Source organism: Cyclopterus lumpus, chromosome 15, assembly GCF_009769545.1.
Source record: "Cyclopterus lumpus isolate fCycLum1 chromosome 15, fCycLum1.pri, whole genome shotgun sequence".
Classification (NCBI taxonomy): Eukaryota; Metazoa; Chordata; class Actinopteri; order Perciformes; family Cyclopteridae; genus Cyclopterus; species Cyclopterus lumpus.
Genome location: NC_046980.1, coordinates 19835507 through 19907595, shown reverse-complemented (window position 1 = coordinate 19907595; position 72089 = coordinate 19835507). Strand labels below are relative to the sequence as shown.

Below are 72089 nucleotides of genomic sequence, written 5' to 3'. Positions count from 1 at the left end.
CGAGTGTATGTAGAGAATCTCGAGAGTCACAGCAGTGTTAGTTAAACTTGGGTTGGCCCACGAGGAAATTAATTAATTACCAGCTCAGGATATTCTAGGATTGACCCTTATGACCTTACGCAATGAATCCATTTGTGGCCCTGCAGGATGTTCATAGCTGAGCAGGTGTATTCTGGTTTATCTCAAAGCCAAGGCCAGATTTGCACCATCCTTTTGGAACCGATCCAAAAAGAGGCGACGAGGCACGCGTTGACCGTTTCAAGCCCGGCGCCGCCACAGAATGCAGTCGCGGGTTTCATTTACACCTCGGGGGAAGTGAGGACCTGATGGCACCTTGCTCTAAAAAATGCTTCTCTGGGCAGCCATCCTGCTTTGATGGGAAGCTACAGGGTAAAGCCACTGTGTCATTAGGTCAGCAACAGCTATCTATCTGGGCATGAAGTGATCTAGAGCCACTCCAACCTCTTTAAAAATGGAGCATTGCCTCATCAGCACGTACTTGGAGGGTTTGGTTATTAGAGAGCAGGGGAGCGAGGTGATGAAAGTTTGAGCGTGGGGGCAGATACATATGGGATTGGTATCTGGCAATTAAACTAATGGTTCGTGATTTGTCTGGGTATTTCTGGACACCTCAAAATCACGTGTGATATTACTGGATCGATGTTTTCTTAGGAGCAGTGGAGCTCTACTGTAGCCCACATTTTGATGATGCTTTACAGTTTGACGAACTGCTCCAAAGCCAGTGATGACGGACGTACATGGAGCGGGAGGCTCCGTAGAGCAGCTGTTCAAAATATGACCTGTATATGACTTCCCCATCCTTTAAAATAGACACCATGCAACCCCAAAATATTCCTCCCGTGATGGGATTACTCTGCTGACATTTCACATCGGCGCTGTCGAAAAATAGCTTGCTTTCCTGCGTGAGTGTAACATCATCAGCGTATGGGAAACACACTTCTCGTCCCCCTACTGTGTCTACAAAGCAACTTTGTGGAAGTTTGAGGTCCGCAAATACTCTTCTGACATCTAAGCGTTGCCTTGACTTCTGTCACGCCTATGAATAGCAGGAAGACCCTCACTTCGGGGCTGTTATAAAAAAGCAAACGCACATACCACAGAGGGTAATGGTAGCCTTACAGAATAGACAGGGTTGTTACATAAAAAAGAAAACCCCTTCAATTATAGGCAAAGGCCTTGCTTTCGGGGGTGGCGGTGCTGGGGTGAGGGCGAATGGCAGGGTGGAGTGTTTGTTCTGTCTTTCTTTCTCGCTCATCTTGTGCCACCCGCAAGCATGGCCGGCACATGACAGAGTTATCCTTGGCAGAGATGAGCAGGAAGCCCAATCAAAGCGTATGAAACATGAAGGGAATGGCAACATACAAAAAAGAAGAAGAAATCCACCACCCACCCAATGTACACGTGAAGTAAAAAAGAAAGATAAAGGCATAGCCAGACTCTGCATTTCAGAGGAACATGCCTTAAAGCGTATAGCCCGACTAAAAATGTCTCTTGGAAAGCCGACAGGATATCACGTTGCGCCTAACAGTTCAGCTCTTGTGTTACATGTCTGAGAGTGTCTGTCGGACAAGCGCTCCTGTGCAGGCTGAACTCGCCACGCATGCTTTTTCGCACATTTCAATGCCGCCCAGCAAACATCACGTTCTGCTCCAGACACAAACCAAGACACTCACAACCTGACAGCAGGAACACTGCGGAGACACCATCCCATCTACTCATTCAGATCCCTGTCACTGCAGAGTGTGAAATATAACATGCTCCCGCTCTCACTCACCTCAGATATTCCAGTTGGGGAGGTCTTGATCCTTCCCAGGTATCTCTGGTGTTCTCGGGAATGCTGCAGCCTATGTGGTTGATGTGTGTGCGTGTGTCTGTATGTGTGTGTCTGCATGTGTGTGTGTGTGTGTGTTCAGTGGCTGCTGTTCTGCTACTGTGGCTTGCTGACACTGCCCTGCCTCCTGTCTCTGCCTCGGGCTGCACTTCTGTCGACTGGGACGTCTGCCGGACAGCTGTTTTGGAATTGCTCCTATTCCCTTCTGAAGTCTCCTCCTCCGCCTGCCCTCACTCTCTCTCTCTCTCTCTCTCTCTCTCTCTCTCTCTCTCCCTCTGCTTTCTCGCTCCCTCATCTCCTCTCTAGCAGCACCTGTGCATGTCTGTCCTCTTTTCTTTTTTTTTTTGCAGCTCTGTGGTGTTTGAGGATCCTCTTCGCTTCCTGTGCCTTGGTGGAACTGCGGTGATGAGTGATCACAAGCTCCGGTCTCGCAGAGAAAGGCACTGGCCTCATGGGATGTCTGGCTGCCTCCCCTCCCTAAAACGGTCCTTCATGATATGCACACTAAAATATATGTTCGCTCTTTCCCTCTCGTGCTATTCTGCCTCACCCTGTCTGACTTTGCGACTGCCCGAATCTGATAAGAGCTGTTCTTTGGCAGCCGGCAAACAGTTGACTGGACATCCCACCCCCTCACCCCTCCTGTCTCTTTTCAAGCTTTTCCTGTCTATCCTTATCTATCACACGTGCACCCTGCCGTGGTTATCTCAAATGCTAAAACTCGGTATAATCACCAATCCAATTATATTCATTCTGTGCATATTTCTTTTCAAAGCTGCAGCAGGCTGAAGCGGTACACTGTGTGAATGGACTAATCGCTGCGGAATACTGCAGTACTGCAGCAACAGATAAGGCCAATGGACAAGGCATGAGTAGCGCTGCAGCAAAAATAGACTTCCTCAGTGGGATTCTTTGTTTCTCTCTGATGATTTTAAATGCAGAGACGCAGTAGTGTAACGGTTTCAAACCCAATGTCCTCAAGTCAAGGACATGGCAAACCTCTCCTGTGCATCACGCTATTTAATTTGTTTGTGGTTCTATTAAGGTATAGTGGGAAAAAAAAGATCTATCACCTTGGTAACCGGTGCAGCTCAGTAGTGATGTCAAAGAGTTGAGGTGTGGGTTTCTGCTTGTACAGTGTATTACAAAAGGGCAAAGAAGATACATGTTGGGGGAGGGGTGCTTGTGTCTCAATCAATGTGTGTGTGTGTGTGTGTGGTTAAGAAACATGGTGACGGCATGTCCTTACAAGCAGTAGTACCACTTTTACAATAATCCTGCCTTGTCCAGCACATGAAGCAGCACATCCTCTGCACCACGAATTCCCACCTCTCCTTCCTGATGAATCCGGCTGTTTATATATTCAATGTAAGGGATGCACCACTTTAATAGCCTACATAATGCTTTGCAAAGGCTTGTGCTGAAATGAATGCGTGGTTGTTTGTGGACGACTTAGAGGCGCCCTCTATTTAATTTACAAAGGCGTTCTTTAGCACCAGTTAAACAGGAGTTGTGAGTGAAACCCTTTTAGCATGGTGTTGTGGAGTCGCCTCAGGGTGATGTCATTGCGGCGTCCATGTGGCCGACACATGATCCGTTAGTAGAACACACAAAGCAATGTCTTCTCATTTAGGAAGACCATCAAACCTTGGAAACTCCAGAGCTTAGTCAGCGATTACTTCTTAATAAGGCAATACTGGTTGTAGATAATAACTTCAGAAATGGTTAGTAAATAATGTAATTTACTTTTTACATAAGGAAAATGCACATTAATCATCTTATCTGTTAATATGCCATGCTGGCTAATTTTCTGCGGCAACCTATACCCTAACCTCAAACGAGCAAACATCTGTTTGTTTCAGTTTTTTACTCAACGAAGATGTCCTAACTTGCTCCATAAGTCAACGACTGGGCTCATCGACGCCGTTTGGACAAACACTCGCCCTGGTTCCATTTTGCCGTCTCTGACAGCGTCAGTTAATCAGTATCTATCCGCTCTATTACATAGAAGTTGTCACATCGCTCGTTGTATATCAGGACAGTTTTTTGGCGCTGACTGTATGTTGGGAAGAGGTGTGAGCCAGCATGCACAATGCCAGGACCCCAAAACTGTAGCAGCTTAATGGAATTATTATTATTATTTGTTGCTTATATTTTTCCCGCTGTAATGTGAAAATGTCCTTCATTAAGAAGGCATATTGAAGAGTAGGTTTAGAAATACAAGGGACGCAGTAAGGCAAATAAAAAAGTTAAACGTTTAAAATATAGACCCGTTACAACATTAAAAAGCAAATATGTGGCTTATCAGGTTGTGAAAACTTGTTTTGTCTACACCAAAGTCCATTGAGAAGCAATTCTTTATCATTTACAACTCCAGACCTTATAGATTAGAGGAAGAAACTGATTATGATTATTGTGTAATTACAACACACTCTTTTTCCTATATTTTAAATGTGGCTCTAATAAGCCATCAAGTCTGTCATTACATGTTGTAAGTCATTGTCTGACGCATTTCACTTTTTAATAAGTTTAAGACAATGGCTAAAAAAGAAAGTTCTGCTGATGGAGAATATACGTCCGCTAACCAAAGGTAATCATTAATTTAATGGGTTATTACTGATCTATTCATTCTTAATAAATATATTTATGACATTTATAAAGCCACGCGTTACAACTGACATAGTTTTTTATAATTTCCCCTCAATAGAATTTTTTTTTTTTTTTCACTTTCCTTGATGGAATGTTTTTTCCCCTCAAATATTCTAAGATATTCTTAAACCCAACTCAAGACAGCAGCTATAAATAGCACAGTATGATGTATTCTGTTGAATGCTGTGTGTTTGCCAGGAATATGCCTGTCACCTTGTTTTTGTTTTGCCATCACAACTTGGGATGGGACTCGTTTTTTATTCCATCGGTTCACGACTAATTTGCCTCGGCCAGCTTTGGCCCATGTGGTGGCCATTTACACAAGGAGAGCTTTCTAAAGGGCGGTTGCTGTACAGTCTGAGGTGTCCTGTCCAAACCTTTCCACTGAGTTTACTTTTCTCCATCTGACACGCAATGCGCTGATCTCAGGTCAGGTAAACAAGCCTGTCCTTGTCTGCTAAAGTAAATAAACTGGGGGAAAACAGTACTTAAAGAAGCGCGCTCAGCTCTTAGCACACATTCGCCGGCAGGTTGTAACAAGCATCTACAGTGAGTCTGTGAGATGGCTTTCTCCTGTTTTACAGACTTACTTTTGAATCTCACGTCAACACCTCACGGAGTTGACACATCGGCCGCCTCCACCCTTTCTCCTCCAGTTGCTGCGACGCATGTGTTCACACCCATTGTGGTGCAAGCTACATCATTATCACTTGCTGTCTGAGTGAGTGAGGATTGGAATATATAACACTATAGATTGTCTCGCTACTGTTGGCTTTCCACTGCGGTTATTTGAAACAAGTTAAAGTGGGATGAAGGTTTGCTCAGTCTTTACACACTGGACTCAATCTATCATATGAAAGAGATATATGTTTGAATATAATACATAGTACGGTAATATAATACAATATGATAGTGTAACTGACTCGATAGATGTATGTAGCTATAACAACAACATTCCTCCCTTTGACTCTGGAGGGGAATTTGTCAACGATTTTCATAGCTTTTAATTAAATGTTCAGCGCACATTTTGTATAACAGTTGGAGCCACATGTTGATGGCCTCTTCCACAATTTCTCCATCTGAATTCTCATCAAATATTTCTTTCAGGTTTGCACTAATTCACTGTAAGGTCCTGACGTCTAATTTCACCCTGATGGTAAACATTGCAAAATGTTCTCAGCCCTGCAGGCAGCACATAGGGAGTTGACCCGATCCTGAGGGCACTGGCCAGGGTTCTGAGTGCAGGCGATGTGCAGCCAAGCGGAGGGGAGGAGGGGAGGAGGGGAGGAGGGGATTGTGGGTAGTCTAAACACCGTCTTGCTCTGTGGCTGTATCCCAAAATGTTTTGTATGTGTGTTTGTGTGTGTGTGTGTGTGTGTGTGTGTGTGTGTGTGTGTGTGCGCCGGCGGTTGAAGAGCAATTGGAATTACAGCAGACCACACACCCCAGAGGTAGCACCTAGGCTTCTGTGCCTATTTTAGCAACTGAACAAACTTAGCATGAGTTGAAGGGTGGGGTTCAAGAGCAAGGGGTCGAGATTTCAAATGCTGGTAGCAATGCAACTTACTGGGCAGATATTGGGCTCAGTAAGCAACTTGACATCATTTTTGTATTGAAAGTTTCCTATAAATGTTTTTCTCCACTCATAAACCTTTAAAGGAGAAATTCCACTGAAAACACGTCATCAATGATAACGAACAGCTGTGTTTTACATGTAAATAGCCAATTGATCTTATATTAAACTGCTGCAGATGTATTTCCAGTCACAACAGGTATATGTTGCTCTCCTAAACATCTCATATCATCATTTTGATATCAAAGAGCAAAAGCTACTTTCTTGATGATAGTTTAAGCTAAGTAGATAACGCACTCATCAATGCAATCATCATACAAACAACGCACTGATCAATTAGTATAACATTTTTTGATTTGTTTATACTAATGTTGAGTCAAATGATTATTTAATGTGAAAGAGGTCACTCATTGTGACAAACGGTTGGAGAGTTATCACTGGGCTTCGCAGTCCACCCCAGCTCATCAAAGCATTTTAGTGTTTTTCAGCTCATTGTTTGAGTTTTGGTTTTGTTTAGACCCACTGCTTATCAACCCCAAAAGCAGGCAGGTAGCTGTTTTTAATAAACAAGCCCTAATACACCCATGTACATTACCTGCCCAGCACCAAATGGCACACCTAAAAAGTTAAAGCCACTAGCTAGTGAACACAGGTCTTCAGTACAGAGGTTAAAGAGCTCTCCTTCAGGAGTTGGTGGAGACCAAAATAGAGCTGAAAGAAGTGACTATATGACTTATATGTGTCAAGTGGCAAAAGAAACATGACTCCAAACTGATACAAATGTTTCTCTGTAACTGTTTGCTAACACATTCGCCATAACATCTTTAAGAGGTCAATGTTGTGTTCACAGCTTGTTTCAATGTTTTAAACAGAGAAATAATGCCAAACAGGGCACACAGATATTGATGGCCTCAAAATACCAGAATGCAATGCAACCATAGTCATGCTGCATTTGGAGTAATGGGCACGACTCTCTGATTTTGTAAATCAGGGGGAAACTGACTCATTGCTATTATTTCTTCTTATCATTGCTGCTGTGCCTCTCTACACCGCATAATAACCACAACTGATTGCAGTAAGTCGAGGCATGTTCTCACAGAAATGGAAACAGGACAGACTCTGAGAAAAGAGTACAAAAGTATAATAAAACGTAATGTAACACTTCATTACAAAACAACTCCTGGAATGCATTAAAAATCTCAGATGGATGATAACGTAAGATGATCCGTGGGGGATTTCTCCTGAACCTTGTAGAGACGTACTCTCCCTCCTATTTGACCACATCCTCGCTAGTGTGCCGATGTCTGGCTCACATCCTAGGCAAGAGAGTGAGTGTGATACATCCCTTGGTGAGGAGTGAGTCTTCCTACTTGAATTCCAGTCGCAGTGCCACAGGCCACCATCTTGCGATCAGCTTTCGGTTGTCCATTTCCACCGGCTTGTATCCTGCCTCATTCCCAATCAAAAGCGCTATTATGTCCATGAGAATTGTCAGGCTGCCCTTGGCCATATCATGAAGGGTGAGAGGAGCAGGACACCGGCTAGTAGAGTCAAGCTGAGGCCAGCTGGTGGCCTCAGCTTGACTCAGCTGAGCGGTTTTACCATCATTGGCTGGGAGGAGGGTACCAAAGCCAACACCGGTCATGGATGTAACACGTTGTGCTGCTGGAGATCTTTAGATAGCTTGAGGGACACACTGTACTGTACAAACGGTGTCCTTAGCAGATCACTGATATATCCTTCAGCCCCTGTCAGAGTCTGTTCCTCATTAGAAATGCTTTCCAGGCTTGGAGAACATGCTCCACCATGTTGGAATTTGGGGAATGTACACAGCAGTGGTCATGTCATTATTTTTCATGTGAGGCAATAATGTGAGTAAACTGATGTTTGGACGCCATTATCGAGAGACAACCCAGACAGTTAGGTTTTCTGCTGCGGATATCATGGCTCACGCGGGGGAAATTATTCAGCATTCCTTGTGAGATAAAAGTGCGATACTGGGTGAATAGCTGCTCAGTTCTAGTTTTGAGCCTGGAGTGCATTACATGGTCGTTTCATGACAACTTTGGGAGGGGAATGACCTCTGAACTGAAATCCATTGTTGTCCGCTTACCTCCAATCTGATCGAATGATTACTTCCTGTTATCCACCATGTCCGTGTCCTCTGGGAATCCATGTGACGCTCCAGTTTGGTTTATGAAGACTTAATCGGTTTGGTCAGTAAATAACATTCCAAGGAAAAAGAAAAAAAGTTGCTGTTTGTAGCTGACGATTAAAATGTTGAAAAAGTTATGTCTTTAATTTCCTTTCAATAAACTGATATTGTCAATCAAATACTGAGTATTTCTGATCTCTGGGAATGTTTTGCAGCACTGTACATTGTCAGAACGAGTGTGTGTCGGCTACTTTCCACCAGCTCTTGATGGAAGTATGTGTGGTTTCATTTCCAGCAACAGCAATATGCTTTGTAACATCTGGTGAGATTATCTCTAAAGGCTCAGTTCATTAGAAGCATTGGAGGTTTCCAGCTGTTGACACTTTGATTAAGTTGATTGCATTCATACTTATAAAATTGCTTAATTGTGTAATTTGAAATAAGAAACACATTCTTGAGGATTTCTCTGGGATTATTGCTCATTTTAGTGGCAGCTCCATGTACATGGGACGCATCCCACAATAAAGCATATGATTGGTTCCAAAACAGTGCTGAGCACGCAATGGTAGAGAGGCACGGGAAGATTTGAGCCAGGACTTTTAAAGATACCCAGACCCCTTTTGATTTCAACCTTTTTATTTGACAGTTTCATTCTTTTAAACAGTGTTTGTAACTCAGCGTGACCTCCCATCCATCGCAAATAAACCAAATACCAGAAGATATTGGATAAAGCCGTGTCAGTTAGAAATTATAGAATGTATATAAATAAATAAAAGTGCCACCAACAAAAAAATACATATTCCACAGTTGATTTTTAGAAAACTGGACAATTTAAACTTTTTAACCAGTGTAAAATAGCCTCATGGATCCCTATTGCAATCAGATTATAGGTATGGAATACTTAGTTTTGCTAATCTGTAAAAAAAAAAAAAAAAAGAAGCAGGGAAGCATACCTCATTAATGATGGTTTAGTTTATACACATGAGCTGAGCATAAACAATCATTCTCAAAGCTACATAAAAGGTTATAGGGGGACTTGTATTCATTAAACAGGAAGTGGATATCTTAAAGCTGCTTGTTACTAGATAAAGTTGTATCAGCTAACAACTGTCAATTGTTTGAGTGACATTGAGTGCAATATCCAATATTCACTCCTCTTTTAGCTCTGTTTTGGTCTCCACCAACTTCTGAGAGATATCTGTCTCTTTAGCTGCTTAATGCTCCACTGTGTTCACCAGCTAGGTGCTTACTCTGTCTGTCCGCCGCTTGGCACTGGACAGATAGCTTACACTGAGAATTATCAGAACTTTTTAAGCTAAAAACAGCTGCCTTCTGCGGCTGGAAACTGAGGGTAATGACACAAAACCAAACGGGACCAGCTATCGGTCTTGAATCTGTATTTAACAACCTCTTAGTTGAGCTGCTACTTATTCCACAGCCACACAGATATTGAGCTGGAATCGGTTAATCTCATTATGCACGTACACTGCTCACACTGCGGCAGAGATACTTAAAGAAAAAGCTGTGAGAGAGACGGAGAAGAATCGAAATTAAGGAAAATCCAAACTGATTAGAGTATGGCAGGGAAATCAAGTATACTGGGAAAAGCAACAAGGTGTGATGAGCATATTTCTAAATAGTTTTCAGCCAGAGCAAGATTGCGCAAAGTAACTTCTCAACTACTATGTGCCGTGACTGTTAATTAGAGCTGACATTGTAGCTTAAAAGCTGACACAGCGGGGTCCTGTCCAAACCTGTCGACAGAAGGCAAGAACACTCCAGGTATTTTAACTAGACACCTCCTCAGTCTAGTAGTCTAGTCTAACTTAAGTCCACTGACCCTGCCATTCCTCTCAGCCTCTGTTCAATGTCACAAAATGACCCTTCACTTTACGAAACATCAATGCATCCCACACGCACGCACACACACGCACACGCACACACGCACACACACACTCACACACACACACACACGCACACACACACACACATGCACTGAGACTCTGCATTTCTCAACTCCAACATAGAAATTATCTCAGAAAGGATCGTGCAGAGGCCTGTAATAACGGCCTGTTCCTCAGAAACTCTAGTATGTGTCAGAGGCAGAGGGACCTGCTGCGGGGGCTAGACAAATACCAGGGATGCCTCAGGCTTTATTGTATTCAGAACCAGTGAGCGTGTACAGAAGTACAGAGACACCGAGCGTGTGCGGTGGAACTGAGTGTGTGCAAAAGGCAGAGGCAAGGGAGAGGCCACAAAAGAGCTCATCATGTGAAAGGAAGGCCATTTGATAGCTTCAACACAAACGGCGTGTGGCGTCAACACAGAGACCACAGAAGAGGACGCTGATTGGAAGCCAAGCCAATGATTAACTGACATCTGCAGCATCTTTTCAGGATCTTCCCAGTTAACAAAGTGGTTGTTTCTGAATCATTGAACTGTGGTTATTGTCTAATGTTGCCTGTAAGCATTCAATATTCTGGATTAAAGGTTTAGGTAATGAAATCCCTGGGAGGTTTTGAGCCCTCGGATTCAAAGGAATACCTTAATGTGAGGTCAAAGCTAGTAATGAAATAAAACACCCTATATTGCTATAATTATATAGCATTAAAGAGCACGCTTTTGTATTAGATTTTTCTTGGCCAATCATTACTGTTAAGTTTACAAAGTAGAGACCATTGCATTGCAGTTTTTCCTGATTCGATGTGAGGTCCTGGTACAGGGATGTCGTATGTGTACAGATTGTAAAGCCCTCTGAGGCAAATTTGTAATTTGTGATATTGGGCTATACAAAATAAACTGAATTGAATTGAATTGAATTGCATTGAAAAGCTATAAAGTGCAAAACCTCCTATCTGCTAAATGATCCAGGAAAAGTGGGGTGAACCTTCTATCTGCACTTTGTGTATTTTTTATTTTTTTAATTTTCTTTATCAAACAGCACTCTGCAAGAAGTTCTCTGAAAAAAATTAAAAAAGTAAAATTTTTCAGATAGGAGGTTTTGCTCTTTGGCCATTGATATACTGATTTATTAATGAGCTGTATATTTTATGTACGTTAAATCACCATATGCGTTTCCTCCTTAGCTAAGCTAGCAATCTGTCCAACACTTTGGTTTATAACTAAATACTGGCAAAACTAATGGAATTCCCATCAACCCCAGCTATTATTTTGTGTTTAAGTGGAACCCGCAAAACTGACATGCCGAATAAGGTAAACATTTTACCTACTAATCATCAGCCTGTTCGCATTGTCATTTCGTCTCTTCACAATGTTGACGCTGAGTTGTTATCCATTATGGTTTACGACAGAATGACAGGTGGTTATTATGAGGACGAACCATTTCACCCAGGTCAGACAGAAACACTTAGTCGTACATGATAACATCTGCAGCTATTACTGGCCCATCAATCATCTTGTGTGCTGTGATTAGCAGCCATTCCTCATACCGCTTTTTCTTTCCGCAGAACAATGCAATGCAACCTCCCAACCTCACCAGTCAGTGGGGTCACACAGGGAGCCCACAACTGTGAAACGATGACACTGATGTTCAAGAACGACCTATTGAACATCCTTCGTGGCATAACGAGCAGCCATATATTTGATCCGTCACAGTTTACGGCCTCGCTCAACCTCACTTCCTGCGGTTCACACAATGGACAAGGAGAGAGACACGCCCGCAACGCACCAGTCTAGATATCACGGTTCCCCTCCACAGGGCAGATCAAACGGTGATCTACACCTCTCCCATGTGGTATGTATTTGACATGGGGCCGGGGTGGGGGCACGAGCTTGGGCGCTGGTCCCCTCCACTGTCCCAGACTCGGGGCTAAATCATGAGGGCAGACACATCCGACCTGCCCCATCTGGGCCTGCTTATCTTTCACTTTCTGGAGCCAAGGCTCAATGTCAATCAGAGCAATTGGACGATGATACGCACAGAAGTGTCTGAGCTGTGAAGAAAGGACTGGGGTACATTATAGACGGTTCGCGAGTGCTTTTTCTTTACTGTGTGTCTCGAGGTTTGACAGCGTAGATAATATAGGTCAGTAAACCATAAAGAGCGAGCTTCTAGTATGTAATGTACGCTAGAAAAATACAGTGGGCCTGGCTGGCAGGTTTCCAGGCCACTAAAGAACAGTAAGTGTGAGTGTGGGAGAAACAGAGGGAGTATATTTGAGTGAGAGATGCGGCAGCGGTTGTGTTCAGTGGACGCATTCTTCTACAGTGAGCGTCCCTGTGTTTGTGCTTCACCAGGTGCCTGGAATGCATCTGGACAAACAGGCAATATTTCACTCATATGGTCCTTTGTGTTGCTGAATAGTACACATTTAAGTCAGCAAAGAAAGCCGGAGAATAACAAATGTTAACTTAAGGCGTCCCTGAAACAATACCGCTCTCAGTATGCCAGAAAATTCCCCTCAACAGCCCATCATTACACTGTTTTTGAATTTATATGTCCCAGCCGTGCAGTTCGCCAACACGTTCAGATACCAAACAAATGGAATGTTTCACGTTTCTTTCAGATTACACTGCCCTGCCGGAGGTAGCTCAACATTCATTAGTCACTGAATTAGGCTCAATCGGCTCCACATAATTGTGTGATCAGAAGCAGTAACGCCCCAGGAATGTCGGTGTTATCGTTAAAAGTCCATTTCATTGCACACTGATGACTGATGCTGTGATTAACAACTCCACTGGGTGTGTTTACCCTTTTTAACCGTACTGCTTACTTTTTTCTTTTCAATCCAGAAATAGCATTGTGCATTTAACTCATTGCATGTGTCATTTCCCATTACATGTTAGCTTTTTCTTCCAACAGAGCAGTTTACGACAAGGAGAAAAAAAGGAGTATTATATTAAAAATGAATAATAAGATGTGCATGGTGAAGTATGTGGAAAAAAAGTTATTTATCTAATCATAAATTATTGAATAGGAATAATGGGAATGGAGGCGTAGACTAAGATATATATTTACATTTTTTGTGCAGTATCTAAGCTATTTCCCTCTCAAACTAAATTCACTTCATACTTGTCATCTTCCCGTATGCTTCCACAGCATTTCCAAATCTGTTAGAACTCTACCAGGCAGCTGCATGGTAAAAAGAGAGAGAGAGAGAAAGTGGGAGCGACGGAGGGATGAAACGAAAAAGAGTGCGTGAAGAGGACAGAAATAGTTGAGGGTGTGTAGGCCGGGCTCCGACCACTGGCATGCACGAGGAAGCAGCCTCCATTCCACAGGCCCGCGGATGGTTTAGAGACACTACAGCTCAGCAGCCCACATGCAAGTCCGCTGGCCTTCCCCGCCCTCGGCTATTCTGAGCCTCTCTGCAAGTGCGGTGGCTTTCAGTCTGCGACCACACGAGTAAAGAGAAAAAGCCTGGGAGAGAAAAACATAAGAAATTGAAGCTTCAGGCGTAGAGGGGAGGAGATGCATTGTTTACTGTTTGCCTTGTGTCTTGTCATCATCTCTCGCCATCATGCGGCCTCCAGGACGATTTATGGGGCCGCGGCATCGCCAAAACAAAGACACCCCGCTGCAGTTTACAATAAAATGGACAAGTTGTACACTGTGTAATGGATAATAAACTATCTTCTCAACCTCCCACTGAACTGTCTGTAACTTGGTGACACATGACATATTTAGCAACTAATAGACAGCAATAATACCGATGACATCCCATGGCGCCTGTGAAAAAAAGGGTGGCCATAGACACTGCTATTGGTATTTTTCCCTTTACTTGGGAATTCACTTTTATTTGCTGTACACTCGCCGTTCTGTTTTCAGACTAGAATATAAAAAAGATTGTCATGAAACTATATACAGATATCCAAAGACGCTGCATCTCCTTTGACTTTTCCTCTCACATAATAAGAATTTAAAAAGCAATTTAAAAATTCTGGAAATGTGCACCCAGTAGAGTTCAGACCTCCACCAGTTGTGTCTGCATAAACCACTACTGTCTTGAATGATTGAAAATATACAACCCATAATTGACAAATCCCCTTACCCCATCCCCCACCACCACCTCCTCTAGACAATAATGGGCTGTAAAGCGTCATAAAACCCACTTCATACTATCTTGCCAAAACAAATTTACATTCACCGAGCACGAAGCCCCCCGTGTGGCTAATTCCGTTAGATGTTAGCAAAACATAACCATCCATAGCACTAAAGGTGAGATAACTGTTTACCCCTACTGTGTCTCTGCGGTACAACCAGTTGTGTTATCACCAGTGCCCCCCTACTGGCCGGGGCCCATTTAAGAGTAGTGAGTGAGCAGTCAGTGGGTCATACAAAAGCAGTTTAAAACAGGCAATAAAAGCTTGATTTAGAGAAAGTGTGAGTCACCTCAACCACGAGAGGTCCAGCTGTAACTGTCCACCCAAAATATTATGCAGTTTGCTATAGCAGAATGCGAGATCAGCCGTGGACAGACACAGAGATGCACACTCACAGACTCACATTTGGATGCAAACACACACACACGCACACACGCGGTACCTAACGCATGATCCTCCTGAAGGAGATAATAACATTCCCATCAGCGTCCACTGTTGATGGGAATCACCTACACATTGGCATTTAAAGTAGAAAGTACAGCCTCGTAGAGCTGCTGGCACAGCTATAGACTCTTGCTTTATCAACACCTGATTATTATTTCAATTGTTGAGGCTCTACATCTGATTTGTGTTTCTACTTGTTTCAAAATAGATGAAAAGCCTTTTTAAAAAGCGTACATGAACGTGAAGTCTTTTGACATTTGGTAATTATCATGTTCTGGTATACCTGAGGAGAGCAGACATAATGGAACTATAACCAGATAGACGTGATTCAGGCTTTCCTCACCTTCACATACACAGAGGAAGGCTGGGTAATGTGTCTGGAGCTGTGGAAGTTAAGCCCAGTCTGTGTTTAAGAGGAGATTATCTCAATCCTGGGTTTATTCCACCCTGAACCACAAAGAGCTGTTGTGTCTCGGTCAATGCAGACTGGGGATGAAACTCGCACAGGGATGGCGGTGAGCAACATCTCTGCTTGTAATGTGTCTTATATCCTGCTCATCCCCCCCGCACTTCATCCTCTCAAGAGCATCTTAATACTCATTCTTTAGGCGCCACCTGCTGGCCATAAGCTGCTTGCAACTATGAGAAAGGATGTTTCTTCACATACTCCAAGCAGACTTGTATTACATTCATTCTGAAGAATTGTAATGGTTATTCAAATCACATTTATCCACTTAGATTTGGATCACCTTTTTAAAAAAAATTGATTATCGTTTAAAACCAAATGTTGAGGGTAAAGTTCATGAATCTCTTAGAAGATACAAGTGTATGCTCGTTTGTTTGCCTAGTTAAAGAAGAGTACATGGAGGGCTGATCAAAGTTCAGGGCCTGGGAACTAAGTGTTCTCACCAGCTTTTGAGACTTTTAGTTAAACAAAAATAACATTTATTTATTTTTTATCGTGAGGGGCAAGCGTCTCTCTAAAAATCTGCCACATTTGTTGTGTAGATGATGTGTATCTGCTCTCGGAAGGAATGAAGAATATCTGATGGCATCACATGATTGTGTCCCCAAGTCACTGCTGAAAGGGAGGAAGAAATTGTTAGACCACAAAGTAAAAAGTCACAGAGATGAAATCTGCTTTCCTTAGATTTTCGAAGCATTTATGTCAGGGAGTAACAACATTTTGTCATAATCGCAATCACTCTTTTAGATACTGTACAACAATTGTAATTGTTATTTTATTATTCATGAAATTGCTGTGATGTCAAAAGTCAATGTGAGGAAATCTCATCAATATAAGCACATATCTGAACAGTGTGGCTTTTGAGATTTGTGAATGCTGTCAATGACAAAATCCATAAAACACCTGCCAAACATCATGAGTTGGACGCATGGGCCCGAGTAACTGCTACTGTGATTGATGTAAGGACACCTCGAGATGTATGTAACTGTTACTGCAAGCAATTTATTAAACAACACAAATAAATGATTGCAAGGTTTTTCTAGCTCCACCTTTTTATATAAAGTCTGAACATTAGCATTATTGTCGCCATCCTTGTTTCAGGATATTCAGTATTGTTGTTTTTCCACACCAGGGTGCAGTGACTGTCAGACAGGGGAAACAGGATTTTAATAAGGGAGGAGAGGTGGATGTGTGTGCTAGTGTTTTACAGAAAGAGAGAGCACATTGTCTATGTGAATCAGCCATATACTCACATTACCAGTTCTTGCTTGTCCTCTTACTATGTGAAGACGGTGTTTTAGAGAAGAAAAGCGACAGCAAGCAGCAGAAACTCGACATGTCGACATTAAAAATGAAATTTTACTGCCTCTGTTGATACCTGAGCTGCTGCAGAGGTGCATTGAGAACGAACATGTGAATGTTAATGAATGCAATGCCAGGTTCTCTATGCTAGAGGGCTATTTATTACAATACGTAAAGCCAATTATGAGAAAACATGATCAGGCTTATTCAAACCTTGTTTAAACTATATACATTACTGGACGTCTAAGAGATGATCTTCTGTTATTCATGCAAAACTGTCATTTGGAATAATGTGCATATATATTTTATATTTTAGTCAGAGATACAACACAGGTCAAGTGAGCTCTGGTCATATGTTAACAAACAAAGTGTCTGATGAGAACAGCGCTCCTGCCTGGAATACTGCTCACTGATTAGTCGTATTGGTTGCCATTCCAGCAACAGATCCAGACTTTCAGAAAAACAAGTTTCCAGAAGAATTTGTGAAAGACCTGTCTTTTAAAACCAGCCTTTCCTGAATTTCAGTTCAATGGTTGCATTTAACTTTCTCTCCCCTGGTTTACCCTCAGGAGAAGTACCAAGCATCTCCTTGGCCAGACTTGTCCATATAACTGAACCATCCTAAGGTATGTATTAGTCAAAGGGATGAAGCAGTCAATCATCAATGCACTGCCACAAAATCAGCTGCAACTTACTGTTTCTGAGGTGAGTGCACAGAGTTCTGATGGAAGATGGCAGAGCTGAAAGGCCTCAGGCTCACCGGTGAAGACCTTTCTATAATAACTGTTGCTGTCAAGGACCTTTCACCATTTTATGTTGACTTTTGTTACTGTTTCCATTTCCTTGGTAACACGCCCTGTATACAGCTGAGCGTCTCTCGCTCGGCCTAAGAACAGAATAAGAACACCAAGTGCTTGCAGCAGAGATACACATCAGGAAAGCAAGTGCAGGCCTATGTTGGACTTCCCCGATTCCTCTCGAGCGCTATAGCAGAGTGCCATTGTGCCCAAGGGTTCACGTCTGAATGAGCCTTTAAACTATCTGTAAACGCGTCACACAACTGATGCAGAAGTTAGTAACCACTCTGTGGTCTGTCAGTAGGGTCCTGATAGTGACGCCTTATTTCACCCTGATTCTTCTCCCACGTTTTGTTTGACAACTGCAATGGACTTATTTCTGTGCACAAAGGCAAATCTGCGGCTGCTTTGATTTGCCCCTCCCCCCGTGGTGTGAGAGCTCGGGCAGATGTGTGGTGGGTGGATAAAACGACAGTGTTGACAACATCTGCTTATCTTCTGGCTTTGAACCGATGGGAGCGAGGCCATGGCTGGATGCGCCTGCCTTATCAGGTCATATCTGCCTCTGCGGGGCTAAGCCAGAACCGCTGTTTTTGTTTTTGTTTGTTTCTTTCCTTCTGCACCACCACACCTTCAGGATTCAGCTGGGCTTTTTGTTCCAAGTGCAGGCAGAATGCAGGCTGTGGGCTGGGGAACAATGGCGTGTTCAGAGAGCAGGGAAGAAACTGCACGTAGCAATCCTTACATCATATTATGCAAGGGAACTCCCTGTCACCTCTGTCTCCAAGAAAGACTGTCTGTCTACCTCTCTGCAGGCTGAAACAAATAACCATTTAGAGAGCGCACATGATCGTTCCATTTACTCTAAATTGCCCCTAAGTGGGAATGTGACATGAATGATCGTTTGTCTCTGCCCTGTGATAAATTGGTGACCTGTCCAGGGTGAACCATGCTTTCGCCCAATGTCAGCTGGGATGGGCTCCAGCACCCCCACGACCCTAAATCGGATAAGCGGTTTAGATAATGGAATGGAAAAACTATTCACACAAGGTCAAACACTAGTTTATCATTCTAACTGTCCTCGAAATGATTTGGAACACTTTAATAGAGATCAAGGAAGGGACAGCTCTATGTCCACTGATGATGTAATAACTTTTAAAATCCTGGTGCACACTCTGTCCAGGCTCACTGCAGGGACACACTGGTGAGAGGAGTGAATCGTAGAGGTAGGTCTTTGTTATTAAACTGGAATAATGATTTAGAGCACCATGGCATACATTAGAACATGTGAAAGTCATGATACATTGCCATTAAGCATAGAGAGAAGTAAAGGTGCAACACATACACTGTAAACCTATCTATCTATGTATTTAAATGTTTTTATTACCTACAATTAGTATTATGTAACGCACCCTTTACACTGTTGCAGCTCTCTTTCAACTGAGCTCACTGATTATTCACTTCATTGTTGTGATGATATGGTATCACTCTTCAAAGAATACGACTCTGGCGCAAAAGATCACAATTGAGTAAAGTGGAGCACTAGATTTACATCTCTGTTGGTAAAATGTAAAACAAAATGTAAATGTCGGATACCCACGGAGCGCGGAACTATTCCTTGTGGCGTCTGACCACACACGGAATGTTTTGGCGGTTACACGAGTAAGCTGTCAAGACAACAGAGGTGCCTCCACTGTTACCTGTGCAGTAAGGGCTCTAAAACAGTCAATTGTGTTGTTATTTAGAGATAACATGTTTCTGTAACGTGTTGTTGTGATACTGTATTGATGAACGTTAGCATATAACACGTTCTAACCGTTTAACCTCCGCGAGTAACTTTATTTTTCTCGAGTGCTAGCCCACCGTTTGGCGACTTTTAGCTAGCAGCAATATTTTTGACATATTTAACGTTAGGCTTAACAATGACTATATGAAGTTAATAAGGATGACGCATGCGTGAGACTCATGACAGTCAGAGGCAACAACACTACTTAGGTTAGGTTTAGTAAAAGACCATAGTTTAGGTTAAACTACCATATTACCAGAACTAATAAGGTGATATGCGTTTGCTTCAAACGACAGGAGGCATTTCGAGGACACACAGAAAGAATGATGTCCTAACACAAATCCAGACTTTGAAGCCACACGTTGCTGTGTCCTTGTGCATGTAATAAACTGTGTGTAACCGAGGTTAAGTGTTTGAAAACCGTGAAGTCTGTAACTCTGAGGTAACAACCAGTGGACTCTGCTCCTGTTATTCATCGAGAGAACAAGGGTTAAAAGTGAAAGGTCACTGTCTGACAGATCTTTTTGCCAGCTCATTTTAGTTACTACAAATGTAATATTGACTGCTTATTGAACAATCAGAGTAAAACAATTTAGGTCTCAGCTTATTACAGTAGTTTTAGTGTTTTTCTTTTTTTTACTGTTTTCATTTCTCATCTGATTATACTCTGCTGATATTAACAGTTATGCTACCGAGCAACCATTGCAACAGCACTATAATACCTGATGAAAAAAACTGAAGATACTCAAACTAGTGACTCGTAAACCAAATATTATCTTCATAGAACTGATACAGAGTTATGTATTAACATCAGCTGATACAAAAATAATAATTATATATATATATATATATATAAAAGAAACCAGTTGGCTCTTTATTCCACTCAGAAGAAATTGAAATGCATTTTTTTTGAACTAACAAAATCAGTCGCTTAGTTGATGGTCAGATTAATAGATATTTTAAATAAATAAAAGGTTTAGGTCGTCCCAAGCAAAAATGCCAAATATTTTCTCATTACCACTTCTCAAATGTGATGACTTGCAGCTTCTCATTGTTTTGTCAGTGTTAATTGACATACCCAAACTTAAAAGGCTCTATCTCTGCAACCATTTGTTTGGAAAAAAATTGTTACCATTTGTAACCATATCTCTGGCTATTTGAAAACTTTTGGCAACCCATGTGAGCTTTTGTTCAGCTGTGTAAATATCTGTATATATTATTGGTTAAGAGTAAATACAAATGAAACACAGCAAAAATGAAAGTTTTGGGTTTGCCTAGGGGAAAAAAGCACTTTCAGGATGATTATCTCTTTGGAATGATTGAGCTGAAAGGTCTAAACCTCACCCAAATCATAGCACAATATGTGAACAGTCTCTCTGCAAAGTTTGACTTAAAGTGAAGCAGAACAAAGTTAGAGAGGCTTTAGTACAGAGGGATTTTGGTAGATATGTGTGCAATCTGTGGGGAATCGTTTTGCTTTTTGCCATCTGGCTTTTTCTGATAGCACCGAGCTAAGGGTTGCTAGTTCCGGAAACGTGCCCAGTGGGCTGACTCCTGAAAAAATTATGATTAGGATATTTTAATAATTCTTTTAGTTGGTGTTTGAGTTGTGTTGAAATGGCTGACTAATTATTGTAGCCCAGGTTCTGTTGTTTCATTTGATGTGTAACATCAATATATTTGCTCATGATTATTTTGTATGTTTTACACAGTTTAACCATAATGTGTCATAATGTGTCAATATTCCCCTATATGGGGATCTCGGTGTTAGCAATGTTAAAAATATGTTTTGTTAAATGACACTTATGAAGACACTACAGGTGAATTGGGTCAAAATGTAACTAATACATATCACGTCCGCAGTTGATTACTTGCTATAGTTCTCTCTTGTATTACAAGAGTTCTGAAATGTTCTGTTAAATATGTAAATGAGGCCTTATGTAATGATGACATTTGGTGAAACACAAACAGACAAAGTGTAGCAACTGTACTTTAAAAAGGTAATTTGAAGGCATCATCTTGGGCTCTGGAAATTGTTCACTATTTTCTGACATTTTATAGCTCAATTGCCAAAGTAATCTATGAACCAATTAATTATATGAGCCCCACATTTTCCTTCCTTGTTATTTCTGTCCGTTCTCCACAGACCTGTAGGATGGCCCCGGCAGACAGCAAGGTGCTGGTTCTGGGAGCGTTGGCTGGAGTGGCTGGCATTGGTTTGGCTGCAGTGTTTTACCAGGGCTTTAGGTCGAGGCAAAGAGGCTCGTGGCCACGGTGCTACCTCAACAGCACTAATGCCCAGGGCACCGGCGTCATGTTGGTGGACGGCCCAGGTCTGCCCAGGGGTCAGGCTGAGGTGCTGGAGCGCCTTGAAGCCTTGATCCAGTGTGTGTCCGAGCTGAAGGATGAGATGAAGTCGTTGAAAAATGCTCTGCCAACGCTGCAGGACCAAGTCAGGGTTGAGCTGAGGGGACGTGATGAGGCGCGCCCTTACTACAGGACCACGCCAACGCGAAGGAAAAGGGCTGCAGGCATCATTGCTGGGGCCAGAGCTGGGGGGCGGAGCTCTGAGGAAGCCGAGAGTGAGGGAGGGTGAGTACAGTTTCTCCAAAATGTATCCTCCCATATGTCACCACGCTCACATCATATTCTTTGAAATTGTCCAAGCTGGCCTTTTCTGCAACATATTCTACGTCAGTGATTTGTTTTGTAAAATTGCCTCCCTCTGAGCAAGGCCCAAAAGTAATAACTGCAATCCCCTTACATTGACCAAGTTTTGACCATGTTGCAGCAAAAAGGTTGAACAGGTTAAATTGCTGGTGTTTGATGAGTTATTTTAATAATGGATAACAATTCACTAAGTTTATATCTGTGCATTTATTTGTTGCATTTAGTTTTATGAAGTTCGGGGGGCAATGTTTGGGTCAATCTGGATGTTGCCTTACACATAAAATAATTATCCTAGTCACTTCCAGCTTAATAAATAAACACTGGTATTGGATCGATACTCTGTATCGGCCAATACATAATCCCATCCCCAGAAGAAACTGTGCTCGTAATAATCCCAAATCACTTTTATCAATACATAGTTTGTCCAGCAGACTCCACTGTTTACAAATCTTAGCTGCTGCTCATGAATTGGCACAGTATACCAGATGAGCAGATGTTGGTGTGAGGGATTTCAGAAAAGCTGTAAATAACTGTCTCTGTAACTGCTTACAGCTCTATCAATAATCCTTTTTGTTTTTTTTACTGTGAAGTATCAGCATTGACTTCAGCCACAAATCAGACAGGCTTTTGTCATTTCTGTAAATTATTCCAGTAGATAAACACAAGATAGTTAAGCAACAGATAACTATGTAAAGTGTAAAGTGATTTCAGCTTATTTTCACTTTAACGGTTTCATCCGTCGGATTGGTATGTGAATCCAAAACATTTCCCTCCTCGTTCACCAGGCTAACTCTGCTCACTTTATATGCTAAATTATAGTCCTGGTAGTATGTACATTTGCCTCGGGTGCATGCAGAGAACAGCAGACTAATCAAGCAGTACATGCCCAGTCATCCACCTCCATCCACGCCCAAATTGCCTTGAGCTTGTGCCATCCACAGATAACATAAACAACAGTTGTGTTTCTTTTGAATGGACTATCATTTTGAATCTCATGATCTCATAAATTTCATAGATGGTGATTACAGCAGTGCTTTAATGTTTTCAGTAGCCGGGGAAGACTTCAGTTTTTATTGGACACGACCGAATATACCGAATTGTTTTAATCCTCGTCCCGCATCACCCAAAAAAATTCGGTATATTCGGGGACATTGCGGCCGCCCCTCGAGTACTCAACTTAATTTGAACTTTGCTTGATCTGTGTAGGAAGTAGAGCATGTGAAGTGCCAAGAAGACATTATGACACATATCTGACTTTACACCCTAACCACACAGATCTTAGGCATGCCCAGTGAGCCTTAGATCAGAGCTGTGCGGCTCCTCCCAATCTCTGTTACTCTCCTCACAGCGGAATTAATCAATTGCCTCGGAGCACTTTTTTTTGTACAACTATGACAACATAAAGTAAGCCATCTGAACATCCAGTGCAACCAGGATAATTATTGAAAGTGGTGGTTTTTTTTGTCTGTGTAAGAGTGTGTCTCTACAGGGCGTCATTAAAAAAAAAGAAAAAAAGGTTAAATGTTTTTTTTTATACCAGGAAAGAGAGATTAAAATTCAACCAGATTTGATGTGGCAAAATGGGTGACATGGAACCAAATATCCGCCATGAAAAGGACTAATAACGGCATAAAAAAGTAATGCTGGTGATGTACGTTTGTTGACATTGGAAGCAAGACGGCTCATACACGGGTAATAACACCGTATTGTATGAGTCTCCTTTCGTGACAGATACAAATTTCAGGTCAACCTCCCTCTACATTTGTTACCCGCGCCCGCTTCATTGGCCGGAAGAGCAGGTGAGAGCGTAGGACTGCCCTCCAGCAGGTGTGGCTTGCAGGTTTTGAGTGACCGTCAGGCCGTATCAAATGCTCTTAATTACAGCCAGAGTTACTGTGCTTTAAAATAAATCACATCACACACACTGCTCCCATAATGAAAGAGCCTGTCCTGCCACTCTGTTATTTGTTCGAGCAGAGCGTGCAGAGGTTACTGGTATTGGTGTGGTAAAGAAATTACAGCCCCTTAGGGAATGTGTAGCGTGTCCCCCCTGGCTTGGAAGTCTTTGAGAAACAGTATATCCACATGATATACCAATAAGAGCACTGATGCCCAGGTGTTGTGTAATAGTTTGTTTGTTGAAGTCTAAAGCCTTAAGAATATATTTCAGATCAACAAGTGCAAAATGCGAGGCTGCAAACGTCTCAGTTGAACATTTTGCCGCATCAAAAACTTGAACCGCATGCCGTCAGTTCTAATAATTATGAATATTACAGCCTCTAATAATGGTGGAGAATGGAGTTCAGCCGAGTTTACTCAACTTTATCAACTGTAAATACCGGCTTTAGTGGGGCAGCAGATTTCCAACAGGGGGGCATTGTGCAAGAATGAACAGGGCCTTCAACAAATCCTACAGCAAGCGCTGCTGCAGACCATGAGAGATGCACGTCATGAATAGGAAAATACTTTTGTTCATACTCTGCTGGAGATGATTGCTTTTGTAAGCTTAATGGTTTTCTGACGTGTTGAAATGTTTTTTTTTTAAGTTTAAATATAATTTAAAAGTGTCCTGTGTGATAGCAGAGATTTTCCATCAGTGTTACCAAATTGCTCTTATAAGGCTGCAGAAATCCTCGGAACAATGAGTGTGACACAATGTCAAAATTATAGAGCGAGGTGGTGTCGAGCAAAACGGGGAACACGCAGACCGAAGGGATTGAAAGTTCCAGCTGTTTGTTCCGTTCGCTCTTAGTGTGTCATAACGGCTTCCTCGGCGTTGCCTCTGAAGGCAAGGAGACCCATCAATCATCCCGTTTGTGTGCCAAGCTGTCAGAGAATTCGTCGGAAAGTGTCTTGTCGGAACTTGTAATTGCTGAACAGCTCCCACTGAGGTTATTCACATCATGTCGCTGTACCTCAAGGACATTAACACTTCAATTAGTAATTTTTTTTTTGCCTTTTCCAAAAAAAATAGCATTTATGACGTTGGATAGTTGTTGATTTAAGCAAATCTAAGCAGGAGTTTTGTTCAGTAATGGGCAAGCCTGATCAACTCGCACAGAAATGTTTAGAAAGAGAAACGGGAGCTCATTGTCTGCTTTGTGATTAAAAGCTTTAGTCGAAACTTCCCTATAAACGCGATGGTACGTGCTGTCCGCATCCGAGAGATTCGCGTCTATATCCTCAGGTTCATGCTTCAATAAAAGGCTTTTAGCCAAACAAATGCGTATTTTGAAATGCATACAATGTACATGCCGACACGTTAAGCTGTCTGGTGCGTCACCAGTCACCCTGGCCTGTCTCTGACCCGCCGTCTGTCGGGTTTAGCTCTGACCACCCACAGCTCCCATTCACATGCACTTTAATGGCCAACGCAGTCTTTTCTGTGGTCCCACAACCATGACTCCTTTTTGTAAATTTTTGGATATCATATTTGTTGTATTAGCGATGGATCAACTTATTTGTGAAATATGTCGGTCTAAGTGATGGACCCACAGAGAATTATCCAACTCTGCAGTTCCTTTCAGAGGGTTTTAGCGTCTGTTAGCTCAATATCTCCGCCAAGTGTGGGCCTGGGTGGAGATTATACAGTATATTCGGTCATGTGTGCGTGTGTGTGTGCGTGCTTGTGTGTGCATCTGTCTGCAGACATCGAATCTTGCATACTACTGGACTCATCAGCCTAATCTTTTTGTTGGGTAGTGGGGCTCATTTATGGCCAAATGCATAAGGTCCTCTCGCGGTAGCGGTAACTCACCCTTTTTGACAAACTTATTTTATTAACTGTTCAGTTTATAGACCGCTGAGTCTGCACTTCTCTTAACCAGCCGGTAGAAGCCGCTGATGTGTGAGCCTGCACAGAGTCTGACAGCTTTAAATGGATAGATTTATGAGAACGCTTCTACTGCGTGAGATGAGCAAGGGATACGTGAAGAATATGGCGGACATTTGTGCTTTGTATTCATTTAATCAAACAACAGTGGTCGTTGCAGACTTTATTATTATCTATTATTTATAATATCTATTATTGCCATTATTAGAGGAGCAAACTGTTCTTTAGGTCACCCTCATCAACAATGTATCTTTTTTTCTTTCTTATTTCCTTATTCATTCTCTGTAAGAGTAGGTGTCATCGCGCCTCCCGTTGCCTGTTTGCCTTTTGGCAAAGTTACAAGCCAATTGTTGTATGCAACTGTGTACTTAAAAAAACAAAAAAACAACATGTTTCTATCCTCTTGCTATTTTAGGAACAAAGCGTGGCGACAGCCAAACAGAAGTGCTATTGAAGGTGCCCATTAGAATTGAATGGCACAAAAATGCAACTGGAATTAGTGCATTCATTATTTTCTTGATGTGTCATCATGAGTCTGTGACTAATTCATGATTTATTTTTATTTTATTAACGCTTTTTTGTTGTTGTTGTTGTAGGAGGGCATAGTTAGAAACGCAGTGATGTTCTCAACTGGGTGGTTCAGCAGCTGATCAGGGATTATTTAGGCGTTCACGACTGTCTCTCTCTAGTCAGTCAGCCATTGTTGTAGAGCGGGCTTTCATTGGTCCTGTCACCAGTGCTACACAGGCTGAATAAGCTGGGCTGCGTTTTCCAAGTCCCGCTGATGTTGGGATGGTGACTGGTTTGTTTTGAACTGTGTAACCGCAGAGACTGCCTTTGCTAAGCTCCATTGAGAGATCCCTTCATTGCCCCTTAGGGTATGTATGCTGATCTCCTCTAGTGAGCACACAGGCTGTTGAAAAGGAAGGTTAAAGCTTTGCAGGCTTTGACTTTACCATGTGTGTAGTGTGTTACACAGCATGGGGAGCTGTATGACATAAAGTGGAAGATAAAAACAAATATTGCAGTTCTTTCTATCGTCAATATTGTAAAACCTCTTGTATGGTGGAAGGGCTATATTACTGGAATGCCTTTATTTAGGATGTGTGACCCTAGAGGTAAATGCCTGATCTCATATAATCATCATGAGTTCCATTTTTAGTCAATGAAATCTAATGAAATATAGCATCTTCTCACATTTGCGATACCGTAATGTGTAATTTCTTGCTAATGATAAATGGATTTTCAAAACGGTCATGTTACTATGGCTACAACCACTCCATCAATACTACAGAGGTGTAATTAGAGTTCTTCCCGGTTCCACCTGAACCCTAGGACCCATTACCAGACCTGGGGCCCATACTGGTTTGGATCCATGGTTTATATGGTCAATTGATCCCATTCTGTTGCCGCAAAGACAGTTCCTGTGTCTGTGTCACACAGGTTTTCACAAACCACATATCTTTCAAACATTCTGAGACTAAAATGCGAGATGGACAAATCATGTGGAAAAAGGAACTATGCAAATATACTGTACCTCAGTCTGCTTTCATCCATCCACATGATGAACACAATGACCACTTAGGAGACAGGAAGTGTTAATCATTTGAAACCATTGGGAGGGCATCATCCTTGCAATAGAGCATCTTCTGTCCCAGGTCTGTTTAATATTATGTGTAATACCCGAGTGCATCCAAGAAGATCATGATGGAATGACCACGACCAATGTCAACCACTGAATATGCACCAAGATTATTATTATTATTATTATTAAGAGAATCCTAGGTCATTGCCCCGCCCCCCGCTCTTCTATGTGCTTCCACTACCGTTTTTAATTGTTCTTTATTGTCTTGTCAATGTTGTTTTTTGCACATTGTGAACTGTTTATTTCTGCCCATCCAAACTGAATTTGCCAGCATGAAATTATATTTCTTTCACGTGTGTATCACAGAAGGGCCTGCTCGGTTATTATGTATTTGTTGAAATGCTAATGACAATATTTAGACCACTAGGAACATTACAAGGGCAATAATGTTTCCTGCACAATTATATTTACACTCCACAAGCGCACACACAGTAATGCAAATAGATCCTTAGCTTCTTTTTCTTTCAACTCAAGTGATTCATGAGCCGTGGAATGGCGTGACAGGAATGCACTGAACACTCAGTACTCCGCTGCCTGTCTCTCCAGCTCCACTGAGAAAATAACTGCAGGGAGGCAACCTCCTGAATGAATATAAAAGGACAAAAGGATGAATGAATTAGGGAGTGAATAAAGAAATGTCCAATAATCTGACTTATCTTGCTGCAAATAAACACCAGCCCTGTCTGTTGCAAGGCATTGCTCTATGATATGTTGCGGGCAGACAAAAAAATAAGACTGCAACAGTCAGTGTACACAAAAGCACACGCATTTTTTTATTTCATATTTTTAAGCTTGGGTGTGTTGGCCAATAAATGGTTTGAGCCTTGCCTGCAGGATTTTAGGGTTTACTTAGGGGTTAGTGCAGAGAAGGGGATTGTAGAACAGCTTTGGGACACTATTTCAAAATGACGGTATAAACACCGATAGAGATTAAAGTGAAGACACAATAAAGTCTAGTTTCTGGATGTGGAGTACAATCGTTTTACAGTCTGGCCATAATCCAAGAAGTCATAAGCTATTTAGGACAATTCTACACATGTTGAGTGAGGACATTTTGGACAGATGTGGATGAAAAGTGCAACTTGACTGGTTGCCGGAGGTGTACAGACGATATTTTTGAAACACAATATTTTTGAAAAGTTAAGACTATTTAATATACAAGCTTTTAAAACCGGTTTATTTCTATTCAAACAACCCAAACCGTGTCATATTATCAATGTAAAATAGGACAAGATTCTTTCATCTCTGCATACCGTTGCATCCTCATTTCTGTTGTTGACTTTGTCAGACATGGCGCGGTATTTATGACAGCTCCTTTCTTTTGAGTAGAAAATCTTTTCAGCTCAAATGCCCTCACGTACTACTGTAATCACGGCACCTTTAGGTTTGAAGGTGTGAATTGTGAGGCGGAGTTGGAAAGCAGCCTCCGGCACGGGGCACCTGCTGGTTTTGTCTGTGGCCCGCTCTGACACATCCCTCCAGAGCCATGGCTCTCAGCCCAAAATACTCCCTTAACCACCAATGACGCACATGCAGCCACTGCCAACCCCTAATAGAGGCGTTGCATATTTTCACCTTTGTCTATGTCTTTCATTTTTACCTGTATCTTTGATATCACTCTTTATACTGCTGCTTCTTAAGTGTTAGCTCAAAGTGTTTGTACATGCTTACAGGAGTTGAAAGGGCACCATAAAAACATCTAGCGCAAGTGTTGCGGGCTTCTGTGAAAAAGCCTGTAGGTATCCACGTTAAGACGTCAGGAGTTTCTGAACAGCTACAATTTATAAACAATTAAGCGACCCACTTATGTAAACAAACCCGCCTGCAGTTTGAGTGTTAACAAGCAGCGAAGATTGATCCTTTATAAATCAGCACCTGGCAGAAATGGCTTGTAAAAATGCTCTTTAAGATTTTGATTGATATGAGGTGTTTTCATTCCACCTAACAAGTTGAAGATGGCTTTAGTTTGAGCTACCGGGACACAGGCCATCGTCTAACAATTAGACTTTCTATTGATGTTTCCTTGGGCACATCTTGCTGATCTTGCAGGATGGAGACAGTCTGTCTTGGTGTCAAGAACCACTCTTCAGTTCACCTTTCAATTCCGCCTCAATAAAGTTTAATTGCACACGCTGACAGCAAACTGAAGTTTGCACGTTGTTCCATGGGATTGTTTGTGCTTTCAGGTACATGACCGCCCTGACGGACTCTGAGGAAGAAGAGCCAAGCGATGAGGAACAGGTGGACGAAGAACAACCTGCAGACAAGTTATGTGTCCTCCTTGAGAGTATCGACAGCTTGCGTCAGGGCCCCGAATCGGACAAAAGGGAAAGTCTCGACCTCCTCCTGGAGCAGAGAGAGGAGGTATGTTGACTCCTGCACACATTCGATTGACACATGTGATCCTGTAGTTCAATTAATATGGAACAGTTCGTCTTAACGATATGTGTTTGGCGACTGTGGGTCAGTGGTTAGCTGGTCCGTCTTTCAATCAGGGGGTTGGCGGTTCAATCCTCGCCCTAGTCGATGTATCCTTGAGCAAGACACTTAACCCTGAATTGCTCCCTGTAGCTGTGTCTACGGTGTATGAATGTAACATGATTGTAAGTCGCTTTGGATAGAAGCGTCAGCTAAATGACATGTAATGTAATGTAATGATATACTCCTGTAGTTTGGACAGAAGTCACCATTTCTTTGGCGGCTAATCCGGGCTTACTGTGATCTTCACGACATCAGCTCCACTCTAGAGGAGAAGAAGACCCATGCGGAAACTGGTAATCTACTAAAAATCATTGTGTTGTACCTCATTTGTCACGCATCCCCACTCTGGATGTGAGATGCTATCGCGTCATGACCACAGCTGTTATGCTGGCCAAATGTCTGTTCTCCTACAATGGCCTCAGTTACTTTAGCTTGAGTTGTTCACCCACAGTGAATCATCAGAAATGATGTCTCTTTTTGCAACCAGAGGAGTTGCCCCCTCCTGGCCAGTAGAGAGAATGCACATTTTAAGACACTTCTGCATTGGCTTTTCTTGTCAGAACCAGAGGTTGCCTCCTGATACAGACGTAAACTTGCACCTACATATGCAAGAGCTAAATCTTGAAGTATGATCTAAAAGTATGTATGCATACTTACACATACAGACAAGTCTAAATGTCAACAATGACTTAATGATAAAAAAATTCCCTCAAAACCAACATTTCATGATGCCATGTTTGCCCTGGCGGAAACCAGGTCCATCTCCTCCAACTATTGTTGTTATATTAGTGCCAGGGCTATTGCCTACGTTTTTTTAATTTACATTCATCTTACATTGCTCAAAATTGATACCGTAAAGTCCTGCACCAATTGAAGTGTTTTTTAGAACCATCTCAAACAATGTGACATCCAATGCACCCTGAACCATCCGCCTGAAGTTGCTGCACAAAATGTGTATTCCACACATCCTACCTATGCACTCGACAAAGAGGACCACTTACAGTCTTAAAGTCATATTCCTGATAACAAAACATTTTTCTCACTGATTTCCCACAGGCTCTTTTTAAAGCAGGGCACCAGGACTTTCTGTGCTTTTCTTGTGTTACACTAAGACTTTGTAGCCTAGTCCGTAATGTTTGTTTTTTCCCCCATTATCTCAAACAGAGACTGTGTAGAGTGAACTTCAGACTGGACTGACCTGTTTCTCTGTAATCCTTCCTCATCAATGTGCTGCTAATCAGAACTGGCCAGGTGCTTCCTGAAAAGACAATGTGTCAATGCATTTGACATTTTTTCTTGACGAGGTTATTTAAAGCAACAAGGCATTATATTTAACATTCATTATGATATTATTAGTGCAGCTGGAATAAGACACTTTCCACAGACTGAAGACTTTGTATTCTTTTTGTATTCCCTGTGCCGTTTCGTTATTTATGACTATCCTGTTGCGTTTACCCAGTCAAACACACTCCTTCGTCTCTACCAATCTCACATTCTCTTGTTTTGTCGCGTGAGAACGTCCTGGGTGAATTGAGTGTGTTGGGTTTACGTTCCAGTGGAGCATCATTATCTGTTGTCTATCTTTCCTTTGCACTTAGGGAAGAAGATTGGCGCGGAGGCCGTGAGCCTGAACCCTACGTGTGCTGAAAGCCATCTGTGGTAGGTTTGCCTTGTTCTCTTCCTTTCACATTGAAAAGCAAATCGATCATGGATTCAGTTTGATGGCATGTGACTTCCCGTCATTGAGCCCCATTTAGTGAATCGCCCATGGTTTGCATTCTCATCCAGTTAAACTTCCATTATTGCCGTCGCCATTCCTGTGTATACTGTAGATGGTTGTGTCACAGGACGAGGCGTACATATTTACAGTGGTGTATATTCTGTGTCCAGCTCATCACATTTGTCTGCATTTAATGTTCTGTCGACTTGTTTCTGTGGTTTATTGACTGACTTGTTCCACAGGAAAAAAATGAATAACTCAAACGACATATTTGCTGTATCTGGACATTTGAAGATAGCTAATTTCCTCTCTTTGAGTCAAGGGGAATTTTGTCGCCGTAGGTGATTCTTAGACTAAATAAATCGAGATAACCTCTTCCACCCTCGTATATCTCACCGGTTGCTCTGTGACGTCTGCTGATCAGACGTGGAGTCCACGGCTGAAATAGGGAGATGAAGATTGCACCAGAAGCATCTATGAGATCACCTTGCAACTAAAACAATACAAAGACCTTTTTTGACTTGGCTTTGCTTCAACTCGTGTTCAACATCGAGCACTGAGCATACAGGAAGTCCATGTCGCAAACGGTGTGCTGCGTTTAATTGTTTACATAAAAGTAATAGTTTCCCTAGTGTGTGTTAATTACCGTCCCTGAGTTAGTGTAATTGAGATAATGTGGTTAATTTCTATTGAAGGGCGTGTGAAGTTCTCACGCGGAAAAAACGACCCAGACCGCCTGCTCGAGCCAACAGCCCTGCTTGCTCTGTTCGTTAAAGAATTAGCCTTAGCTCATGCGCGTACCGCAGCAGTCGAGACGTCAAGGGAAATAGCAGGCCGAGTTTGTTTAGTTAATTAAGAGCAACAGCTTTGAAAAAGCTTAATGCGTAATCCTATATCCACTAATGGAATTTGTAAGGTTCTTAAACTGAGCATAAACGCGGTCTAAATTAAATGGACAGGGCAAAGTAGGTAACGAGGAGGGGGAGGAGGCAGGGACTGGGGATGGTGCCAGGCAGTGTTGCAAGGAAGTTTATGTCTGAGGTTTATTTTCTGAGGTGTTTACTTAGTGCGCCGATGCCGTGAGAAAAACCTGTCACCTGTTTTTTCTGAATGTCGTCTGGCTGGTCACAATGTGGCAGGTGATGTTTAGATGCGCTGACAGTCAGTTCCCGCTCTGCCACTGAAAATACTGCCATGGACTTGCTCTTTGAACTTTTCCATTGCCATCTACCACAATAAATATGTATTAAAGTGTTGCAACAGGTCCAGATGAATGATGTGAATGCTGAATGTTTTTTGGGATGTGAAAAATATACAAATTGTTTTTCAGGTTCAACTTTGTAACAGCCTTCTTTAAAACTGTGAAAACACATGCACACATAGAAAAAGATTACAGGCACAACTGAAATATGCATGAAATATATAGTACTAGCGAATAATTGGTGCAACAAAATTAATATTATTATTATATATAGAAATGAATGTACATGTATATAGATTTTCGATGACGAGGGAGAACAGTATACTATAGTCACAAAGAAGGGCTGCGCTTTTTAACTGTTGTTGGATGCTCTGTAACTAAAATGGTTATTGTTCTAATATGTTCATTCTACCCAGTTCACCAAAGTTGTTGACAACTTCAGATTTAGTGTTCATTGTGTGTTACGATAACCAAAACAAGGACTTATGTCATGTGCGCCATTACAAATCTGACTAAAATCCTAACAAGGCGGGTTTAATTGGATGGTGGCCAAAACCTTTATTCTGAAACTTCAAGTTTGATGACACACTGTTAAACCAGTTTTACACATCTCCAATTAATGCCTAATTACTGTTTATGATAAATGACTATGTGCGAGTTTAGAACAAATAATAAATAAATAATTCCCACCAAAAGAGTTTTTTAATACTCTGTATTTGATTTGTGTAGATTAGCTTGATTAGCTTTTTTATCGGAGATACAGTATCCAGATATTGACTTGCATGCGTAGTCACTTGAGTGACAGCTTAGCAGGCGGAGTTCGGAGGACCGTCTCAACAAACCTGTTCTGTTGTATCTGTCGAGGATACGGCTGCTCTCGGTTATGTCAAGTCACGTCACACGGTAGCACATGACAATACATCATGTTGCTTTCTTCCCAACTTGTTTCAAACGGTTGGATGATGTTCAATCGGTTAGGATGATTGGGTCAGTTGCTAAAGTCCCCGGCTTGCTAGACATTTTTTCTCACGGAAGTTTAAGGTTTGTGATTCAACCGTGGCTAGAAGCAATGGTTACAAATTATATGCTGGCCATTGTTGAGAGATAGGAATGATTGGGAAGCCGGGGTCAAACGAGGCGCGTGGGAGCCAAACTGTATGTTACTCAAACACCGGCTAAATACCGGCTAGCTGTATCTTCTTACTTTGCCAGCACTGCCTCCTCAAACGTGGTGTTAAAGAAGCGGCGTGTGAGATTCAGTGGCATCAGGTGGCGGTAATAATCTTCACTTCACCACCACGTGCAACATGGCCATGCACTCCGTGAAGGAGGACCCGCACTCTATGGAGATATAAATGGCTTTTTCTACGATAACAAAAACTCAATGATTGTTAGTTTCAGGGTCATTGTTAACAATGAAAACATAGTTATGCATATTATATTAAATAATAATATAATATAAATATAAAATAGACTACAACATTAAGTATAATACTTTGTAGCAGCAGTTCACACTGGGTGTAATTTGCCTCGTTTAAAAACTAAATTTAGGCTAATATTACTGGTAAAGGGGCTGATGTGTACTTTGAATCAATTTGTCATAATTCCTAAGCCTGGAAGAGATGATTTCAGAGAGAAATCATAACCACGGACTTCACGTCTACTAGATCAGGCTTCCACAAAGAGGGACTTATTAATGTATGCTGCAATCCCTTTCTGTTTACACCAGCTAGAATGTCCCTTAAAATGGGAACCCCGAATAGAGACGGATATTGTTGACAGGGGTTTACAGTATTTGAAACACTGCAGGCATCTCTGCCTCTTATTATTTGCCAATATCAGCTCATTAAATATATATATATATATATATATATATATATATATATATATATTGAACCACAAAAAAAAGGCCTGCAAAGCTCATTCTGCCAGTTTGTTTTTATTTGTACAGCACCAAGTCGAAGACCATGGTGAAAGAGCTCAGACTGTTATCATAGAACCAGGGATTACCCTAAATAACCAAAGCTTGTACCTTTGACAAAATATTGATGGGCAGACACAAGCGGGGCACATTTTGCTAACCTCACACAGTCGAGAACACGCAGCATCCTCGCCGAGCCCACGCACTGGCCATTTGAAGAGCTGCAGTGACGACTGAGTGGGATGTCCGTATGACGGCCAAACAAAACAAATAAAACCACTCTCACAGAGAGCTGCATGGGGACTACAGGTTGGGATACAAGCATAAAATGTGGGATTTGTTTCGCCCGGGGAGTGTGCGCGAGGGAGTGCACGGTGTGCTTGCGTGGGGTTACATGGGGGCGCTTTCATGACAGTGAGTGTGAAGCCTATTTGTATAATATCAGCGGGCTGACGATGTGATTGCATTCTTGTGTCGCCGGCTTTGTTTATAGGTGCGTTTCCAATGATCCCACCGTGTGAATTCAGCCCATGTAAAGCCCTGGCTATAGAGCCTCTCTGAGGGTACAAAGGCCCCGCGGATTAAGCAGGAAGCCTGTGGCAGTGCCAGTCAGGAGGGGAGGGGGGAGGAGGGGAGGAGAGTGGGATCCACAAAGACAACTTTAATTTCAAACACGTGCCTCTGTTTGCCGCGGCCATCGTCGGTGTCACCTTGGCGGCAGCGTTCCCAGTAGCCGTGGAGACCCCGCGTGTGTCCCGTAAACTTCAGACCTCGCTGTGAGAACACTCGACACGCAGCTTCAAATCCCTCCTCCCATTGCAAAGAAAACATTGTCGTGGGCCCCGTACATCTTCACACAGGCTGCCCTTGAATTCCTCGAGTTCCTACCACTGTGTCTGTACGAGGTCTAGCCTGGAGTCCTGCCTGGCCCTCTCCGTTTTGAACGAGGTCTCTATGTTTGGATATGAAGGATGAAATCAATCTGCCCGAGCAGCTGACACTCAGGCCCTATTTCTCTTTGCCCGTTAGAGTGGGGGGAATTTCACTGAACAAACACAGGACTAACCTTGCGCAATTAAGTTATCTGCCCCCCCCTGGATGTTGAGCAATCTCTCCCATAGCCCTCACCTGAGCGATGCCGGATCTCAGTTCTGATAACCGTTCCCCTCTGGTATGCTGCTCTATTTGCTCTCCCCATCTCATCACCAGCACGATGCAAGATATATTGCATTTAATCACGTCAGCATAGCGTATGATTATTGATTGTTATTATTGGCTATTGGATTCACAGAGCATTGTGGGTGATGTCAAGTAGTTACAGTGAGGGAAGCAAGGACTGCTTCTTTTTTTCTTTTCTTTTTTACTAATCAGGAATGATATGTTAGATTTGTATTGTTCATCAACGTATAATTAAAGCATCATGTTGCATAAGACTGTAAGTATCGATTTTTATTTCATTAGCTATTTATTTGCAGCTTAAACATCAGTGGCGAAAAAATGTTGCGACGTGTGCATGTTGTTTGTTTTGTTCACACAACAGCCCAAAGTTATGAAATTCATTTTCTGTGTATTGACGAATCATTTATTCGACTAATTGTTTCATCCGTATTACAGGAGTGCTTCAAGTATTAACAGGACAAAGAGTTGGCTGTGTTTGTGAGGCAGTACGCCACAGGTTACTGTATGATTACCGTGTTCAGCGTCTTAGTTTGGTATGTTTGTCACCATTAAACAGTATTTGGCCATAATTTGTCGGATGACGGCGCTAGATGGAATGAATATCTACCATGGCAATCCATCCAATCCGAGACAGAAAGTGTGAGAGCTACAACGGTGAACAGTAGCCCATCGCGAAATCACGCACTGTTTAAAAAATAAATAATCCATTCACACGTCAGACACCTTCGTGCACGCACGTACAGTTGCAGATTCCAACTACCATCAGCACCGCCATGTCAGATGACACTGTCGGATGACCTATGTACACGCCGAGCCTTCATATAAAATGGTATTTATGTCGCTCAGTGGTGTTTGACAGAGTACCAGCAGGATTAAAGCAGCCTTGCGGTGAAAAGACTTTGATCAGCTCTCTCCTCTCCTCTCCAAACCCACAGCGTCACGCTGACTTACAGATCCCGAAGCTGAGATCGCTCTTTGTTTGCCCTCTACCTGCCCACCGGTCCAAGTCAGCATATTAATTAGTGTGTAAAGGAGTGAGGTGAAGCAGCTTATTTCCGCTGATGTTGCCCTAATGAGGAGTCTCGCTAAAGAGGGTTGAATGTTGGTGTTTTTTTTGCTTTTCTAGTCCTTTCGGTTTCTCATTGTTAGTGACCCAGAGAAAAGGTGGCGTGACTGAACAGTGAAGTTCTCTGCAGCCCTCCCATCTGAATGCAAAACGGTCAAAACTTGACTTCTGTACTGTGTTTCGTCTGGACTGGGCAACCAAAAATTGTGCCAGGTTGCTACCTTTGTAATTCTTTGAGTGCGTTTTATATCCCTCCAGTCGGATATTAGGTTTTCTATTAACGTACAGGCAGAGTATCGACTAAGAGTAACATCATTTTTGACCTAATGCACACAAAGCATTTTCCCCAGCTGATAACACCCAGCTGTAGTGTCTGCCATATTGCCCAGATATTTGTTTTGTTGCACCTCATTACATTCCTTCTAATGCAAATTAGAAAAAGAATATGCACAGGAATGCAGTTTTTTTTATTGATTTGCTTTTTATTTTATTTTTTCTTGGAGTGTTTTGTCAGCTGTGCTCTTAAAAAGCAGCTCTATTTTACTGCCAATGATGGGGGTCATTGACATCTTGCGGCGGGGGGGACATCAAATCTGTGGAAATCACTTCAAACTTCACTTTTCTCTTCACGCAAACCTATAAAAATAACGAGCAGTACAACCTGTAGATACGCAGCTGATCACCATAATACTGTCTCTCCACAGGTATGCCATCATGTGCGGACTTATGGCCGAATACGACACGGTGCAGAACAAGATAAAGTACGGATACATATTTAAGGTAAGTTGTTGTCTGGAAACAGACTGTACTCGAGTCGTATATGTTGTGTCTGGGACTGTGCACAATCTGAAGCGTGTCGTGACTACTTAGTGAAACTCTTGCAGTGTTCTGTGCAAGATTTTTATTTTCTATGTGGAACATTGCTTCTGTGTACTCCGAGGAGAGGGGAATGGCTACTCGTATCTTTAAGCCAGTAAGCCACTCCTACAGCCGTTCGGTTGCATAAGGCAAGACCACGTAAGCTTTTTATCGTCTGTTCCACCCCCCTCCACCCCCCCCCCTCCCCCCCCCCCCCCCCCCCCAAACACTGTGTACCTGCAAAAAATTGAAAGAGAGAGCCGTGGAGCGCCGGAGAAGAAGATATAATACAACATTTAAAAAAGAATCCTTCCTAGAAAGAGAGAGGAGGGGGGGAATGGAAAAAGAATGAGGGAGGGTGTGTGTCAGCCTCAGGGTGTGTGTCAGCCTCAGAGTGCGTGGTCGCGCCACGAGATCGCGTGTGTGAGGTGTTTGTGAAATACTTGTGAGTTGGTGAAGCAGGACAGATCAGGTCAGAACAGAAGGAGGTGGAAATAGCAGCCGTGTCATGAATCAACAGTGCAAATCTTCACCCTGTCTGTGTGCCTTCCCCCCTCCCCAGGATCATCTGGATAAAGCCATCGAGCTGAAGCCGCAAAACCCCATGTCCTACTACCTGATGGGCCGCTGGTGCTACGCCGTATGTGACCCTCCCGACTCGCCACGCAATACACACACACACACACATATATCTCCCATCTCTCTGCACACACACAAATTGTACATTTCTGGAGGCTGTACCCTCCAGACCCCCCCCCCCCCTCCCCATCTCATTTGCTAACCCACCCACGGTTTCCCCAAGGTTTGTTATTTTTTCTCTCTGCAATATTCGCAGAATGCGCGAAGGGAGGTTAACACCTGCCATGGTTGGCTCTAAATCAGATTGTACCAGGGAGACATTTTCATCCTGTTTCTGTTTGGTTGGGTTTTTTTCAGCACGGGTAGTTGTTTCTATGGCGATCACATCTTGTCTGTCAATCACTGCGGGTCATTTTGCGAATGATTTGTGATGGTGTTTCCATACGTTCGGCTGTTTGGTGCGCCTGTTTGTTTCTTTTTACAAACTACTACAAACAAGCAGCCTGAGAGGAAGGAAGGTGTTGCATTGACCGCTCTGACTTTAATAATAAAATCCTTACCTACACTATTGGCAGCAGACGAGGAGAGAGGGACTGTGCGATTTTCAGCAGAGCGACAACACCTAGCCTAAAGACACATTATGATCGTATCATTTTGAATGTAGCAGTTGACTTCATTTTGAGAAATCTGAGGCAATGTTGACCATTTTTTTGGAAGTTTTGAGGAAGTAAGTTTTAAGTTGATGGCCACACATATTGTCAACATCTCATTAGGGATGTCTTAAATAATTTCTGTTTTGATTTCACCTGCCACCTTGATTTAGTGAGTGTACCCCAGGATCAATCACCGTGACATCCCAGTTGGGTTTGGTTAAAATAAAATGCAACGCAAAACACACACACTACTTACCACACCCAGCCACACCCAGCATTGGAACCAGAGAGGGCAGTGATGCACTGCTTTTTAGCCGCTTGTTAAGTCACTGTTAAGCTCATGTGCCAAATTGCCTTTTGACTTTGAGGTGCTATTGACTGTTTTGCAGGTGGCTCAGTTGTCGTGGATTGAGAGGAAAGTCGCTGCAACGTTGTTTGGAGAGCCTCCGAGTGCAAAAGTTGAAGATGCACTGAAGAATTTCTTACAGGTACATTCGAAAATTCATTCGGCAATCATTCTTCTCTGTACTTTTATGTATTTATTTTACATATGTGTGACTCCTTAAGGTGTGAGTCTAAATTCTTCCAATTTAATTGATTGTATGTTACCCCTTGATTATGAAACATGAGTCGAGAGGAATATTACTAATGTAGGCCTTTGATTAATTGATTGTAATTTGTGATAGTGGGTACAAAATAAATTGAATTGAATTGAATTGAAATTAACTGTCTTGCTGAATAAAATGTTTATTTTTTTAATACAGGTTGAGGAGATCCAGCCAGGATATTCTAAACACAATTACGTGTTTCTAGCTAAGGTCAGTACCAGAAACCCGAAGGTGAACTTTCATCGCCATTGTTTGTTTTGGGACACTAACTGTTCTGTGGGATTCAACAATGCAGATTTTGTTTTTTTCTCTCTGGCAGTGTTACAAAGACCTGGGGCGGAGGGCTGAGGCCAGGGAGATGTGTAGAACTGCTTCTTCAATGAACACTGTGACCAAAGAGGTAACCTGCATAATATTTTTGTCAATTGATCCTTAGTCCCGCCCTTCCAACGCAGAGCAGCTCTTTACCCGTAGAGGTTGGAGGGAGATATATATACATTTCTAAAACTTTTTATAAAAACCTGGTTGAGCTAACATTAGCCAGGCATGTTATCACATTATTATTATTATTATTATTATTAATAATAATAATAATAATAATAATAATGTATCCGCTATTGATCCCACAGTGGGGAAATTCTTCTCTGCATCCTTAGTTATTAAGGAGCAGTGGGCTGAAGTGAAGCGCCCGGGGAGCAACTGGGGGTTCAGTGTCTTGCTCAAGGACACTTTGACATGCAACTATGGGGAGAGCGTGGATCAAACTGGGTACCACTCTCCCCATGAGCTACAGCCGCCCCAAATTATTATTATTATTATTATTAACTAGCGTTAGCACGTCTATGCTACACTAGCTGCTGAAGGTGTACTGAATGAATACACATGCTGCTTTAATTATTTTAACGGTGAATAAAGACCAACACGGCTTTACATGAACAGCATTGTTCCCTAATTGTATTGTCTTCTGTCTGGATCACCAGGTGTGTGGCTTCTCTCTTTATCATTTTAACCTGTTTTTGCTGCTGAATCAGTTTGACATCCTGGATAGATCCTTCAAATGCATATTGGACACCACTCTTTGAAAAATAGTTTTTTTGGTTTAGCCAAAAATGACATCATATTGATGCAGTCCATTGAAACTCTGACAGCTTGACAGTAGAGTAGCAGCAGGGGGCGGGTACTTAGCAAAGGGTCAACTGAAGGTTGTATTCACTCAATTACAGCAGTAGTCGTTGCAGATGCACCTGGAGGATAATTTGCTTTCTCGTTATATTTTAATTTGAACAATGTTTGTTTTCCCTCAGGATGAAGACGCACAAAAGGAGCTGGACTTACTTCGCCCAGCACTTGGAGTATGATGACAGTCTGCACATAGCACATTCTTTTAGAAGTACAGCGCTGTGCTACAGGGCTGTGTGTATGTGTGTGTGTGTGTGTGTGTGTGTGTGTGTGTGTGTGTGTGTGTGTGTGTGTGTGTTCATTCATTCTGTGAGTAGGGGAGGTGCATTATGACACTACATCATCAATCAGAACCGACCTTGATAGTTTACTTTTTTTCATTTTTTTCAATAGTGGAAAACAAATTATTCCCACCTGGTTGTCCCAAATCGGTGAGACGATTCGTTTTCACTCTCTCTACTAATGAAGTCTGTGAGGTGGATTTGTGTTGATTTTACTCGTTACAGAAATTGGATTAATAATGACTAATCATTCGATTCAGTGTAATTGTTTGTGTATGTTTTTGTATTCCCAGTCGATCTTTGTGATCTATTGCTCTGATTAGCGAAAGTCCCTCCGGTGGGTCTCAAGGATACAAAATGTCCTTGACAACAAAAAACGGTCGCTTGTTTTTTGTGAATTGACCCACAGGACCTGTTCCATCCTGTTGTTTTTGTTGCGTCTCCCATCACACATGCGAGTGCCAAACACAAAAGCACACCAGACACTGTTTAACCATGCAGGTAAACGCATTCACTGGTGATCGTGTTCCTCGTGGTGTCTTTTCTTTTGTTGTCTTTGGTGTCTGTCCATTGGGTACATTCATTATTCAGTTACCGCCTGCTACAGCTCAGCTCCTGTGAAAGTGGCGTCACTCGAGTATGAAGACAACGTGCACTTTGAGACGTGCAGGAGGTTTTTAATATTTCTCCCCTCTGATACGGATCGGTCAACAACCCTCACTGACTTGCTTTGCTTGGAACTTTCCGTGGGACTTTTCACAAGAGAATACGTCCGAGTTTGAGTGACTTTCATTTGCCCCAGCATGTTTCATGTTAGAATTGAATGAATAATTTAAAGACTATATATATATATACACACACACATATATATATATATATATATATATATATAATTTTTTTTTTTATTTGTATATATATATATATATATATGCAGAACCTGATATTCATAACTCACACTAAAGGGTTATATGCAGCGTACAGGTGTTTTTGGAGCAAACTCCCCCTTTTTAATTCAGTGGTGTTCAGGGATTTTCTTGAATCCTTTTGATTTTGCACATTTTTCTTTTATATCGGTGTAACTAACCTCAAGTGATTTTCATCAAGCCATCTGTTTTTTTGTGAACCTTTCCAATGCCAGAGGAAGTGGAGAGGCCATCCAAAACCTAGTCTGCCAAGTTTGAACACATTTTAAAATGGTTTAATTGTTATAAAATGCTGTAAATACTCCACACATGCAGTATACAACAGCTAATTGTCCCGCTTAAAGTCCAATGAAGGTTTTCGCTCAGGTTTCAGTGAATGTAAAAAAACACCCTGGTTAAGTCCACACAGGACACAATCTGTCATCCACAAATTGACAAAACATGATGATCAGGCTTCATCGGTGCACCGAAGAACATATATTATATTAAGGTGTTTCATAATTGACCTCACTGGTGAGCATGTTAATGAGTTTTTACTGAGAACGGTGGAGGGCAAGTTTTTTGAGGTTTTGTCGATTGCATTGCAGGTTGGGTGATACTACCACAATATGACCTGATCTGACGGACGTAATGTTCAAATGCTTCACTTTATAACTGTCTCATGCATTCCTAATTATGTTGCACTTGATAATGTGACAAGTGTGCCGCACTTTAGAGATGCATCATTGTGTGAAAGCTTGAGGCGTTAGTTTTGTTTACTCTTGAGATTTGTTTTGGATTGGATTAAGAGAGGGATTCAGAGTGATTCATTTTTAATGTATGTTGTTTAAGGCTACGGAAATTTAAATGAGAATTTTTATTTTGTATTTATCAGTTTACAGATTTTTCTACCGGCACAACGAATGTATTTGATTTTCTTCAAATGTCAGAACATGTACAATATTCCTCACATCTCATACACTACATAGAGAATATACTGTACAGTATCATAAACTGAATGATTGATGGTGCAATAATCTATCAAATAAATCTGTGCAATCCCGATACAAGGTGTCTGTTTGTCACTTGTGTTGCTTATTTGTCTGCTTGTTAGTTTTATTGCCGTTCATGAAGAGCGGCCTCTCGCACTACGCTTTGATATCTCTGACTTGTAATTAAAATTAAAATTGTATTGGTGGGGGTCATAAACTTAATTGATCTTAATCCAAAAACATGTAGAAATGTAAGAAGCAGGCTCCTGTATGACTTCAAGTGATTGTGGAGTTCTCTGGCATCTCTTCCCTTTTCATCCAGACTGTACATTTTGTGCCAGGGTTACTGAATCAGATTTAGGCCACAAGTCTAGTCATGTTGCAGCCCTTTGTTATCATGGTAGAGCCACTCTAAATGAGCATAGGTGTTTTGTTTATACAGTCATGAAAACTTCACCGTGACTGATTTCACAAGTCTCCTTCATTTAAAAGCCGCAGTTGAAACAGCTGCAGAGTTCACTCACAACTTCAGATATTTAATACTTCTCAGACGTCATGTACAATGTCTCTGTCAGTAATTGCATCTGATCTTGATGTCTGTACACGCTGGCCTAAAAAACAAGGACACAATTCTGCAGAGGCTGCAGCTTTCAGATGTTCTTGCTTGTAAAGTCCAAAGAGCAGTTTTTCCTGGAGTTCTGTCTTTTTTTTAATACCACTTTGTCTTCGTCTCAGACACTTACATGTGTGTTGTTGTTTTGTTTTTGTGGTCCTTACAGACACTTACATGTGTGTTGTTGTTTTGTTTTTGTGGTCCTTAGCGATGCAAAACACTTAAAGGAGTTTGATATTTTGGGGGGAATTCACTTATTTGCTTTCTGAATTAGACAAGAAGATGGATACCCCTCTAAATAGCTTTCCTTTTAAATTCAAGGCCACAGCCAGTTAGCTTAGCTTAGCTTAGCACAAAGACTGGAAATGCGGATGGCACTAGCCTGGCTTTGTCCAAGTGTCAACAATATGCAGCACCTGTAGAACTTACTAATTGAAACAGTATATCTTGTTTGTTAAATATGTGCAAAAACAGTGAAAGATGAAGAAAGAAAGAAAATTACATTTTGAGACACATTCTGGTTTTAATGGGGGGTTATGTTCTGCAGTAGTTTCTGGGATATCTGGCTAATTGTAATACTCACACTTTCTGTGCGGATTGAATCAAACAAGTAATGACATTTAGGGGGGGGGGGGTTCTTTGCAAATTTTTTATTCCAAACTATGCTAAACCAGCTGTCTCTCGCCTTTATGCTGACATACACTAACTAGCTAAAAGCTGGCTGTAGCCTTGTAAGACATCAGAGGGGTGTCAGTCTTTTAAGTCTCCACCAGAACATGAATAAACATATTTCCCAAAATGTGCAAAGAGTTCCTTTAACCCCCTGAAAAGGCCAGAGGCCGGCCACCAGTTTCTCCCTCTTGCTGTGCTTTGTGTACCTATTCGATAGCATTGGTAATAAGTTTGGGCTAATTTCCTTAACCACAGATTCACAGATCTGGGTACATGTGCCATGTAAACACAATATGAACCACAGCCGCTCCGCTCTAGATTCAGCTACGGTAGCTTTGACTTGAGGCTGTTGCTCCTTCATTTCTGAGCTCCGACCGGTCGTCCCAACAGCCTGTGTGACCTCCCTGAACGCCACATCTCTAAAGCCTCGCAAGCGTTCATCCAGATCTCAATATATCCCCTCATTGCCAATCTAAGCTTGTCTTAAGTTACTCAACTCGCAGTCGGATCTTCCTGTGTGCATGTTGCGTCCTCGGCCCATGCGGGATACACACTTCAATAGAAAGATTCCCGATAATCTTACTCTAATGCAGACTTTGACAGGTTTAAGCTGTAATGACATAGGATGCGTCTCACCACTACTTTGTGCGATATGTCGTCCTTCTCAGTCGGCTCTTTCAACCTGCTTTACCAATGCAAGACGTGACTTTTCTCCCGTCATCTTTTTATACGGCACGTACCTCAGATATTCGTGTTTACGTTTTTCCTTGTACCAAGTTGAGCAGAATATCGCAGCTCTGTGGCTGTGCTGTTTATTAGGAACATTTGCTTCCTCCTGCAGCTTCCTGTAATGCAAGCAGGGAAACACAACAAAAGCAATAACCCCTTGAGGCTGATATTATCTGCTATCATAACTCAAGTCGGTATCCCACTGATACAGGCATATTAACTGTAAAATTGTCAGCAATTCTGAGGCTCATTTGCCTTTGATGATCTGACAGCTCCGTTCAACTCCTGATTTCGGGCCAGAGGCCCAAGAGCAAACTGAGTGTTTTGCTTCCGACTCCAACAGATTGTTCTTGGAGCGTTGCCACCTGTGACTTCTCTGGCTCTGCTTCGTCTTCAGGTTCAATGTTGTACTTGCAAAAAGCACAGGATGTTCTGCTAGGGTAAGATGAAAACGCTCCCAAAAACTTCCCTTTAGTTCCCAACGGACCTGGCAACGTCCCATTTTTGTAATTAAATTGTAGATGTTTGTAGAAGTTCATATTCAGACTGTATGGAATGTTATTTTTGTCAGCATCAAGTGTGGAGTCACGTTCGTATCAAATCGAACTGGGACTGGACATTGAGACTGTGAAGTCTTATAAGTACCTGGGTGTTCACTTGAACAATAAACTGGACTGGTCTGACCACACTCATGCACTCTACAAGAAGGGACAGAGCAGACTCTTTCTACTGAGGAGACTGAGGTCCTTTGGGGTGCAGGGAGCACTCCTGAAGACCTTCTTCGACTCGGTGGTGGCATCAGCCATCTTTTATGGAGTGGTCTTCTGGTGCAGCGGCATCACAGCAGCTGACAGGAGGAGACTGGACAAACTGGTGGGGAAGGCCAGCAGCGTGCTGGGGTGTCCTCTGGATACTGTGGAGGTGGTGGGAGACAGGAGGATGATGGCCAAGCTATCGTCCCTGATGGACCACCCCTCCCACCCCATGCAGGGCACTCTGGCAGCGCTGCACAGCTCCTTCAGCCACCGGTGTCTGAGGGAGAGGTACCGCAGGTCCTTTCTCCCCGCTGCTGTCAGGCTGCACAACAAGTTGAGCTGAGCTCCCAGTAGGCCACAAACACTTTGAACACTTTGGACTTCGCACTGAACAGCACTTTAGCCCACCCACTGGTGCAATACTAATACGTTTAAGTACTTTTTATTTTATTTTATCCACTTTATTCTATTTCTACTCCGTCTGTATATATAATATTCTTCTTGTTTTTACTCTTTTATCTTATTTCTGTTTACTGTTTATTATACTACTTGTTTTTTACTTATTACTGTGAGCAATGCTGCCGTAATCCTGTAATTTCCCCACTGAGGGACTAATAAAGGATTATCTTATCTTATCTTAAATCTTTTCAACACCGTTTTCAAACGTGTCCATCATATCACCTTTAACCTGTTGAAGTAAAACTACAAGAATAGTACGAGTGTCTGTTTATTATGTAACTGTACAATATCATTGTTGAAGAAGCTTCGGGGGCTCCAGCCCCAAATGCTTTCTCGAAAAAACAAAAATAATCTTTTTAAAAATACCTTTGTGTCATTTCCCCTCAGTCTATGTTTGCCCTAACATTGGCGTTCCGGGCTGTTATATTCTAGGCTACTACCAGTATTACTATTTCATAATTTTCTGAAATGATTATTTTGGCATTCTATTATGAAAAAGTAGTGCATATAGCTGTTGTAAATGGCACAACAAAAAGGAACCCCCTCACCTCCCTCCCCACAATCACCCAGGCTTGGGCTGTGCCCTGAATGTTTATAACGTCTGGCTCCGCCCCTGGTATGCAACACATGAATTGGAGTATTTCATGAGGTGACTTTGACCCCACGCCACCCGTCAGCACAATGTCATTTCAGCGTGGTTATTTTCCAGTATAAAACATTGACAAAACCAGTATGTGGAAGTTAACATTGTATCATTTGGTTTATTGAGGAAAAAAGAAACACGCGGATGCGATTCATTTCAGATTCTACCGACTGAACTACAACGTCAGTGGTACAAATTCACTCAGATTATGTTCAATTCAATTCAGTTTATTTTGTATAGCCCAATATCACAAATTACAAATTTGCCTCAGAGGGCTTTACAATCTGTACACATAGATGTTGGCACTTGATCATCCTAGACTAGTCATTTTTTAAATCGTATCTAAGAAGCAGTGTGTCAGGGTTGTTGTCTCACTAAGGGCCATCACTGGATGATATACCTGTACATATACCTGGTCTGTTACTTGCTTAAATTTAAAAAATGCATCTGAATTACATTACTCCAATAGGTTTTGGCCTTCACTGTCAGTGCATTAGTCTCTCGTGCTGAAGCGGCGCTTACATGAGTCTACGGAAGACATTAAATATATATCCCCAGTGTCCCAACCTGACAGCATAAATATGTCTGTAAATAAAAAAGAACACAAAGAAGAAGAATAGAGAACGGGAGTACTGGCATCTTGAGCATGGGAATTAAATTACGAAGTGAAAAGGTTTTCCATATAGCAGCATTTTACAACATTCAAACTTAAAACAAAAACAGCAACAAAAAAAGCAACTAAATAACACTGATGTAATGTTAGTCTTCTCACACTGGCATTGGACAGCAGATCACAGGCACAGGCAGAAGGCCTGCTCGCAGCAGGTCTGTTCGGCGTACCCCGACACCTCGTTGCCTCATCCTTTTCTAAACGGCATCTACAGTAGATTCAGAGTGTGTTCGATGAAAAGCCTTCCACTTAGAATGGTGTTTGACATTTCATAGTCCTTATTCCTAAGTAACTAAGCTTTTACACTATATGTATGAAAGACATGTTGTGGGTAGACATTAGACTAAAAATGCTGATGCACTCCATGAGCTTATTTGCCTGTTGGCGCAGAATCACTGCATCGGTCACGAGTCTGACCTTTTGTCACAATGAACGTCTCCGGCTCTGATTGTTCAACCTTTTTATCAAACGCACGTTTCAGGAAGTTTGACATGGTAACCCTTTGTTGAGAAGAACATTATTAAAATGGCGGCCAAATTGTAGGGATTCCTGAAAAGCTGACATTGGTGACCTGTTAATTTGAAAGCGAAGATGCATATCAATTGATTCTTGCAGCAATGCTCCTATGAAACCGATGCCACATCTGTTCCTTCCTGGCACTATATTTCTTAAAGATTTGTCAGGAATCTGTGATAAGAATTTAGCCTGAGATTTCAGCTTATAAATGAGCAATAGTTCATTAGTCTTTTGTGTTTCAACTTTCATTTGTTTTGCTTATAAATGTATATATTTTTCTGTTTAAGAGTCTAATAACGGCTGGACCTTGACCTCCTCAGGGACTGGTAGCCGCATTCAGCAGCCTCATATCTTCACGCAGAGTCACTGCTATGGAGTAGGCGTGCGGTTTCAGAGTCAGGCCATAGCTGAAGTCCATTTTGACCGGCCGATCCGGGTCCGTGGTGATGTGGCACTGGTGGACGATCAGGGAGGTGAAGAGGAACAGCTGCAGCTTGGACAGCTCCTCACCAATGCACCGCCGCTTGCCCAGGGAGAAGAGGAGCACGCTGCTGGTCAGGTCCTTGTTCAGCGCTCCGTCCTGGCCCAGGAAGCGCTGGGGGTCGAAGGTTTCCGGGTGGGCCCAGAGGGCCGGGTCGTGGTTGATGGACCACTGGTTGACGAAGACGACCGTGTTCTTCGGGATGGCATAGCCCATTATGGAGGTGTTCGTCGTGGTGGAGTGGGGGATGGTGAGCGGCACGAAGCTGGTGAAGCGCATCACCTCGTAGATGAAGGCCATGACATAAGGCAGCTGCAGCTGGTCCTCGATGGAGGGCAGCCGGCTGCGGTCCACCACCTTGCCCACCTCCTGCTGGAGACGCGCCTGCATCTCGGGGAACCTGCATTTACAGGTGGAGAGCTACGTTTTAGGCGACACCCTCGATGGCGGAGGTTACATTTATATTCTTTTTCACTTTACACCATGACGTAATAACTGAGCCGCTAAGGTGTAGAAAGCTGACTGGTATTTAGTAAAAACGTAAGAATGTGATACATGGGCACATTTATTGAGCATTTCACAGTGTTGTAGAAAAGCACTAAAGAGCTCTTTCTATTCAAATTTCAGCTGCTGCTGTCACGCTGCCGATACCCTCTCCCCCCCCCTCCCCCCCCCCCTCCCCCCACCTACACACACACCACCACCACCACCAGGCTGTTACATAACACACATGCTACTGAACTCCCTCAAGTCTGCGCAGCTTCAGCAGCGGCATGACTTATTATCTGATGTTGCTTGCTATTATAATGCCATTATAATGTGTCTTTGTGTGCATCTAAGATCTCTATAAAAGTGAGCGGAATACGTTTGCTTACTTGACAAGTAAGAGGATGATCCACTGCAGTGCAGTTGACAGGGTGTCTTGACTCGCTCCAAATATGTCCCCCATTGTGGGGGCCACATAGTCCTTCCCCGATGAGAGCCCCGATGTGTCTCTCAGCTGGTCCATCGCCAGTATAAAGGCGTCAGTCATGTCTCTGATGACGCTCGACTGGAAGTTCTTTCTGTGTTCGAGAACTTTGTCTCGAATGAACGCGTTAAACTCCAGGTTAAGCAGCTTGAAGTCGTCATATATGGTTTTGATGGGGTTGGGGAAGTACTGGAGCCAGGGCATCACGTCCACTATGCTCCCTGCCCCCACCGTTTTGGTGAACTGCTCATTCCTGCCCACCACCTGCAGAAACTCCTCGTCCTCATAAGAGTACCGTTTCCCAAAGCACACCGCGCTCATGATGTTGGCCGTGGACACCACGAGGTTCGTCATGGGCTGGAAGTACTGGTGCCGCCTGGTTTTCTCCACGAACAGCTGCAGCAGCTCCTTGACCTCGCAGAGAACGTGGTGCTCAAACGCCTTTTTGGTTTGCGGGTTCCCGGTGGAAAACATGCGCACGGTGGACTGGACCACTCTGCGGTGCATCTTCCACCAGTTCGTGATGGTGCCGAACGCGAGGCTGTTCCCGTTGCTGATGTACTGGAAGGAGGTGAAGTCCGGTCGGCCGGCGAATTCCGGTGCCTGCTTGACCAGCGCCTGCTTGATGGAGACCCCGTTCAGCACCACCACGGTCCGGGAGCCCAGTTTGATCTGGAAGACGTTGCCGTATTTCTTTGCCATGCGGGCGAAATACAGGTGCGGCGCGTTGCCAAGTTGCGGAGCGTTCCCGACGAACGGCCAGGCGAACGGACCGGGCGGGCCGGGCGGGCCGGGGTCCGACCGCTGCCGCTGGAGCCAGCGCCACAGGTGGAGGAACAACAGCAGAGTAACACATGCCAGTAACAGAGCTCTTGTATTGGCTGGGCTAATTCCCTCCCATGTAGTATCCATGATGGGGGATCCTGTAGGGGAATAAGATATTAATATGATGATATTAGTATTACACGCACATGGTACTTAAGGTATACATATACATATATGGGGTACAGTGAAGGGTGTAAGTTTGTGAAATAAAATAAATACAAAATAAAAATAATTCAGTTGAAGGTGATCAACTACCTGCGTATGTCTTTGGTGCATTAAAAAAATACCAGGCAAAATAACGTATCCAACATATTCACATGCTGTTTCTGTTTCGGATCCAACTTCAACTGTGTTCACCATGAACTGAATGCAAAGACTACATTGTTTACCTTAAAAATATTTTGTAATTTAAAAAAGTTATTTATCCCCAAAACAGCGCAGCATCACGGCCCGTCAGCGGCTGGTTGTGTCCTGGCTTTGTTACAGTAGGCAGGTTTGTTGCAAAGGGTGTCAACCAACCCTCCCTCCATCATCGCCTCCTCCTCCACCTCCTCCACCCACCTCTCCCTCCCTCCCGTAGTGTATAACTTACAGGCACAGACGTCATTGTCCGACTTGTAGACGGGTGCTTTCGAAGTTTAAGTGAACTGAAGTGGTTGAATATTCGTTTCATCAGAACAAAATAGGACTAGAGGTGCAGTTATGCTGGTAGAATTAAGCTTTAAAAATGTTTTTCAATATCGATAAACGCTTTAATTTTACAAACAACGTGTGGTTGTTGTTGTTGTTGTTGTTGTTGTTGGTGGTGGTGTTGTTGTTGTTAATATAATTTATAATGATGATTGTTTTATTACGATTGGAGGGGGTTATTATTGATGGTGGTGGTATTTTAGTATCAGTATTACTGTATGTGCATCTTGTTTGTCTTAGCATTTTTTTAAACAAACATAATGACAATAATCGTTTTTAGGCTATTATTCAAATTGTTATTAATATTCATATAATTATCATACGCCATGCAGCTTTCAGCAGTGCTAGAAAGCAAGGTTTGAAGTCAACGTGCGCCGCTGCCTGAGGGAAGGTTACACCCGACAAGTCAACGGAGTTCAAACTATTTAAGATAAATGATAACCTCGAATCCAATGTAAACATCAATTTCTAACAGCTGCTTTGACGTATAGCTTTGACGACGCAATTGTTTGTTCTAAACAGCGCGATGTACCCTCATCAGATTGTTAAGATGTTTAGTTAAACAAAATCCTAATAATGTTTTTATTTATCGTATCTTATTGGACAAGCTTTTGGCTTCAGTGATTGCGTTTTACACGTGTGTTACTCTGACAGCATAGCCTATATTTTGTAATATATACAATATAAAAAAATATATAAAAAATAAAAAGATTCCATGTACGAATTCAATTTAAATGGTTAAAAAATACAATAAGTCTCTCCATGTCTTTTCATCAGAGCATTTATTCACTGGAATAAAAAGAAAGACGAGCCACATTATACACTTGCAATGCGTACTGTATTTCTTTTGATGACAGTCTGAAGTTGCTTTAATGAAATTATGATTGAGAGTGTGTTTTCCTATTAAGCCACCAGGAGGAGGCGAGCCCCGTGTTGTAACTCATTAATTCCCCCTAATTAACAAGCATGCTGAACGTTCACACCTGTTTCTGCAGAATACAGTCTTTATTAGAATGCATACATTATTACATTAGTGTTATAATCCTTACTATTGTTATTATTATTTATTTATTATTATTATTATAGAAATAATTATACTCCGTAATATCAATAGTTATCTGGTGTAGGTTGTATATCAATAAGGGCGTGTTCAGAACTGCATCGTCACCTCAGCAAACGCACATCTCTTTATTTGCTTTTCTGTCTGATGTTTTCTCTCATTCTGCAGATGATATTTTGGTGTCTGTCCTCTGCTCGGGCCTCCCTGCTCAGGAGGTCTGGGTTTTCGAGGATTCTGCTTCAGCACCACGGACAGCGGTTCAAATTACCCCGGTGATGTCACTTCTCATCTTCAAGTTTGAACATAAACTACCGACGTACTTGATGCTAATAAATGCGTGTTTTGGTCATAACTAAATAAATAAAATAAAATAAAATCTCTCTGAGTACCAGCATAATACACATGAATATGATGCTCTTAATGCAAAAAATAGAATATTTGGACTTCTCTAATATCATCATAACCTATATAAATGATGCTATATTTAATGAATGCAAACACAGTATTATTTGCACACAATACATACTTTTATATTAATAATAATAATAATAATAATAATGATATAAAATATAAAATGATATATTGGCTTTTTAAAGAACATTGGTTGCAGCAGATTATTACAAATGTGCATTTGAATTACAACATAACCATATTATCCTTAATAATTAATTACACACTTAAAGAGGACGTTACCCTGTTTTAAATTGTAAATCAGATTGTAAATATATATTGAGTAAAATGAAAGTAAAGACACCTATTGAATCTTGACACTCAAGTTGTCCTCCTCTCAATGAACATGTGTTCTTGCTTTAGTCAGTAGGTCGGTGGTCCAACTATGAACCTGAACATCCCATGGTCATAAGACCTTTGTTAGCCTCTCAGTAAGTCTACGGTTTAACTCTCTTTTGTGAAAGACCACATACTCTGTGCTTGAATGGCGATAATTACTCCACAGTTTAATCCATAACAGCTCAAAATCTCTTCTTTTTTTTGTCTTCCGGCAGTTCAATTCATTTCACAATGCCCAATAATGTTCGTATTGCTCAGGTAGATACGTTATGCATTGTTAAAAGACAAGACGAGGAAATGCGGCTTTGTCTCAGAAAAGTGGAACATCATCTTTCTAATTCAAAGACTGACCAGAAAACAGTAATACAACTTTTCCCATTTGTAGTTCCCATTACGTTTCCATTTTAAACTTGATAATGTAAAAAGAGGGCTACTGTGATGACGTATGTTTGAGGCCAACTCCGGAAGTTAGTGTTATTGCAGAAAATAAGCTCTGCGGCAAACACAATACTTCCACATTTTGTTCAGCAAGCTAATCTTCCCGAAATGAACACCACTTTTAAGATTGTTGAATTGTGAATGCAATTGGCAGTAGTAAAAAGCAAATGTTGGCTTACAGACAAATATACATAACCGCTGCATCTGCTGGGTGCCTTAACCTTGCATTCTTTCTAATGGCCAGCAGGTAGCGACTCCTCTGGTTGCAAAAAAAAGAGGGCTCACTTGATTTATTAGCTTATGGTCTCAATCGTCTTCTTCAATACAGCTTGATGTTCATTTGGTAAATTATTGTCCCATAATTATTTCCACTATTTGTCAGCTGTATATCTTCATAGAAAGAGAGGAACAAACAAACGTAAGCCAAGATCTTGTTTGACATTCTTTTTTTTTTAGAATACAAACACTAATGTAAGAGAGAAATCAGTGCAGCTTCATGCATAGACTCAATAACAAGTAAGCTCTGTGCAATACTTCTAAATATAGGCCTCAAACACACATTTGTTTGTGTTTTGGATGCGCAGCCTTGTCGGTAATCCTCTCAGAGATGCAGGGATGTGACTTCACATACAAAACAACCAGGCCCCCAAAGCTCCTCACTGCAAGTTTAGTTTCGACACCATAGTTTCCGTTTCTGCATGACTGACAGCTCAATTGCTCATCGCGTGAGAGTGAGCATGGAAGTCAGGGAGGAGCTCAGGAAGGTGTGTACAGGTGATGATTTGCTCAGACAGTAAAGGTACAGTTACATTGTAAAGTTCCAGCCTGGCGAGGCAGCGATCACATCTGATTCCAACAAAGTTTCCCACATTCAGAGCATACTTTCGCACAGGGGAAATCAGAGTAAACCATATCAGGAAGTTTCGTCATCTGCAAACAGGAACGATAAATGAAACGGACCAATACTTTGATTTATGCCTGTAATTAGTGGAAGCATGCACTGGACTTCGGAAGAGCTGCGCGTCTTTTGCAGCACTTACAGGGCTTATCTTATTCTCTGAATCAATGCTGTGAACTTCTGGGGAAAACAGAGGAACCGAGGGGACTGCCCAAGGCTATTCTAAAGTTGCCGAGCAGTCACGCACATGTGCTTCATCATAGGGGTGACAACTGAAGGGAAAGCCATTGACAACTTTACTAAATACAGGTTGTCAGGGTTATAGGCACAGAACAGAGCGGCTAACCCACTGAGGTTTGGTTCAGCTTTCTAGGCATATGCTGACGTGTCAGAGAGGTTCCTTCAAATACGCATGCACCGAAACCACATGGTCACATTTATAGGCTACCATAAGTTAGGAGGAGGCGTTAGGAGAAGTTTGTGATTTGACAAATACTACGGATAAAAAGGTAATTTGAAGAAAAACAAATAAAAAATACAAATATGTAACTTAACTTATTAGCTTCATAGGTTTAGAGTTTACTGAAAGTATAATTTATGTATGCTCTAAAGTCCAATGCAAGACAAACTTAAATACAGGTTGTGCACGATCATGTAGTTTTCTCATTATGTAATAACATCATACAAGTTATCTGGGCATCTTTCAGCTGTGTTTGTTTTGGTTTTACAGCCCACTACGTCTTAATTAGTCTTACTGCTCATATCAACTCTGTATCCAGACAGCTGTAAAAAGAATAATTTATCCATCTGAAGACTATCTTATCTCTATAAACAGATATCTGTATACAAATGCAGAATGTGTAGGCAACAGGACAAGATTTTTGAATTGGAAGCCTCCTGGTTTCCGTCTGTTGTCTGAATGGTATCGACGTTTGAGCGAACAGTCCATGTGGAGGTCAAAAGAGATGGCACACTTCAGCCGAAAGGCAATGTTGTATGAGGACAATTTAGCTTTTTATTATCTTTTATTGAAATGTATTTATTTGTATTCATATGCATATATTAGCTATAGACGCTGTGTCTCAGTGTCAACTCCATTCTCACATCTCAATTTTATAATTGGACTATAAACAATGCCAGCCGCACTGAAGAGTAAGTCATGGCCCAGATATTTTCCAGAACCCCCAACATGTTGGCCAATGTCCCCAAAGGCTGAAGCGTCATTACACTGATTGCTGATTGGCTCTGAGATTGTACGCTTAAACCAGAGCAAAAAGGAGAGTAAAGATTTGACTTAATTGGACATAACACTTATGTTTCTCTGTAACTGCTGGATGTGTAAGAATTTCTTTGCTAGCATGTTAGCCACAGAGACTTTATACGGTGACAATATGTTCATGTTGTTGTTCCACTCCCCCCAAGTGGCCACCAAATTAATAATACTGCTTTGAAGTACACAATAGTTGCCTGAAATAGCATATGTTAGCATCTCTGCCAAATGGAACATCCCACCATCCTTGACAGCTAACAGCACAAGTTCTTCTTTGTTCGGTTTTCCCCAACGAGTCAAAAAACTGACAAAAAGAGCCCAAAACCAATAAGGATCCTGCATATGAAAAGAACACTATATGTACTGTATAAAATGAGTAGACAAATGGTGCTGCTGGTCATTCACTGTCGCAGTCTGTGCTTCAAGGATAAAGTCTTTGAACATAAATTCTGTCTAGTGTTTGTCTGGTTCTACCATCCGTAACATTTAACAGACAGGAAATGTACAAATAGACAAGCGCATACACACACACACACACACACACATGCAGAAACACAGAGAAACACGCACAGACACACTCAGGATTTTCCACACGGCCCCGTCTTGTTAATTGCTTTCCATGAGAGATGAATCAATCTGCCGCCGTGTGATTGGTCTCACTACCACCAAAACGTCATCTGGCTTGGCGGTGTATCAGGGAGAGTTGAGCGCTGGGGCAAATTCTTTTACTTTGGTCCGACCGCGAGCGCCTCATTACGACTGAATGACCCCAGTGACTCCAAATGTCAAACTGTCCCACAACAACTCCCCCAGACCCTCACCCCAATATTTCCCAGAAGTCCACAAATCCTGTATTTTTCTTTTCTTTACCGACGCTGAATAGCCCTCCATTTAAGTTCCTGACAATGATGCTAATGAGTGTTTCGGGTATCCTAATGGCCTCGCACATTAACTGAGTGCTCATTGACGTACCTCTTATCTGTACGATCTTTTTTTTTTTTGTCCGACCAAGGGCTACGGAGGCCCTTGTCAAAGCGTAGTCAACAGCCCGTGAAGGCGTCTCCCCTCCATTCTCACACTAAAAGGGCATCTTCCCCCTGAATTCTGAATCGGCGTGCATGTCGAATTTTTTTTTTGTCTCTCTGGAGGAAAACCTTTTCAGGGGTCTGTGGAGTCCAGTTGAACTGTTTGCACTTCTTTGGGAAGAATGGGAGGCTTATTACGTGTTCAGCACGCATGACTGCGCTTTTCAAATCCACGCCAACTCCAAAAACGCCTCCTTTCCTTGTAGCTGTTGTCACCAGTCTTTGTTTTTATTGGCCTAATTGAAGAGACTGACAGGAAGCCCATGAAAAAGAACCAGTGAATAGAATGTGAATAGCTTTTGATGAAGGCGGACGTGTTTTGTTTTTGCGGATTGCTGTGTTAAAAGGAATACACCGAGGATTATGTGGAAATGAATGTCGATGACAAGTGTGATCAGGACCTCACATTTAAAAATGAGTGAAGACACATTTTCGCCCTTTGTGTGTTTAGAGACCGTAAACCAAGCCGCATTCACATCTGATATTAGTGCACACTGTGTGAATGTAAATGAAAATTCCGCCTCGCATACAGACAAATGCAGCAGAAAACAGAGTGCCAGAGCCCGTTGCTTCTCCTTCCCCTTGCCTGATATGCCCTAATCTTATCTGGTCTCTGCATGAGGACAGTGTTGCTATTCTAACCCAAACCAGGTCTGTCATTAAAAGTCACTGAAGCTTAGTTGTCTCCCCCTTGTGTTTATCTCTCTCCCCCTGTGAGAGGTCAAAGGTGAAGCAGTGCTCAAAGGGAGGCGAGGCCTCTCCTCTGCGACCCCCTCCCTGGGCCTGTCTTCCGTGTTTTTACAAGAAAGTAATGATGACGGACAGTCATGCACAATGGACTGCGGCCTCCAGAGGGGGAAGTCACGCGAGGCGCTGCGTTGTGTCCCAGGCAGAGCTCCCATCAACCACATGAAGCGAAGCAGCAACGTTTGTAGGAATAGAAAGTAGGGAGGCGTGATGAGAAGTAATTAGCCCAACACAGAGCTCAGGGGCAACATGATCTCAGGATGGAGAACTCCTCAGATTGCTCTCTCTCTTCCGGTAAGCGTATTGCATCACTTCCGGTTGCCAGCTTAGCAGCTTGCGATGTTTTCTTCTACCCTCCCGGTCCCTCTTGCTCAGAGTGTCTCATGTATAGCTATTCCTCTGCCTCTCTTAATGATAACGGTACATGCAACAAGTGTAGTTCATTTGCTAGGTTGGAGGCAGTTCTAAGTGGGTTAGATGCACGGCTCCGCACCATCGAAGCTCAGACAGTTACGCTAGTTAGCTCGCCACCCCCCATAGCCAGTACGGAGCCTTTAGCTTTAGCCTCTGTTAGCTGTCCCCTGGCAGCCCCCGAGCAGCCGGATGGCTGGGTGACTGTTCGAAAGGGTTTTAAGTCTAAACAGAAGCCCACTGAGCACCGCCAACCTCTTCACGTTTCGAACCAGTTTTCCCCACTCAGTGACACACCCGCTGAGAAACCCACTCTGATTATAGGTAGTTCCATAGTCAGAAACGTGAAGATAGGGAAGCCAGGGACCAAAGTCATATGCATCCCGGGGGCCAGAGCGGGCGACATTGAATCTTGTTTAAAACTGCTGGCTAAAGATGAGCGTAGTTACAGTAAGATTATAATACACGCCGGCGGTAATGACTCCCGACTGCGGCGGTCGGAGGTCACTAAAATTAATGTGGAATCGGTGTGTACTTATGCCAAGACAATGTCGGACACCGTAGTTTTCTCTGGCCCTCTCCCCAATCTGATCAATGATGACATGTATAGCCGCATGTCGTCATTCAACCGCTGGTTGTCCAGGTGGTGCCCAGCAAACAATGTGGGCTACATAGATAACTGGCAGACTTTCTGGGGAAAGCCTGATCTGATGAGTCGAGACGGCATTCATCCCACTTGGGATGGAGCGCGTCTCATTTCTGAGAACATGGCCAAGTTGATTAGCGGACTTAATCCATGACCCAGAGTTCAGATCAGGAAGCAGAAGCAGAGTTGTAGTCTTCCACCCTTCTCTGCACTTCCATTCGAGCAGTTACCCACCCTTAACCTTAACTCTATAGAGACTGTGTCTGTCCCACGGCCACTTAAATTAATTAAATCAAAAGTAACCAGAAGAGGAGTCATACAAAATAACCTCATAAAGGTTAACATCACTACTGCCACAGTGCAACAAAACAAGAGAATTAAATGTGGACCTAAATGTCAGCCTAAATGAATCAACTCCTCCAAGTCATATTAATACTCACATTCCTCAAGGCACCGGCCGAGGAGGTGGAGTAGCAGCCATCTTTGACTCAAGCCTATTAATGAATCCTAAACCTAAACTAAACTACAACTCATTTGAAAGCCTTGTTCTTAGTCTTTCACATCCAACCTGTAAAACATTACAGCCAATTCTATTTGTTATACTGTACCGGCCACCAGGTCTATATTCAGAATTTATATCTGAATTTTCAGAGTGTTTATCAAGTTTAGTCCTTAAAACTGATACGGTTATTATTGTCGGAGATTTTAATATTCATGTGGATATTGACAATGATTGCCTTAGTACTGCATTTATCTCATTGTTGGACTCGATTGGCTTCTGTCAGAGAGTACAGAAACCCACTCATTGCTTTGGCCACACCCTCGACCTTGTTCTTGCATATGGCATTGACATTGAGCATTTGGAGGTCTTCCCACAGAACCCTCTTCTGTCAGACCATTACCTCATAACTTTTGAGTTTATACTCCCGGAGTATACACTGTTAGTCAAAAGTTTCTACACCAGATGTCTAACTGACAGTGCTGTAGCTAAATTTAAAGAAGCGATTCCTTCTGCATTTGATTCAATACCACGTCTCAATGTGACGGAGGACTCCTGTGCTAACTTTAGTCCGTCCCAGATTGATCATATTGTCGATAGTGCTACAGGCTTATTGAGAATGACACTAGACTCGATAGCCCCACTGAAGAAAAACACAGTGAAACAAAGGAGGTTTGCTCCCTGGTATAACCCTCAGACCCGCGACCTAAAGCAAACTTCACGAAAGCTCGAAAGTATATGGCGTTCCACCAATCTGGAAGAATCACGCTTAGTTTGGCGAGATAGTCTTAAAACATATAAAAAGGCTCTCCGTAATGCCAGAGCAGCCTATTACTCATCAGTAATAGAGAAAAATAAGAACAATCCCAGGGTTCTCTTTAGCACTGTAGCCAGGCTGACAGAGAGTCACAGCTCTGTGGAGCCGTGTATTCCTATAGACCTCAGTAGTAATGACTTCATGAACTTCTTCAATGAAAAGATTTTAACTATTAGAGGCAAGATTGATGATCTCTTGCCCTCAACTACTGCCGATCTGTCATCAAGAGGAGTGGCCTTGGAAACGGCCGTATGCCCTGGTGTATATTTGGATAGCTTTTCTCCCATTAACCTAGACCAATTGTCTTCAACGGTTTCTACTTCTAAACCGTCTACCTGTCTCTTAGACCCCATCCCAACGAGGCTGCTTAAAGACGTGTTGCCTTTAATTGGCACCTCTCTGCTGGATATTGTTAATGTGTCTTTGCTAATAGGGCATGTACCACATTCCTTCAAAGTAGCTGTAATTAAACCTCTCCTGAAAAAGCCCACTCTTAATCCAGAGGTGTTGGCTAACTACAGACCAATCTCTAACCTTCCCTTCCTCTCTAAGATCCTTGAGAAAGTAGTCGCAAATCAGTTGTGCGACTTCCTACATCAGAATAGTTTATTTGAGGAGTTTCAGTCAGGATTTAGAAAACACCACAGCACAGAGACAGCACTGGTGAAAATTACAAATGACCTCCTAATTGCATCAGATAAAGGACTCATCTCCGTACTGGTATTATTAGACCTTAGTGCTGCGTTCGACACCATTGATCATGACATCCTATTACAGAGACTGGATCAGTCGATTGGCATTTCAGGTACCGCACTAAGTTGGTTTAAATCCTATTTATCAGATCGATCTCAATTTGTATTTGTAAACGATGAAGCCTCAATGACCACCAACGTTAATCACGGAGTTCCACAAGGTTCTGTGCTTGGACCAATTTTATTTACCTTATATATGCTTCCTTTGGGCAATATTATCAGGAAACACTGCATAAACTTTCATTGCTATGCAGACGATACTCAATTATATCTATCGATCAAACCAGAGGAGACCAACCAGCTCGCTAAAATTCAAGAATGTCTTAAAGACATAAAAACATGGATGACCTGCAACTTCCTGATGTTAAACTCAGACAAAACTGAAGTTATTTTACTGGGCCATGAACACCTCAGAGATCAATTATCTGGTGATGTGATTTCTGTAGATGGCATTTCCCTGGCATCCAACACCACTGTAAAGAATCTAGGCGTTATCTTTGACCGAGACTTGTCCTTTAACTCCCACGTTAAGCAAATCTCAAGGATTGCATTTTCTCATCTACGTAACATTTCAAAAATCAGGCACATCTTGTCTCAAAAAGATGCAGAAAAGCTGGTTCACGCGTTTGTTACTTCCAGACTAGATTACTGCAACTCCTTATTATCAGGCTGCTCTAATAAGTCTCTTAAATCCCTCCAGTTGATCCAGAATGCTGCAGCTCGTGTACTCACAAAAACTAACAAAAGAGATCACATAACTCCTGTATTAGCTGCTCTGCACTGGCTCCCTGTAAAATCAAGAATCACATTTAAAATTCTTCTCCTCACCTACAAAGCCTTGATTGGTGATGCACCATCATATCTTAAGGAGATTGTAGTACCATATTGCCCCACTAGAGAGCTGCGCTCACTAAATGCGGGGCTACTTGTGGTTCCTAGAGTCCTAAAAAGTAGGATGGGAGCAAGAGCCTTCAGTTATCAAGCTCCTCTTTTATGGAACCAGCTTCCACTTTCAGTCCGGGAGGCAGACACAGTCACCTCAGTCAAGAATAGACTTAAGACTTTCCTGTTTGATAGTGCTTATAGTTAGGGCTGAATCAGGTTTGCCCTGGTCGAGCCCCTTGATATGCTGCTATAGGCTTATAGGCTGCTGGGGGATGTTTTAGGATACACTGAGCACCTATCTCATCTTCTCTCTCTCCTTATGGATGAATTTACATCTCTCCATTGCACCTTATTAACTCTGCTTCCTCCCCGGAGTCGTTGTGACTTCACGTCTCATAGGGTCCATTGGACCTGGAGGTGTCTGATGCCTGGTGAACCGGCCTCCCGCGTTGGCCCTGCTGATGCGCCTCCTCTCTACCTCCTTCTGTTTCATGGATTGGAGTTCCATTCATACATTGTCATATTCATGTAATGTGTTTATGTAACTTTGTAAATGCTGTTCATTCTGTACACATGACATCTATTGCTTCTGTCTATCCGGGGAGAGGGATCCTCCTCTGTTGCTCTCCTGAAGGTTTCTTCCCCTTTTTCCCTGTCAAAGGTTGTTTTTGGGGAGTTTTTCCTGATTCGATGTGAGGTCCTGGGACAGGGATGTCGTATGTGTACAGATTGTAAAGCCCTCTGAGGCAAATTTGTAATTTGTGATATTGGGCTATACAAAATAAACTGAATTGAATTGAATTGAATAGATTATACAACCTGTCTATCTTGCAACAGCTAGCAAAAACAAAGGCTTGCTCTCAAGTTCAAAACATTTGCAGAAAACACAAACTTCTGCAAAAATGTACTTCAGCAATGTATCATGTACTTCCATAAAATTGGGGAGCTCAAAAGAGACATATCCATACTTTTAGTTCCTAGTATGGGTCAAGCTCCAAAAACACTGGATCCTACATTTCCCATAATGCAACAAAATAGCAGATCTTCCTTGCCTCATGAATGCCCTTCTTTTCTTCACACTCCATGCCAGCCTGTTTGTAGTTTGTAAATCAAAGATAAGCCTTACAGCGTCGTTTGGGCTATTTCCTCAGACTTCGTACAGCTGTTAACACGGGCTAACAAACTCCTCGTGAGAGGTAAACTAACATTGTTCAATTCTGGAGTTACAATGAAAATGGCGATAATATGTAGTTTTAGTAGAATATCTTTTCTATGAAAGGGACGGTTGAAAAACAAAAGCTCTCAGATGTCCCAACTGTGCAAAAAGCTCTCAGTCTTTGTCTCACATTACAAATTGTTGTCTTATGTTTGTATCTTCATGGCTGGAAAACCCCAAACAAATCCGACATCAGTCCTCTGAAGCATTAAACTGTGACATATTTTGCCAGTCATGTGAAAACAACGAGTGTATAAAATGCCCAGCCACAACAGTGGGATGATCTGATCCTAGTGCCCAAGAAAGTGAATGTTGCAGGCTTTACATAGAAATGATTGTACTTTTCTTTTCATTCTTTAATGTTTTGTGTCGAGGGTCGACTCGCAGGTCTACGTTTCTCCAGATGTCAGTCTTGCCTCCAGAGGTTCGGAGGTCTTCAGCTGTTCTTCTGACTGCATGCGTACACTCACCTGAGGTTTTCTTTCTGACGGTTCTTCTTCTACCAGACATCCTGGATACAAACATTTGGGGAAAATAAACAGGCACAGGGAATTGACTTCATCCTGGGTGTTTTGATTTAACGCACCTCCAAGGAGTCATCATGGAGATGCAGGAAACCCATTGCAGTCGATGCTGCTTTATTGAAACACTTGGAAATGAATAAACCAATTGATCCATCAAACTGGACCACTGGACAAATGTCTGTTGGAAGTAAGACTGAATTTGACAATGGCTATGTTTGAAAATGTTTGCTTGATTGCATTAGTTTAAACTTTACAGATTTTTTTGTTTTTGAATGAGCTGCTTGCTTCTTACTGAAGTAGATCCTCTGCTTCTTTGGAAGGGTGTTGCATGAGCATGTGTTTTGTCTGTAAAATGGGTGAGGAAGGTGATCAAAGAAATATCCATTTGCTTTTTTTTATTAAAGGACATGTCCTATGTTTTTGCAAGTTTTGGCTCCTTCACTTTACAAATGTTAAACTTTATTAACGTTACTTAGTTCAGTTACTTGACTCAAACACTTTTCAAGGCATCGTTTAGAAATGAGTTGAAATCAATGGAAATGTTTCTCCAAAATTCTAATACACAAATGCAAAATGGTGAGCTGCCATTTAAAGCATATGTGATTTGTGGTTATGAAGTAAAACATGCAAAACCTTTGGCACGGTCCTTTAACAATCATTATTCAGGTTTTATTACGGCCGGTTCTGTAGCTTCTCAGCTCATACACAATGAGGTTGTGTGCAGTTCATTGAGGGCAATGTGCCATGCAGCAGGAAGCCCCATGAGATCCCTCCCTTGTAGTCCCATCTGAGCGTCGACTCAAGCTCTGAACTGTACGGCCGCAGCTTATTGTTTCACAGGGGGATTGGTATTTCCTTCGGGCCCGTGGTTGTTGCTGTTAAGGCATTCATAGTCCATCTGATAGTGTGATATGGAAGCAGAGGAGGTCACGTAAGGTTTTTATTTCTTTGTCTGGCATCAGGAAAATGCTGTCTAAAAGCATTTCTTTTCTTTCCTTTTTGATGGCTTACTAATTGTGCTTTAGTGCAAAAGCGTAATTAACTAAATACAAACATTTGGAGTTTGGAGATGGTATTTTATTTGACTATATACCAGTATTACACAATGTACACAATTGAGTAACAGGACTTTCTCAGTGTTTTCCCTAATCATAATAAAGTAACAATTATTATCAAAAAATTGGAGCAAACATTTTTTACATGACCTAGAATTCTTTTAAGGTGCTATTTGTTTTGTCCTTTGTTCTCGATACAGAGCCACATATTTCAACATTCAACTCCAACAAAAAGTTTGGGAAATAGTAAAAAGGAGATTAAACTCAGACCCCCTCATCAGCTTGTACAGCTAGATAACTTTCTTGAAACATTTTCCTTTTTATACCCTTTCAATCTCAAACCTAATTTACATAAATAGTTTAGATGTTAAATATGTCATCTGAGCATTGTGCAGACATTACACAGCCTCAGTAATGTCTACCATCATTGAAAAGCAACTAAACATGCTCAAACTAAGTTTAAAGTTTCCATACAATTTTTAATACCATAAAGTATGCCATAATATTTACACATTTATTCTAAAAACATAATCATTGGAATGAATCAAATATCTCAGTTAAGACTTGTTTGTCTTGAAGTTAATTGAGCTTCATCGCAACCTCCGTCTTTCATTTGAGGCAAGGTTTTCATGATCTTTCATCATCATAATCCTTTCATATGTTTTAGTCAATGTAAAATACAATATACACTAGGGTGCATCAAAATACACATTTCCAGCATATTGATCTGTCTGGGTGCTAAAAGTGTTACATTTCATGTTGTTACACTTCTACAATTATTCAGATATGTTCCTACAGTGTATATTATACACTGTAGGAAGACACATCTGAATAATTGTAGAAATGATCTATAATTGAAAATAATGAAGGAGAGAGATGGGTGGTCCTTTGTGCTAAAAGAAAAGGCCATGAAGAGCAATAAATACCAGTGTGTAATATGTTGCCATAGCCTACAGTGGAAACAAACTACTTCCTCTCCACCCACATCCCCCTTCCCCACTAAAGACTAAAAACCCCGTACAGAAATAAAATTGTGTCCCAGCGGATCTGATTCTATTGAGAGAAGGAAGGGTGGAGGGATACAGAAAGAGTAACACAGCAAAACATACCTTATTATCTGAGCTGAAAAACAACTGCGGCACGCACGCACTCACGTTCTAATCTAGTCTTTATTTATTAACTGTTTCCCTTGCAGAATTTAAAAAAATCTAATTAAGTAATAATAAGATTAAATAAACATGCTTAGATTTAAATATTGGGGTAAAAATCATCCCTTTAAATTATTCATTAAATAAATAAAGAAAAGAAAAAAACATATTAAATCGAACTGAAACTGGTTTAATAGGTGTTAGAATTAATTACCGTCACTGTAATTAGAAGGTGTGAGCTGTATGTTTGTTAAAAAGACCTGTGTGACACAACACACAACAAGTGTCTCTAAAGTTGTCCTTATTTTGATCATATCAAGAGGGACAGAAGTCACGCAAACAGATTCAGTTTATTTTTTTTCAATTCAGTTTATTTGTATAGCCCAAAATCACAAATTACAAATTTGCCTCAGAGGGCTTTACAATCTGTACACATACGACATCCCTGTCCCAGGACCTCACATCGAATCAGGAAAAACTCCCCAAAAATAACCTTTGACAGGGAAAAAAGGGAAGAAACCTTCAGGAGAGCAACAGAGGAGGATCCCTCTCCCCGGATGGACAGAAGCAATAGATGTCATGTGTACAGAATGAACAGCATTTACATGAACACATTACATGAATATGACAATGTATGAATGGAACTCCAATCCATGAAACAGAAGGAGGTAGAGAGGAGGGGGGGCGGGGCGCATCAGCAGGGCCAACGCGGGAGGCCGGTTCACCAGGCATCAGACACCACCAGGTCCAATGGACCCTATGAGACGTAAAGTCACAATGACTCCGGGGAGGAAGCAGAGTTAATAAGGTGCAATGGAGAGATGTAAATTCATCCACAGACACATGTTTACTTTGGATGACACACTGTCTCTAATAAGCAGTGGCATATAATCACTAGCACTACAATGAAAAGCACAGAACAAGGTGCAGCTTTTGAACTTGTGCTTGTCCAGTTATCTTTAGATGCAGGTCGTGACTTTCGAGCACCAACTGTCACGGAAGAAGATACCAACCAAATGTATTCACATTTCCAATTTAATTTGGCATATCTGCGTTAAAGCAGATTTCGACCTCAGACTCTAAGTCCCCAGATGTCTGCGGGAGTTAATGTTTTCATAGAATAGTGGTGATTAGGCCCCTATATGACGAATGGGCCCCCACTAAATAAATAACCCATAAAGCGTGACAGTCCCCTGTTGTGCTGGGAAGAAGCGGTCTCTCTCTCTTACACACACACACAGACACACACACACACACACACAAAGACTCCAAACTGACTGTGAGACAGTGGAGACAGATCTCTCAAGCATGACGTTCATTATGTTGCCACAACATTGTCAGAATGTCACAGCTCCTCCACATGTTGAAGATAAAGTTGACATGGGGGGTACACATGGACAATCAATCTGAAACGCGCCGACGGGTTTCAAGGGGCACGGGAGGGTGAGCGGTGAACCATTTCGTGGTGCTCTGCAGCAACGGTCGCCCTACAAAGTCTCCCTCCACTGTGAGGTGTCTTTTATTTGAATTGAAATAGAGAAAGTTCATAATTTCATGAATATAGTTGTATTTATTTAAAATTGATTAAATGATTGATGTACAAACTGTTTCAGCACATTGTGTTGGTTCACTCTCATGCTCTCATCGGCATTGTTTTCAGCAATGGCAGCTTTGTTAAGGGAAAAAGCTTTGATGACCTCACAGTACTCACAGCAGCTTGAACCCCAGATGTCTTTTCAGACCAAAAGCAAGTAAAATTAAGTTTTAGGTAGAATATAACACTATTCAGAATGAATGCTAATATTGCATTGTGTCTGCTAGATATGGTAATAGGCAAATGTGTGTATATAACAACTTAACTAAGATGTCAATCAATGTTTTGCTGCCCCAAAGCGGCCACAAATAATCGGTTAACACTGCTTTAACCAAATGTTCTTTTGAATTAACTTTAAAAGTCTTACCATTGTATTGTTTTTGTATCTTTAACTGTTTCAGACAGAATCCATATGAATCCTTTACTCTCAATCTTGGGCTAATTTTGAACATGTGTCTATGATTGTCATTACGGTGTTGATGAACCGACGATACAAATGTTGACAGGTCTAATTGAGGTCAAACCTATAGCCATAGCCACTGTTTGGGTGTGTCTCACAGTCGGCGGCAGACATGCTCTAATAACTCAGACTGAACTCTAATTAGATCCAAGCGTCTCCATTTGGTTAGATCAAGTCTTTCCCTTGTCTGAATTTAACAGAGGGGCTGCCAACTCTCACGGCCCTGATGCATCATTCTCCATCAAACTCACTCTCCATCTTTTTGAAGTCAGTGTTAATGGCAAGCTCCTTGGTTGCCAGGATGCTAAACAAGGTGTAAAAAAAGCACTGCCAGGATCGTGTGGGATTGTTTTGTGTCTTACGGCCGAGAGAAAAATAAGTGCTGTCATGGCTTCGGTACTCTGGCAGAGCGGTGAGAGGCTGGCCTGTCACTCTGGATTACTTCTGTCTCAGCACGGCTTTGATGTGAACTGACAGCCTCAGATAACTTTTACAAGCTGTAGGAACATACGCTTCCTCTCTGTGTTTGGATTGGCTCCCATAGACAGGACACTGTCAATTCATTGCAACTTTTCCAGGAGGAAGAAGAAGAAAACAAATGTGCAAATGCAACTTCAGCCTATTGTCTGTTGGAGCTATGTGCATGTTTTAGCTTTAGAGTTGCAGGTGGACAAAAGATCAGCGTTGACGCATTTGAATATATCATTGCAGTTTGGTGTGTTATTCCCTCTGTAACAGGCCATTTGCTCTGGCACACACGATGCATGGACATTCAGCTGGATTTGTGAATGGTATGCGAGAAAGGCATTTTCCATTCATAAAAGTCTTTGCCTTGCGTGTCTCTTTTTTCTTGGCATCGACATTCTGTGTCATTTACATTCCAGTTTGTTACCAGGTAATGGAAGTGTGTGTGTGTGTGTGTGTGTGTGTGTGTGAGTGTGTGTGTAGGTGTGTGTGCGTGCGTGTGCGCGTGCGTGTGACTGAATGGAACACACCGAACTGGATGGACAAGGTTGTAGCGGCTGAAGCACGCAACGCTCTGTAACATTCAGACTCCTGCCGGCACACATGTATGCACGCACACACGCAAACACATTCAAATGCCCAAGATTTGGGGTGGGAATTTGTCAAAGATCAAAGACTAAAATGCATTCAGGTTGCATTGATTTCTTTGGTCAATACTGTTAGCTGCCTTTTCCAACCCTGTGATTTCTGAATTGAGGGACTTGGACTTGGACTTGGCGGGTCAGTAGGAGCACATGAGGTTGTTCAGAGGTAAGATGAGCTGTTGACGAGTTATTGTTGCAGCGCACCCGTCACGTGCGGCGGCTCTGCCCTGACAGCTCTCTGTTGCACCGTCTTCTCACGAAAAGATCAAGCGAGGGAGGGGTGGAATCACAGGGCAGTGCAATATCTAATGAAGAATCTCTTAGATGTAGCCATTAGAGTAGGTTGCATCAGATAAACGGGGAGCTTGTGTGGGTATCAAGATCGAGCTGAAAGCCCTCGAAGAGCTCAGCTCAGCGGGGCGGAGCTGGATGGGTGCTCCTGGCATACTCAGGAGGGGCACAATATAACAGAAACATTTTATGACTCTTATGTCAAGATGGCCTCACATATTAAAGTGAGCGGGGACCTATAGTGGAAAAGCAACTCTGTGGGAAAGTGGCAACATTTCATTTGTGTTTTTTATTGAAAAGGTCTCACCGTGCCGGTTCAAAAAGCATTGGATTGTTTATATCATGATAGTCAATACTAATAACAACTGATTACTGAACAGTCTAGACACACCTCGTGCTGCGTGATGATGTGCTCAGTATGAATGGCAAACCCAACATTTTTAAACTTGAATATATTTTGAACAGCAGTTTATGAAGTCCCTCTGTAAGGAGTTTCTTTTAAATCACACCACTGAAAACAAAGGCTGCATCCCATCTGCCCGATTGATAGATAACAGACTCTCTCTCTCCTCTCCCTTGCTGAAGGCAAATCTTGCCATGGCCTTTATGAGTCCAAATGTCATATTGGAGTAGAAGTATCAGAATAGAGCGAAATAGGACGAAGATAGACAGGTCTTTGAAGAAGATTTTCCCGAGACAAGCATTTTGTTCATCTGCTTTTGTGCAGAACAGTTTGATGGCCTACCTCAAACAACTGGATACAAATGATACAACACTGCTGTATCACCACACAGGAGCCTCAATGTTTGCACATTTTGACTTCTGTTAACCATAATCCGGCTACATTTCATTTCCAAATGTAAAAGATGTGTGCTGCTTCGTTGAGCCCCGCCATTTAAGTGTAATCTCTTTTATCGAGGCCATTTCAGCCGTGCTTGAGCCAGGCCTCCTCCTCAACTGAAATAAGTGTTACCGGACTACTGTTGGTGGCACTGAGAGCTTCCCATTGTGTTGTGTAAGCCCTGCCAGTCCTTTTTTGGTGTTGACATGTGTGTGCGGAATTTAACACGTTCTGCTGATCTTAGTGACAGTCCTTTGTTTTCCTCTGTTTACTCGTTGCTAATTATGTCAACATCTGCTACTTTCCTTCTTTCACCCACAGCAGATTAAATATAACGCCTGAGAAAAGATACAAAAGGTCAAAGGAAATGTAGAAGTAATCCTCAAAAAGCACAATTAAGTTATTTGACATGGTCGATAGATGTACATTATTTTATTGCAAATCTTGAAAACAATTTAAGTATGACGTGACTCTACCTTCATACAACAATGTCATCACCATGGATAGTGTGTTTTTCAAAGCATTTAGGTGCGTTAAAGCGATCTCTGTCCCACCCTGGGGAATAAAGCAATGCACCTCAACCGGAACCTTAGTTTGAAAGAGAGAGAAGAAACCTCCCGGGTAACGGTGATACAATGGAACTCAATTTGTGTTGCGCTCTGTATATCCTAAAAAGTGATTGTCTACCTGCGCTGTACGTGATGTTGTCACGCTTCTATTTTTAACGGTGATGCATTTGCTGGTGGCTGCCATTGTGTTTGCACAGTTGGCCCGGTTATGTGGCTTGGATGTTTGGTTGGACAATAACTGCCATGTAGAGTAAACAACGATGTGGTGCCATTTTGTCTGTCTCTTTTTATCAAATCATTCACAGCTTCCTGGTTTCGGATGTAGGTGGATGGAAGAAAAAAAGTCCCCTTCTGCCCTGCCTTCTTTGTGATTTTTCACATCATGTACAATACTTTTGAAGTCAAACGCACAAGGGGAATGTGTGTCTGTGTATCTGTGTCCATAGGTTTAGGAATTGGTCAGAAAGAAAGATGGGATCTACAGTTAGACCTGTCTTTTTTTTTCACAAGACTGCAGGTGTAATAGCAAAAGAACACACAAACATGTCATGAGAAAGATAATCCGGTGGCAGGATTAGGCAATAAAACCCGACAATTATCTGTGCTACAAACACGTTGTTCCCCCTGAGAGCCACTTTGAGTCATCAACACTATTCCAGGAATGTAACCATTAGTGTATACTAGCACACCATACCAGCCCTCATAAACCCAAGTCCCAACACATCATTACCAGCTTACTCACCATTCCTTAGTCATGGAAAATGATCTAAGTCCCAAAATCACTTTATGTTCCCTCAGGTTACAACATACAACAACACAGGCAGGGATTCTCAGAGAGGACAGTCTTTGCCAGTGTGGATGTTGGCTGGATGATCGTGTTTACCCTACATGATGATCTTTTCATATTCTTATACACCTTTTTCATAATAAGAGTCAAGGAGAAATGATGCGAAATTAGATGTTAAAAGAAGCTAAGAACTGAATACATATTGTTGAGCAATGTTTTATCTTTTAGGAATAATGTGTTATTACAAATGTCAATGTGATATCAAAAGAGGCTTTCCTACTTCTGTTCCAGTTTCAGCCTGGCTGTCTTTAAAGTTGTTGTGGCGATCATTGACACATTTTGCATGCACGGTTCATCATTTATTTGGAGTTGGTGGCCAGCAGACCAATATAAGTCCAATATTACCTTACTTTTTAACTATGATCTGGAATCAACCAACTCCTGTAGGAACGATTGTGCGCTGTAGACTAGATTCACTTAGCATTTGTCTGTCTACCTTTGAAAAAGTGGGTTTATGAGAGCTTTGTTTGTTGAAAACATCTGTCTGTGGCATCTGGAAACAGGTTGAAGAGAGCGTTTAGACTGAACCAACAGTAAAGTTGCCAAAATAGTGAGCTGAAAGACATTAAAGTTTCTTTTTTTTAATCTTCCCTCACTACTCCACGCCTTCCTATGAGACTTGTTGCACACTCTGCTTCGAGAACTACCTGGTGTAATAACTTGTTATCAATAACATATTGACATATCATTTGATCTGTTTCAGGCAAAAACCAGCAGATAAAGTCTGCCCCTCTACCCACATCATTAGATACGGAGACAGAGGTGTACTTGTCCTCAGAGTGCAGGGTTCTGATGAGAAGAGGAGGTTGTTGTTTGACAGAGAAGGCCCCTTTTTTGTCCTTGGTGCTGCCATGCCATGCTGACAACAAAGGTTCTGTTGAGCCTCAGCAAGCCAGGTCAGAGGTCCCGTTCCTCTCAGCCAGGTGAGATAAAAGACGGCTCTGGCTATCAGTCTCCATGGGGGCTGTCTGTCATTAGCCCTTATCAGCTGAGAGGCCTTGAGGATGTTCAGCGTGGAATGTAATTCACCGGCACCCTCCGAACCTCTTATTATTTCCACTGACTTGTTAGATGTAAGACTATCTGTACAATTGTAGTGTTTCTTTGTTTTTCATTTATGTGCTGTAGATGTGACTTTAATGTCAGTCACACACTCTCAGTGTAAACTGCAGTGTTTGCAGTGTTAATGGGAACTGGTTGGAGCAGTTTGGAGCATGCTTTCATTGCCCTGGAAACTAAATCCACTTGATCCAATTATGTA

General features: G+C 42.1%; 3 protein-coding genes across 5 annotated transcripts in view; 1 reads left to right on the top strand and 2 right to left on the bottom strand.

Annotated features, from left to right (window-relative positions):
- Positions 1-2392, bottom strand: part of cdc42ep3 (CDC42 effector protein (Rho GTPase binding) 3) — a 6591-nt gene extending 4199 nt beyond the window's left edge. The window contains exon 1 of the mRNA XM_034552566.1: positions 1796-2392. The gene's annotated coding sequence lies outside the window, so the exon portion shown is untranslated. The remainder of the gene's footprint in view (positions 1-1795) is intronic.
- Positions 2393-18937: 16545 nt separating this feature from the next.
- Positions 18938-42920, top strand: LOC117744076 (regulator of microtubule dynamics protein 2). Of its 2 annotated transcripts, XM_034552179.1 has the most exons (11): positions 18938-19008; positions 21234-21679; positions 29421-29598; positions 29906-30008; positions 31314-31374; positions 37507-37582; positions 38223-38300; positions 39282-39380; positions 39657-39710; positions 39820-39900; positions 40805-42920. In XM_034552179.1, exons 2-11 carry the CDS (start codon positions 21243-21245, stop codon positions 40856-40858), a joined length of 1221 nt encoding a protein of 406 aa, XP_034408070.1. In that variant the 5' UTR covers positions 18938-19008; positions 21234-21242; the 3' UTR covers positions 40859-42920. The 2 variants fall into 2 exon arrangements, with proteins under 2 accessions (XP_034408070.1, XP_034408069.1); XM_034552178.1 differs by lacking the exon at positions 18938-19008 and having other exon boundaries at positions 20739-21679.
- Positions 42921-47210: 4290 nt separating this feature from the next.
- Positions 47211-50807, bottom strand: LOC117744395 (cytochrome P450 1B1). Of its 2 annotated transcripts, none has more exons than XM_034552636.1 (3): positions 50443-50807; positions 49268-50285; positions 47211-48792 (listed from the first exon to the last, which is right to left on the bottom strand). In XM_034552636.1, the coding sequence occupies exons 2-3, from the start codon at positions 50272-50274 to the stop codon at positions 48228-48230; spliced, it is 1572 nt and encodes a 523-aa protein (XP_034408527.1). In that variant the 5' UTR covers positions 50275-50285; positions 50443-50807; the 3' UTR covers positions 47211-48227. The 2 variants fall into 2 exon arrangements, with proteins under 2 accessions (XP_034408527.1, XP_034408528.1); XM_034552637.1 differs by having other exon boundaries at positions 50577-50807.
- Between the last annotated feature and the right edge of the window lie 21282 nt (positions 50808-72089).

Excerpts from the sequence above, each read along its gene's own strand:
- LOC117744076 (XM_034552178.1), top strand. The coding sequence starts at position 21,186 with ATGAGCCCCACATTTTCCTTCCTTGTTATTTCTGTCCGTTCTCCACAG. Across the intron at positions 31,375-37,506 it reads TGTGCTGAAAGCCATCTGTG|GTATGCCATCATGTGCGGAC; the intron begins GTAGGTTTGCCT and ends GTCTCTCCACAG. Across the intron at positions 39,381-39,656 it reads CACTGAAGAATTTCTTACAG|GTTGAGGAGATCCAGCCAGG; the intron begins GTACATTCGAAA and ends TTTTTAATACAG.
- LOC117744395 (XM_034552636.1), bottom strand. The coding sequence starts at position 50,274 with ATGGATACTACATGGGAGGGAATTAGCCCAGCCAATACAAGAGCTCTG. Across the intron at positions 48,793-49,267 it reads ATCATCCTCTTACTTGTCAA|GTTCCCCGAGATGCAGGCGC; the intron begins GTAAGCAAACGT and ends CTGTAAATGCAG.